This window comes from Pseudophryne corroboree, chromosome 1 (assembly GCF_028390025.1).
Source record: "Pseudophryne corroboree isolate aPseCor3 chromosome 1, aPseCor3.hap2, whole genome shotgun sequence".
Lineage (NCBI taxonomy): Eukaryota > Metazoa > Chordata > Amphibia > Anura > Myobatrachidae > Pseudophryne > Pseudophryne corroboree.
In genome coordinates, this window is record NC_086444.1 from 596862084 (window position 1) to 596934172 (window position 72089).

General features: G+C 44.8%; 1 protein-coding gene across 3 annotated transcripts; it reads right to left on the reverse strand.

Annotated features, from left to right (window-relative positions):
* Positions 1–12047: 12047 nt before the first annotated feature.
* Positions 12048–52784, reverse strand: GNG7 (G protein subunit gamma 7). Of its 3 annotated transcripts, none has more exons than XM_063914282.1 (3): positions 52678–52784; positions 18265–18384; positions 12048–17214 (listed from the first exon to the last, which is right to left on the reverse strand). In XM_063914282.1, the coding sequence occupies exons 2-3, from the start codon at positions 18343–18345 to the stop codon at positions 17089–17091; spliced, it is 207 nt and encodes a 68-aa protein (XP_063770352.1). In that variant the 5' UTR covers positions 18346–18384; positions 52678–52784; the 3' UTR covers positions 12048–17088. The 3 variants fall into 3 exon arrangements, with proteins under 3 accessions (XP_063770352.1, XP_063770353.1, XP_063770354.1); XM_063914283.1 differs by having other exon boundaries at positions 52670–52777; XM_063914284.1 differs by lacking the exon at positions 52678–52784 and adding an exon at positions 31183–31246.
* Positions 52785–72089: the final 19305 nt, after the last annotated feature.

Below are 72089 nucleotides of genomic sequence, written 5' to 3' on the forward strand. Positions count from 1 at the left end.
TATAAGCATGATTTTAAACAATATCTATATATTAACTTAATGTAAAGAAAATATGATGCCTAAGGTATAGTACTTTAATAATGAATCCTTAAGTATTTGAAGAAGTAACAGTAGAACACTATGTATAGACCAATAAGTCCTTGAGTCACTTGTTCTAACCAGATTTACATAATGTAATAGAAATACTGTACACTAATTAGTCATCTCTGGATTCCAAGTGAGTTGAGATCTAGTTCATTGATGCTTAACTTGTTTTTAACTGGGACCTCAAGTGTCACAGTATCATTGTTATAGGACTCCAGAAGTGGCAACTGTATTGCATAAGTGACAATCGGCTGATGGACAACATTTTTCTACAGCGTGCTGGAACTTACAGTATATTTAAGGAATCTGGACCTTATGTTCAGGACATTTGTGAACTTTGTCTGAGACAACATCTGATTAAAGAACAAAAAGACAGTCATCAGCAGTCACATTTAGAGGGATATGTACTGTATCAAACCTTTCAAAGAGATAAAGCGGGGGAAGTTGTCAATAGCAACCAATCAGATTTTGTAATTTTATAGACCACACAAGATAAATGATAGCTAAAAGCTGATTAGTTACGATGACCAACTTCTTCACTTTATCTCTAAGGTCTGATACATCTCCCCTAAAGCATACTTGCCCACTCTCCCGGAAGCTGTGGGAAGCTCCCGTTTTTTTGGGTAGCCCCCCGCACCCCCTGGAAGAGTAGTCAGGTCTCCCACATCCTGCTCGCACCCTAGTGGTGCAGGCAGGATGGTGACATAATCTCCCGTATTCGCGGGTCCTTGGGGTGGGAAGGGGTTAAAATGGTGCAAGTTGCGTCATTTTAGCCCCGCCCCCTTCCCGCGCACCCACAAATCGTGGCATTTTCCGATGTGGGGGCGGAGCTTGATGATGTTACAGCCCCCCCCCCGAAGTCTCCTGCAGCGTCTCCTCTCCGGGTTTCTCCCGGAGAGGGGACATTCAAAGTAGGCAAATATGCCCCTAAAGTGGTAAATCTACTAAAAGTTGTGTTGGACTTTTTTTTCATCCACTCCACATCACCGGCAATTTTAACCTCCAAATAGCTGAATTTACTGTGTAGCAATTTGGAGGGTGATGATCAAACCACCATTACTAATGTCAAGGAACTCCCTTCTCCATAATAAATAATTTATATTAGCCCTGTATTAAAATTAAATATATTATGGCTCTTTCTATGTATCATTCATATTGTACTACAGTACCTAAAAACTATTTCTTAAGTATTGTACCCTCCTTTTTTTTTAAATGGTGCTGGTCCCTTTCCATTGTTAAATATTTATTGTGTCCCTGATAATATTTTACATGTTATTGTTAGCTTTGATTGCCTTCAACATTTGGCTGTAGTTATTTGGTATTCCTCTATTACTCACCTTCACTCTTCTTCTTTGATCCAATGGAATCCAATGTAAGTTAAAAAAAAAACACAAAACCACAAAGTACTGAAAAATTAGATTAGTTAATTGCAAAATGCCAATCTGTGTAACAGACGGCTAGCTAATTAGGATCAGTCTCTTATCCAATAGTAATGAATACAATAAGCAGTTTGGTTTATATTTTAAATTGCATTGTTTAAGGGTGTTAATGTGCCTTTATTGACCCAGTATACTATGTTATGCTGCACTGGTTCCTGTCAATGGATAGACATTGTTTAGTTAGAGTCAATAGGTTGACCCCATATGGTCGACATGTATAAGGTTGACTGTGTCTAAGGTTGACAGGTATAAAAGGTTGATATGTTCATAAGGTTGACATGATAATGGTCGACACACAAATGATCTACACAGGGTTTTGTTATTAGGGGTCATTCCGAGTTGATCGCTCGCTAGCTACTTTTTGCAGCCGTGCGAACGCATAGTTGATGCCCGCCGGGGAGTGTATATTTGCTGTGCAAGGGTGCGATCGCATGTGCAGCTGAGCAGTACAAAAAAAGTTTTGTGCAGTTTCTGAGTGGCTCTGAACTTACTCAGCCGCTGCGATCACTTCAGCCTATCTGGGCCCGGAATTGACGTCTGACCCCCACCCTGCAAACGCTTGGACACGCCTGCGTTTTTCCAAACACTCCCTGAAAACGGTCAGTTGACACCCATAAACGCCTTCTTCCTGTCAATCTCCTTGCGATCGGCTGTGCGAATGGATTCTTCGTGAAATCCATCGCTCAGCAACGATCCGCTTTGTACCCGTACGACGCACCTACGTATTGCGGTGCATACGCATGCGCATTAGTGACCTGATCGCTGCACTGAGAAAAATGGCTGCGTGTGATCAGGTCGGAATGACCCCCATTGTTTTTTCAACTTCTGCCTGATTTACCATCCACGTGGACTACAACTGAGAATAGAAACCTGTGCCGAGCGCAGCGGCAGCGGATTGAGGAACCTTCCCCGAAGCATGGCGAGCATAGCGAACTTGCGAGGGGACACGTTTACACTGATTGTGGTCACAGGTGATTAAACAAACAAAATGACACCCAAACAACTTGTGTCTGCCTTTTTTGTGTCGCCCAGTTGACATTTTGTACCTGTTGACCTATTTCATGTTGACCATATGGAGTCGACCTATTCACTGTCTATCTAAAAAACCTTTAGATTTATTATACCACACCCATGCTGTACTGATATTATGCTGTATATGCTCTTCGCCACTTTGTGATGTCTGAAAAGTTAATGTGCACTGAAAGCATACAGTCTTTGCTCAACCATCAACATTGTTGCCCTTGTGTCGAGATGAGTAATTACTCAACACATACTGTATGCCTCCATCGACTAGACTACACACAGCCACGCGCAGTGTATGGCAACACGTGACGGAGACCAGACACAGCACACTGCTGCATTATTACATCACTACATTCAGTGCACAGTAACTTTTCGGACATCCTGTATGATTTGCATATTACTGATCTTGTCTTGTTATCATACAGTATGTTCATCTCTCAATGGGTTGCTGAATTCAGTCATTATTCTCTGTGTTTTGTGTTTATTGTATTGTCCATATGCGTATTTTGTAAATTTCAATTAAAATACATGGTTTAAAGAAAAACATGCAAATGTACAGTACCTCATAGTATGGGCACAGCTATTCAATCAATCTAGTCAGGTTGCTTAGAAATGAGGTGATTATCACTCCGTGTGTATGCCGCTTGAGAGGCTTTGTGTAAATAGATCCCTAATTGCTGGATAACTGCCATGAGTTACTGGACTTTGTGGTTAAAGTCACAAGGTTATCTGCTAATAAATTAGGTCACTAAGGAGACAGCAAATGACAGTAAGGCTCAGCATTATTTATGGGGATTTGTTAGTTTTGATGAATATTTGTATTTTCAAACGAAATAAAAATCCAGGACTCCTGTGGTCAATGGTAAAATATGCTAACATGCTTGCCTGAAAAGCGGAACACTGCATCAACAGTTTAAGGTTAATACAGTACGTCCAGCATGACCACTTGAATCAGCTGCAAAATGCTCTGCTCCTGTCATTCTCACTTAATTTATTATTGCAGTTACCTGTTCTGAATTAATTAATAAACACAATATTTTTTTAAGATCAATTCATTTATTTAGCAGATAACTGCAAAAATAAATGAAAGTGAAATGCAAAAGCAGAGCATTATGCAGTATGTGGGATGGATCATAATTATTTCTCAGAAGATGAAAAGAACAAGGGGGGCAGCAGGTTGTGTGTCTAGAATAACGAAGACAGCGACAAGGAATCAGCAATTGTAATGGAACATGTCATCTCGTGTCAGTTGATTTTTAGGTCACTGTAATCTGGTCAGATGAGTAGTGTAACTAGAAGATACACTCTTATTCTGCATTTGTAAATTAATCATTAAATCCATTACATGTCTACTGTGCTTATTCACCAAAACATAACTTCAAAAGCGTCACGGACTATATGTCTCTTTATGTTTCCGTATTTTTCAAAGGATTTGGCATTCGGAATCCTTTTATGAGGGATTTAGTATTATGTCTAATCCCAAAATTGAGGATTTGGTGCATCCCTGTAAATCACTAAATCAATTAGTGGGACACCTGTTCTAAGGAAAAGCAAGCAACAAATAAACAGAACATGTTATGTTAAATACACACTTGATAATTAATCTGTCCTACTATGTATTAACCATCTCCTGTGTGTTGTACAAACCAAATCAATGAAAAGCAGGACTGGACAAATCCTTTATATATTAGAAGGAATTGCCAAATCACTTATTTTAACCTAAAACAATATAAAGTACATCACACAGAAGCATTCCACACACATTGGGCATAATTCATGTTTGTGCGCAAATGCAATTATAATTGCGATTCTTTAGGCTACGGAGGCGCTAATGTTAGCTGCTGCCCAGGAATGAAAAGAGACGCCCACCGGGCAATTGTGTACACATTCACAGTCTACATGCAAGAACGAGGAACATCAGAGCTATGGGTTGGTCTATGGACACAGCAGTAGCGATGCAGACTCCATGATTTTGCAAGAACGAGCTCGCCGCCATCAGCAGATACACATCCCGAAAACAGCCATGACACTTGTGTTTTCCCAACCGCTCTCCATAAACATGGTAACTTACCGTCAATCACTTTTCCATGAAATCGACATTGCGAGCGTGATTGCAGCGGCCCCTTCTTACATGCGCAGTCTGCTGATAATCGCACTATTGCGTGATAACAGGCCATTGCATACAGACATGAATGGGCCGCAAATGGAATCACAAAAAGCAGCCTTTGCAATCTATTATAAATTGGTCGTATATGCCAGTTTACAAGTACGACTACCTCCCCTCCATGTATAGGATGCAGCAGGAACACGACTGGAGGGAAGGCTTCACTGTGAGTACTAAAAATGCCAAATATCACAGTATACACTTTGCAAATATATTATATTTATAGGCCAAATAGCGCAGTTAATACGCACCCAAGTGGCTTGTAGCATTTGAAATGCAAAGTAAACCAGATGCAAATATCTTCTTTTTTTTTTTTTTTTTACACCACTTGAAAATGTATGTGTAGGCTTCCCCCTCCCTAAGTGAGGATGAAGCATTCTAGATTTGCTCTATGCATTGTGAAGTGACATCTAAAACACTAATCCAGCATTTGTCTGGTCTAGCATAAGTGGTTGTGTGTTAAACATTCCACACCCCTACTGTACTTGATCTGCATCTCCATGCCCACTGCCCGCATCCAAAGCCCTCATCTTGTGCCACAGGTCGTATGCAGTCACAAGTCATGTTCACGACTGACAAAAGAAGCGCAGCAGAAGAAGACAAAAAAGTGCTACTTGCGCTTGTATCGGATTCTGAATATGGCCCAAAATGATCATGTTACCACATTTGATGTACACGGATCTGTTGCAGTCTTAGTGGTAATTTGTAGTATTTATTTTTTTTATATAAGATTTTTCTTTTGACAAGATGCAAAAATGTACTAATCTATGAGCACTGGGCCCGTAACTGGACTTGTGAATTTAGCCAATAACAGGCAAACTGAAGTCTGCCACCTAACAAATTTGAAGGGATTATTCTTTAAATCCTCTGAAAGTAGCTAGAATACACGCACAGATGGCCACTAGGCACTATACATTCTGAACATACACAAATGAATACATTATGCCCCACATTAGAATTCCAGGGACCACTAGTAACACCAGTTACAAGATCAGGGTGTAGATTCAGTATGTAGCGCATACACCAATCAGTCATAGCATTAAAACCAGACAGGTGCAGTGAATGACATTAACTTATTATAATGGCACAATGGCCCATGCTGACTCTGTCCATGGCCGAAATCAACTAACATGAGTGTGTCAGAACTGTACTATGGCGCAATGGAAGAAATTGGCCTGGTCTGACGAATCATGTTAATGTTATCGGCCGGTTGTGTGTGCATCGTTTACCTGGGGGAGAGATGGCACCAAGATGCACTATGAGAAGAAGGTAAGCCAGCAAACGCAGTGTGAATCTCTGGGGAATGTGCTGCTGGGAAACCTTGGCAGGTGGATGCAGGGGCAGATTGGGTTTGAAAACCAGCCCGGGAAATTTCTGGGAGCAGCCCTAATGGGGGCGGAGTCTGTTGAGGGTGGGGTTTGTTTATTTTTGTGGGTGCCTGCACTAGGCATCTTGTACAATACATTGATGTTTGATTAACAAGACTGGAGACTGCCACCTGTTCTTTTTGCATGTGGGAACGCCACATCACCTAGCATATGGGAACATCAGCAGCCTATTAACATTTTAAGGAAGGTACCCTGTCATATACAGTGGGACAAAAAAGTATTTGGACAGCCACCGATTGTGCAAGTTGACCCACTTAAAAAGATGAGAGAGGTCTGTAATTTCCATCATAGGTACACATCAACTGTGAGAGACGGAATCTGAAGAAAAAAAAACACAGGAAATCACATTGTATGATTTTTAAACAATTTACTTGTATATTCTTGCGGAAAATAAATATTTGGACAACCAAAAAGTTTAACTCAATACTTTGTAATATAACCTCGGGTGGCAATTACAGAGGTCAAATGTTTCCTGTAGTTCTTGACCAGGTTTGCACACACTGTAGCAGGCAGGGCCAGATTAACAATGGGGCGGATAGAGCTCCAGCTCCAGGCCTCCACATAGAAATAGGCCCATCATCATAACTATTAAGATTGTATTTCTATTTTTTCACAAAATTATGCATTTTTTAAATATTTTTACATATTTAGGGAGACATTGGAGCTGATAGTGTAGTGGGTGAACATGCCCATATGGCTCTGGCCACAGCCACACAGCACTGATCACACCTCCCATTTCTCACAATAGACCCTTAAATGTTTTCAGCTCCAGGCCCATGTGGCCCTTAATCCGGCCCTGGTAGCAGGTATTCAGGGAGTGTCTGGAAAAACACAGGCGTGTCCAAGCGTTTGCAGGGCGGGTGTCTGAAGTCAATTCCGGTCCCGGACAGACTGAAGTGATCGCAGCAGCTGAGTAAGTCCTGGGCTGCGCAGAGACTGCACAAAATCAGTTTGTACAGCTCTGCTATACATGTTTTTGCACACTTGCACAGCTAAAATACGCTCCCCCCGTAGGCGGCGGCTATCTGATCGCAGGGCTACAAAAATCGCTGCCCAGCGATCAGGTTTGAATTAGGCCCTTAGATTGTTAGCTTGAGAGCAGGGCCTTCCTACCTCTATGTCTGTCTGTTTTTACCCAGTTTTGTTCTATTACTGTTGTTTTAATTGTAAAGCGCAACGGAATATGCTGCACTACATAAGAAACTGTTAATAAATAAATAAATATTTAACAACAAGTGATATTCTTATTTCCACTTGTTACTAAAATTCAATCGTGCTCCAACCAATCAATTATTTCCACTCGTTACTAATCTTAAATCGTGCTCCAACCAATAAGCTCCTAATTGTCATGAGTTTGAAAAAATTACAGGAGCTGATTGGTTGGAGCACCATTTAAAATTAGTAATGAGTAATAAGAAGAATACCACTTGTTATTAAATATGCCCTTCTATATTTAGATGTGAATGCATCCTGTTAAGAAGATATATAAACACATTTTAAAGCACGCCTTTATAAAGAAATTTATAGAAATACTCTGACTAGATACATAGGGGAATTTTCAACTGGGCACAATATTAAAGTGGCAGACTTTAACATACCTCCCAACATGACCCACTCCAGGAGGGACACAATGCCCTGCTTCTGGACTTTTCTCTTAATTTATGATTGCTGGCACCTGTGTTGAATAGGCTGATGGATAAGAAAAGTGTTTCAGCACAGGTGATGGCAATTATAAGTTGAGAGTGAAGTCCAGAAGCAGAGCATTCTGTCCCTCCTGGAGAGGGTCATGTTGGGAGGTATGCATTAACGCGCCTATTGTGCCCAATTTCCAATTACCACAGGTATGCGCACTCACGATTCTTACGCTATCCAATTGGAATAAAAATTAAGCGCAATAATGTTTACTGCAAAAACCCACAGGGATTTTTTTTATTTAAATAGTGAAATAAGTCTTTACCCTAAAACAAAGCCAAATCAATATTGGTTAACAATATTAATATATATTACTGTCCTAAAAAAAAATTTTAAGCTCTTAATTGCTTTTTAAAATGGCTGATTTAAAAAAAATTTTTTAACAACTGTTTAAAAATGAGACAAAGCTATTTTTTATACGCAAATAAATGTTCTGCTTCATTTTAGAGTTGCTTTAAAATGCTTATTAGCTAATTTTTTTAATAATTTTAGCCACTTTAATTCAAAAAGAAAGAAAAAAATTCTGTCACTCCTACCTGCAATGTTTAAAACTCCTGTCCCGTCCATACAACACCCCATATACCTGTTCCATATTTTTTAACCCAGTATTCTGCACTTTGCTAAATTTGACCCCAATAATGACATTGCATTTTTACCCTAATTATGCTAACTGTAAACTTCCAGTGGCCTCATTAATCATGAGTGTGTGTGTGTGTGGGTGGGGGGGAGTTTGGTGGTGGGAAAGTTTGGGGGTTCCGTCTGTGGGGATGTGGGTGGGGGGGACAGTAGTCCTGAGCCTGGTCCCAACATTTTAAAATCAGTGGTTCTCAAAATCGACCCTCAGGACCCCACACAGTGCAAATATTCCAGCTCACCCAGCAGGTGCACAGGTGTAGCAATTACTCACTGACACATTTTAAAAAGGTCCACAGCTGGAGCTAATTATTATATCACTTGTGATTCTGTGAGAAGACCTGGAAAACGTGAACTGTTTTGGGTCCTGAGGACCGAGTTTTAGAACCTGTGCCTTAAATTAATGATTCTCCCAAACTTTGCACCTGCTCTAGGGCTGCAAGAAAAAGCTGCATTAACTCCTATTCAAATAACTGCAGTCAATATTCTCAAGCGTAATTTAATAAGAAAATCCCTGTGGCCAGCCCCAATTTTACCAGCCAGTTGGAAAACAAAATTGAATATGCGCCATAATATCTATTTTGGGAGAGACCCACGGAAAGTGTCATTGCTGATTTTTGCTCTCATGTCTAATCTAATATTTCCTGTAATGCATATTGCAGTTCTCCTGACGAGCCAGGTTTTCTGCTGGTGATACACAGTTATTAAGCAATTGGTAAAATAGATGACTAATGTGAAGCGGCTCACAGCATTCCTAGCATAACTATAAAGGTGGAGGTAACTTCAGGAATTTTTTTAATGACACGATAATAAAATTAACAATAAATGGAATGAGAATTTCCCTGCTGCTGAGTGGTAACACCCTCAAGGGAACATGTGCCTGCCACTTACAGCACATAAAGCAAACAGACAGATATAGCTTCCCGTATTCTATATTGCACAAGAGGACATTTTTAGTATTCACACAACTTTATAACATGGATTCTGCAATTGTGTTTACTTCACAAGTGAATCCAAGTTGTGAAAAGTATACAATGCATTAGCACACAGGTTCTCAAACTCTGTCCTCAGGACCCCACACAGTGCATGTTTTGCAGGTCTCCTCACAGAATCACAAGTGAAATAATTAGCTCCACCTGTGGACCTTTTAAAATGTGTCTGTGAGTAATTAATACACCTGTGCACCTGCTGGGTTACCTGCAAAACATGCACTGTGTGGGGTCCTGAGGACCGAGTTTGAGAACCTGTGCATTAGCACATATGTATGATCCTTAATCAGCAAGTGGCTATGCACTAAAACATTTTCTGTACAATATCACGTTGTGTCAATAAAAATACTTTATTTAAAAAAAAAAATGAACAAGAATAAGGGCCTTTTTCAGCTTAGATCGCTATTGAGACAGAAATTGCTATTTTGTCAGAACTGCTTTTGCTAAAAAACGAATGTGAAGAGACGCCCAGAAAGGTAAAAGACGCCCACCGATGTATTTGCAAATTTGCATATGCATTTGCATAATTGTGATGCATACAAAGAAAGTACTATCGACAATTCTAGTTGACCCATGCATATGGGTCAACTAGAATCCCGAAAACGGACAAGACACATCTATGATGTCCCAACCACTCCCCACAAATGCCATGTAACCTCCCACAGACGACCACTTCCTGGCAATCACTATGCGATCGCACTTTGCTGGGCCTGCGGGCCCATTTTGTCAGATTATAGGTTGCATCGCAAGCACAGTCATCCTATAATCGGACGATTTGCAATTTTGCAAATGACACTGAATAAGTCCCAGTGTACATTACAGAACTGAAAAAAGGCATCACTGTAGAGTAAATAATGATTTGTTACTCCATGTACAGAATATTGCGCTGTTGCATCTATTTAGTGCATGGCTTGGCGCATTAAGCTGATGGCAGGTGTGCCCTTGGAGGGGTTTATTGTTGCTCAGAAGCCTCCCTGGCTGCTGAAAAGGAATGTATACATTCACTGTCATACAGAAACTGCAGGCTCTGAGCGTTAGGGCAGCAACAGTCATGTGCTGAATGTCTGGCCTATGCCATCAGGAGATGACCAAAGCACAGTTCTGGAAGGAAAGGCAGGCAATCTGTAATTGCCTGATGCACAGGGGAAACACATTTTACTTGCAGTCCGGTCAGCAGTATCAACAATAAGGTGGACGCAACAGGAACTCCCATCTCTATGGTATATAGGTTTTTTTTAGGCACACTTCCTGTAGTGATGAATGTACCTGAAACATGCAATGGGCCTAATTCTGAGCTGTAAACTAGTCTGAATGTAGATCTAGCTCGTAGTTTTAAGGAAACTACCCATGCACAGCAGCCAATATCTGCAACCTAGAGCAGTTACAAGCGGATATGTGTTGGCCATGTCATTACTGGGTAGCAACTGGACATTCACAGGCAAGAAAAGCATCCAGTGGGTGTGTAGCCAGCGTGTAGTATGCAGAGTGCTCACCACTTTCAGTCACATAATCTGCACCAGGCACTAGTGATGATGGCTACTTCCTTGTCCAGAGGACAGGTGTGGAGCGATTACATAGATACATAAGATTCAGAATATTGGCCCTCATTCCGAGTTGATCGCTAGCCGCTTTCGTTCGCAGCACAGCGATCAGGCAAAAAAAGGCAATTTTGCGCATGCGTATGGGGCACAGTGCGCACGCGCGTCGTACTTTCACAAAAGCCTATGCAGTTTTACACAAGCTCTAGCGACGCTTTTCAGTCGCACTGCTGTCCGCAGAGTGATTGACAGAAAGGGGGTGTTTCTGGGTGGTAACTGACCGTTTTCGGGGAGTGTGTGAAAAAACGCAGGCGTGCCAGATAAAAACGCAGGAGTGGCTGGGAAAACGTAGGCGTGGCTGGCCGAACGCAGGGCGTGTTTGTGACATCAAAACAGGAACTAAACAGTCTGAAGTGATCGCAATCTAGGAGTAAGTCTCGAGCTACTCAGAAACTGCACAATCTTTTTTTTGTAGCAGCGCTGCGATCCTTTCATTCGCACTTCTGCTAAGCTAAGATACACTCCCAGAGGGCGGTGGCTTAGCGTTTGCACGGCTGCTAAAAGCAACTAGCAAGCGATCAACTCGGAATGAGGGCCTATGTGACTATCTGCCAATAAATCCTGTTTTGACGTCACAAACACGCCCTGCGTTCGGCCAGCCACGCCTACGTTTTCCCAGCCACTCCTGTGTTTTTATTTGGCATGCCTACGTTTTTTCACACACTCCCCGAAAACGGTTAGTTACCACCCAGAAACACCCACTTTCTGTCAATCACTCTGTGGACAGCAGTGCGACTGAAAAGCGTCGCTAGAGCTTGTGTAAAACTGCATCGGTTTTTGTGAAAGTATGACGTGCGTGCGCAGTGCGCCCCATACGCATGTGCAAAATTGCAGTTTTTTTGCCTGATCGCTGCGCTGCGAACGAAAGCAGCTAGCGATCAACTCGGAATGGGGGCCATAGTACTTAACAATTGCCATAGAAGCCCAGCATTGTGACCACATTATGAGTAACGGATAATTGGGGTTTATGTGGCAGATGCAGGTAACAAATGTAGTTCCACATAAAGTACACTTAAATGAAGACACACATTACTATATTTGTAAGTAAAGTGTTGTGATTTTTTTATTTCATTAACATCATAACAACTACACCACAAAATATGTAATTACAGTGAAAAATTATTTGGCACATGATAAAAATTAACAATAAAATGGACAATAAAACTGCAAGGATTAGGATGTAAAGATAAACACTGCATATGTATATGTATGTTGTTGTCATGAGCACATCAATTACACAGGCAGAAAAACACTAAGATGGGAAAATATTGTATACATCTAGAAAATCGAATGAATATCTTTTTGTTTCAAACACGTAAGTACACAAAGCAGCTTTGAAAAGACAAACCAAGAGACACTGGGGTATAGTATACTACAGCATATGAGCCCACACTTACAATTTGCAGATAAATGTATATAATTCAATACAAAGGGAAGTGTTACAACAACAGTTTCTTAATCAGAATACTGTAGATATAAAGGGTATGCCACCAAAAAAAAACAAAAAAAAACCCAAAGGGATGGAAAGCCTCCAATGTTTCTAAGTAAAGAAGGAAATATAATCTGAAAAAGGTTTTCACAATACATTGTAGTAGCAGTCAAAATAGTATAAACTAGATTAAAACTGAAGTGTAACTCACTTGCAATTGTAATAACAAACGTAATTTCAGTAGAGCGACCCCTGCTGGTTTGGAGTAGTATTACCCACTTTAACTCTTGGTTGGGCTCTGACAGTATCAAGAGCAATTGCATGGGAGTCATGACAAAGAAGAAATAAAAATCTTCAATAAATAAAGATGGATTTCATTCTCAGGACTCCATTAATTATAACTATATAAACCAGAATACAAATAAGGATGGAGGAAATTCTGGCACAAAAAGGATGAATGTATGCCTATAGTCCCTTGTGTGGATGATCTTTCTTCTTATTCACGTTTTTCCTCAAAAACTAGTACATGTAGGGAAGAAGAAAAAGGAGACCAATGGGTAGTACATTCTTATTTGGAGGTGTGCAGGTGTGCAGCTCCTGGTACGTTTTATCTTTCCAGTTATTTGGCTATTGTGGGTTATTTTGGTGCATGTCCCACGTGTTAAAGAAACCCTGATGTGCTTGTCTCACCCCTCTGCAAAGTTAGTTTTTAGGTATGCCTAATGTTGTTTATCTTGTCCCATCTCCTCACTACTCCACTTTTTAACACAGACGTGTACATCTTGCTTAAAAAGAAAATACTACACATTGGTAAATGTAACCTTTATTTCCATATATACATCTGTGGTGGAGTACAAATTCTTAAGAGGAAGATCTATCACTGGACACCATTCCACCTTTAAAGAAACCGCTATGCGAGGAACCCAATCATCTTACATGTGAGTTGGGTATGCCTCATTCTCCTTTATTATCGGTGTATTTGAAAAGAAACCTTTATACATGTATTGCAATTATTTAGCATGTGAGTTTTTTGGTACGTTCATAAATCGCTAACTTCTAACATAGATAAACTGCACACCTCCAATCAAGAAAGTACTACCCATTGGTCTCCTTTTTCTTCTTCCCTACATGTACCGGTTTTTGAGGAAGAAAGATCGTCCACACAGGGAACTATTTATTGAATTGGTTTGATTGGACTATTCTGCTTCTCTCATCCATACAGTGTTGCCTTTGATCTATTGCCTTATTTGTTTTATATGTTGCATAACTAAATATACCGCACAATGGCCCTCATTCCGAGTTGTTCGCTCGCTGCTAATTTTAGCAGAATTGCTAATAGGCTAAAATCCGGCAGTTCTGCGCATGCGTATGCATCTCAGGGCGCATGCGCTAAGCAAATTTACACAAAACTATACTATTTTACTCACAGGCGAACAAAGCTTTTCAATCGCTCTGCTGATTGACAGGAAGTGGGTGTTTCTGGGCGGAAACTGGCCGTTTTCAGGGAGTGTGCTAAAAAACGCAGGCGTGCCAGGTAAAAACGCAGGAGTGGCTGGTTGGACGCTGTGCGTGTTTGTGACGTCAAACCAGGAACTAAACGGACTGAGGTGATCGCAATCTAGGAGTAGGTCTGGAGCTACTCAGAAATTGCAAGGAAATTGCTTTCGTTAGCAATTCTGCTAATATTAGCAGAATTGCTAATCTTTCGTTAGCAATTCTGCTAATATTAGCAGAATTGCTAATCTTTCGTTAGCAATTCTGCTATGCTAAGATACACTCCCAGAGGGAGGCGGCTTTGTGTTTGCATTTCTGCTAAAAGTAGCTAGCGAGCGAACAACTCGGAATGAGGGCCAATGTATGGAATAATTGTAAACTACATTGACGTTTTGGTCCACACAGGGCCCTTTATCAATACTAACAAATAAGGATTCTGCTAGATTAACAATTGTTTAAATATGAAATATGTCTGCTGAAAGGTCATTCTTAGTAGTAGACATCAGTAATATTGGCAACTACAGAACCCAACACGTCATCAGCATGTGAGAGACATGAGAGGTGCCCACTTTCTTGTTACATTAAAAGTGCTGAATCATTGTAATGGCGATGCCATTAGATTCCATCTATGACTTTCTGCCATGTGGGTTCAGGTTAACACATGTAAGCTGTATTTTTATCAGGAAACATCTTGTTCAATACAGGCATTACTGTGGCACTTAAACGTATCAATGGGTGCACTGTACATGATGAGAATTACAGGGTGCACCAACAGGGATGAAGGATATGTTACGGAAATGACAAGTTTTGTACAGTTTTGTTGGACATCCATTCCAAGCCATCAGTGATATCCAATAAAATGCATGGCACCATGGAGTGGGCAGGAAGTCTTTATCAGCTACAGGAGACAACCCCTGCTCAAAACACAGCATGCCAAGTAAACATTTTCAAGAGAACTAATACTCCTTGTTGTAGAAAAGAATGTATCTGTCTTCACATAAAATATTTTTGGTTGTTTGTTCAAAATGTAAAAAAAAATATGTAAAAAAAAAACCCTAAGAAAAAAGCACTGACTAGAGTGCAATCTGCCACATTGGGTGCAGTACAGTGGCAGAGCTTCCACAACTGCCAGGAGCAGGTCTGCCTCAACAGCATTGTAGGCCCTGAGCAAAGCAATGCACTGGGGCCCCTACCCACCGATTCGCGGCTATAAATGATAATAATATATATAAAATAATAATAATCATCATCATAACTTACCCCTTCTCATACCGTCTCTCCACATGCTTCCATACAGTGGGCGGGATGTACTAATGCACATCGCCGCCCAGTGCTCCGATGCTGATCGCATATGTACTTACATATGTGATGAGCATTGCAGAGGACAGCTCTTCCGATAAGAGCTGTACTCCGCGATGCGCAGCGGCTGCCTGACTTCTGGGATTCGGCCCCGGGAGTCAGTCTGCGCATGCGCAGGGTGACGGGGATGGCCGCATGGCATGCTGGGAGGGACCTGATCAGATCCCTCACGCAGAGCTGTGGAGAGAAGCCCGTAGGCTTCTATGGGGTATCGCCAGCAAAAGCTTGCGAACCCCTCCGCAGCGCTGTCCTGCTAGCCGGGGATAGTACATTAGGAAAATGTGGTAAACAGGGGGTTTAACGCATTTTCCGCTTAGTACATCTCACCCAGAGAATGGCTGTCAGCACTCTGACTGCTGGACAGCTCCAGCCATCCACCAATCAGCAAGCTGACTGCCATTTGGCATCTTTCTGCAGTCTGGAAGGCAGGTAGAGAACGCTGCCTGGCAACTCTGACTGTGTGTAATTCACAATCAGAATAGTCAGGCAGCATTCTCTGCCTGCCTTCCAAGAAGCTTTGGAGGCACCAGCCCAGGAGACAGATCCCCTCTGACCCAGCCTACCCCTTCTTGAATCGTGGGGCCCTGGGCATCTGCCTATTGAGCCAATACGTTAAGATTGCTCTTGCCGGGAGTACAGCTGTTGTGGGGCCTGAGACATGGCAGTGTTGGGTCACTGTCTCTACAGAGCAGAGTGGGGGCCTCTTCCCATCATTTGCTGGCAATGGACAGGAGCAGTGAACTCCCGATGTGCAAGAATGGTGCAAGGTCAGGGAAGGCTCCCAATCTGCTTTCCTGCAGGTCTGGAGTATGTGCAGTGAAACCCCTGCGCATTACTGTGCATATGCCAGACCATCACCTGCTGATAGCTAAATGGGGGTCCAGGAGGGTGACGCAGCATCAAACAATTGTTCTATAGAGTCTAGAGATGCCATGTTACACCCCTGCAGTGCCCCCATGCAAAGGCCATTTATGAATCACACATTACTTCACCACACAAGTAAGATACATTCACCATTGAAGAAAAATCCAAAAACATGTATTTTACCTTACACCTAATTGTTTTAGAAGCAGTGTGCATTTGAAGATTCTAGTAAAGCTCATAGACTGAAATAATAATCTTGGAAAAATGTAGCAAAAAAAACCCAAACAGTAGATGGAAATGAACTTATTAATTTAGAAATAATTAGTTTTCAGTTCAGTGTCAAAACATTCCTTCATTTTTTTTTTGTTATAGTTTTGCTATATCCCAAATGTATATGTTAGACAGTATGTCCTATCCAATCTATGTCAGGCAGCAATTGTACAAAATATAAACAACCACAAAAAATAGTTACATTTTAATTGTATGAAGCGCACACTACACATACTATGCTATCTGTTCAGTCCCTGATTGTATACACACAAAGCATGATAATAACAATGAACTGAGAATGAAGTGAGAATGAGCATGTTTAGCTACATGTTATCTTCTGCTCGATTTCTAACTACAGCTGTCCAGCATATAAATTCTAGCTGAAAGTACGGCAAATCCTTACACAACATATTACGAACACAAATGTTTCTTCCTCAAAAACATACACACAAAATAAAACCTACCCCTGCAGACATCGGAATTTAAGAACATAATATTTTAAATCTGTCTCTCTCATACTATGTACTTTGTTCTTTTATTTTTCAGTTGGCAAAACATTTAGCTAACTTAGTTATCTGCAGTTAACTTGAAATGGATGAGCTAATCTGTGTCAGACATCATCAGCTGGTCACGGAATGGCAGTCACACTTGGAAGAGGGACCTTATAGAATAGAACATGGCTTTTTGTCCTTGAACGGGTTCTCTGAAGTTGGCACACCAACCAACAGTGGGTCATTTTTGGCATGTTGCTCGCAGTAATTCATAAGCTCTGCCGCTGCTTTAGAAACCTGATGTTTGATAATAATGAAAAGAACACATAATTCACTATTATTCTGTAATTTTAATTATATCATTTAATAAACTGCACTACCTACTTGTGAAATATTAAACAACTTTCCAGGAACGAATCCACTTATACCTTCTGTGGGCCATATACGGCAAAACCTTAAATTTTTTGAAAACACCCTGCTTGCTGATTACAATAATTTTTAGGTTGGAATCGAAAAATCAAGGATTTCCACCATGCTGGATTTTGCAGATGACCCAATCCAGTCATCAGCAAAACAATTACCCCAGTAATTGCCTGATGCATATGCCCCTTTCCACACTCTTGATTGGTACATAAGGACAAGGAAGGCCATGTCCCAGTTCCCCCGAAACAAGCCTAAAGGCCCCCATATATCTATTTCCCTGACCCGACGATCATTGTGACCAGTAATGATCGGCGTTCCATTGGGGAAACAGGAAAATTAAACATGTTAAAAATCCCAGATTTGCCAATCCCGACCGTTTTCAGGGCCTAATTCAGACAAAATTGCAGCAGCAACATTTTTCTCTAATGGGCAAAACCATGTGCAGTGCAGGAGGGGCAGATATAACATGTGCAGAGAGTTAGATTTGGGAGGGGTGTGTTCAAACTGAACTCTAAATTGCAGTGTAAAAATTAAACAGCCAGTATTTACTCTGCACAGAAATAATATAACCCTGGGATTGGAGAATATCTCCACTCAAAATGGAGTGTCCTGCATTAAGAAGTGTCCTCCTCAGATAGGAGCTGGTTGCCCCCATCCCCTGTGCGGCATAACGTGTACTGGAAGCACTACAATGTGGCATAATATGAACTGTGTAGGTATTGTGTGGTATAATGTGAACTAGGGCACTGCTATGTACCATAAGACGACTACGGCATTATTACTGTATGGTGCATAAAATAAGCTAGGGCACTATTATGGGGCATACAATGAACAACTGCTGCGGATTGGTCAGACATATATAATGCAAGAAATGATCAAGTAAAGCAATGTATGTACATAGACATGCAAGATGCATTTTTGTACCTTGATTCTCTCAATACCAGCCTCAATACGGAGCTGCTCCACCAGCTTCCGAGCTTGCGCTATGTTATTATAGGTTGACATTATCTGCCATTAGATCTTCATCCAGAACTGGAGAAATGTCTGCAAGAATCAATACAATATTTATAGTCAACATTTCTAATGTACAGTAAGTCAAGACCTGGGTCTTTTGAGCACAAAGGGAGAACTCGATCCTTTTAGCAACTTCGTGGAGCTAATAAGTGCGGGTACCTCTGGACTTGGCTGATTTTTGTTCACAGCTCCATAGGGCTACATAGAAAAATCCAAGGGGTCGATTCAATTCAGCAACAGTTGAATAGCGCCGGGAGTTAGCTCCCGTCGCTATTCAATTCAGCTCAAGTTAAGTCGGCGAACGCCCGCTCTCGCGGACTTGCCAGGTTGAATTGTCGGGAGAACGGGTATTCTCCGACTTAACTCCCCACCGCGATGCTGATTCCCGACAGAATCAGCCTGGCGATAGCACTTTTGTCGTATTTCTTCTCTCATCCCCCGGGGGTGAGAGAAGAATTCCCGACAATTGAGGGTCACATGTCGCTGTATTGAATAGTGCTGGGAGCTAACTCCCGGCGCTATTCAACTGTTGCTGAATTGAATCGACCCCCAAGAGTCTGGTGCTAAATTGGGCCACAAGCGGGGCAGGTTGCTGTGCCATTGCTGCTGTTTCGACACCGTTGCAATGGCATCTCATCTCCTTTGCACCTAATGGGATTGCCCTCTAATGTAGGTTACATTTACACACAGAGTATATAACATACTGCAGTTCAGGACAAAAGAACTGTGCATCCCAGAATCCCTGAAACTATAAAGCGAACAGTAAGATGAACTGAAGGAAATCTTTGTTGTTATTGTGTAAATGGGAGATCAGGAGGAGTGTTTAGAAATCAACTACCTGGGACATAGCTGTGCAGAATGAAAACTAGAAATGTATGTAAGTCATCAATAATAGAGTGTACAGACAATAAACAATCCCAGTTAAATTACCTTTAAATAATGTGTAGTTTGCAGTTTCAGGCAATTTGATATGTACATGCAACCAGCAGGTATTTTCTACACAAAGGCAGGGAGCAGACATCTTGCTGGACTGTTTACCATAATCAGACAATGGGGGATATTCAATTAGCCCCTGAAGAGACATCGGGAGTAAAAATTCCCGATGTTTCTTCGGGTTTTGCGGTCGGCCTATTCGATTTAAAAAGTGCATTTTCACCCGAAAATACACAGGTTCGGTGAAACCTGTGTGTTTTCGGGCGAAATAGCCCCGTTTTTGGATGTATAATACGGGGAATAGCCCCCGTTTTCGGATGTAAAAGCTGTTATCGGGGATTTTGCTTCGTAGGCAGGTGAAACAAAATCACCAATTAGCTGCGGCACACGCAGGCTTATCTGGGCTGATTAGATACCCCCTCCCCCCCCCCCCCCCGGCGATACTTTTACACCCGCAGTCGGTGCAGGTAATTGAATATCCCTGAATATGTGCAAGGACTAGACCCAGAAAGCAAAGTTTAAGTAACACAGTTGTACAGTGTTTAGCATTGCTGTTCTGAGTTTGATTCTAAACAGGGTGCTATGTGCATGGAGATTTTTTTTTATAGATTTTTTTTTATTGAAGCAATGTATAAATCAAAGTACATTGAACATATTGCATCATACTGTGTACATATTCATAGATAGGAAGGCCCAACATGATGGAGTACAAACAGACCAATGAGGCACAAGTGCATGGAGATTTTATGTTGTTTCCAGGCTCACTTGAGTTTCTTTCAGGTGCTTTGGTTTCCTCCCATGTGTTTTGTTTTTATGATTCTAGTATGGAGATCAAGTGGTTAGCTCTACTGGGGCTGGAACTTCTCCATGCACATACAGTCAATGGCTGCCAGTGGCCTGGATTAAGTAATATTACTAATGATCTGGTACCAAAGCTCAGACCAGGCGGTCTTCAGTAACTAATTTTTGTTTGCCTTACCCTAGAAGTTCCAGCACTATTCCAATCAGGCTGGAATTGGTCAACACCATGCTATGGAAACCATGTTGGTTTTCCGGGATTGGTATGAAATACCTCCAATCAAAATCCCGATGGTCGAAATCCCGACAGCAACTGACCGATGATCAAAATCCCGACAAGGTTTGAATCCCGACATGGACAAAATACCGACATTTAAAATACCGACAAGGTCAAAATACCGACATGTAAAATGCCGACAGGTCAAAATACCGACATGCGTTTCTCAATGGTTTTGTGTGTGTATTTTGACATAGGTCGACATGGACACCATATAAGTGTAACGCGTCCCCTCGCCACTATTATATTTTCCCTCCAGGTCCACTGGGATGGTAAAGGATGAACAAGTCGGTTTCAATGAAAAAAATCATGAAAAACTCATGTCGGCATTTTGACCTGTCTGCATTTTACATGTCGGGATTTTGACCTTGTTGGTATTTTAAATGTCGGTATTTTGTCCATGTCGGGATTTTGACCGTCGGTCATTGCTGTCGGAATTTCGACCGTCGGGATTTTGATTGGCGGTAAATTGACTGCATCCCGGCTTTCCATCTTCTGAAGCGTACACCAGTCAACATTGTCAACACTGGGCTAGTTAAAGATTTTAGGGAAAGGGATACACATAAAGATAAATAATACCATACTACTGTCACCATTAACAGCATGCAAATTTGCACTTAGGCTTACGTATGTGCAAAAGATGCAGCTCCTAACAGGCATATCGAATTCACTTTCACCTCCAAACGGGATGCATATATAAGTGTGCATGACTTGTGCGTGCATGCCCTTGCTGTACTATACGTGTATGTAAATGCCTCTAGACTGCCCATCTATGAAAGACACATGTGCAAGTTATGTGTAACTCAGACTCAAGTGCAAATTTTGTCACACGTAGCGAATCAAAGTGCATTTTACATGTAGCAAATGGACTAATAGCCAACCCTGTATCAGACCTTGAACTTCCATCAAAATGAGATGTTTATTTTGTGCCTGGGAAGTGGATGGAAGGGAAAAAAAATTTGCTGACAAAATGGGGGTTATTCAATCAGCTCCGGCAATTTCTTAGCTATTGAATTTACCCTGCTGCGTATTCAATTCTATTTTTGCCTGTTTTTTTCCCCAATGCCTTTTCACTTTTGTTTTTGTGAAAAGGCATTGTCGAAAAATGCCTGGAAATCGTCGAAAATCTTTTTTTCACCGGCGCAGGTGCAAAAACATGTGGATTCACCGATCCATATCGTTTTCGCTCCTGCCAAACGTTTCGCCTAGGCAAAAAAAACGGCCATTCCCCATTCACCTTAAAAATAGCGCAAAGTGACGGTTTTCACCTAGGCAAAAAGAGGGCCCTATCTGAATACACCCCTTTGTAACAGTTTATTTTTATTTATTTTTAAATCCAAGGAGAGAAGTGAACTACTTTAAAGAGCCGTTACATTAAAACATGCTATGGTGTACAGTTACCATAAGAAAGCATAACCGTGCCCCGGCAGGTGCATACAGTAGGTGTGGGCTGTAAGAATGAAAGGTAGACATTTTTAGATGTGTATAACAACTATTTCTATTGGAATCTGAACCAGCTCCATTTTTACATGTTCTCCACCTTCCCGAACAAATTGTGAATCTTGGTTTCAGTCATCTGTATGCAAAGTTAAATAAAGAAAAGTCGTGCTGAGACATGCTTGCACTGCAAAAGCATCAACGCCTAGAACTAATGAACCAGTCTGAGAGGTATGAGATAGTATACTGCTGCATTGTATGTTTTCTCTTTCAGGATCCATTTTATTATAATGACAGGAAGTAACATCTAAACAGATGCGCTGGAGATGAATTCCATACATACTTTCTGCTACACCTCAATTACTGGATAAAGAAATGAATGTCTTGTGCTACACGTGAGTAGATATTTATATTAAACATGTGCACATAATACATAATATGGCTTTCTGCAGATACACTGTGTAAGGCAATCCCATGACTTTGGGTCAATGTGCCATTTTAAAGAAGACACATGCAAGCCACAATCTACACAATCAGTGTAGTCCAGTCCAAAGTCATCTGTAACTGAGAACCAGCTGCAATCTTCAGCATATATTTATATCAAACAAATTAAGGATATATTAAGCCCAGTACACACTAAACAAGTCCCCGCCGATATTGGCGGCGGCAGGGACCCGGCATCGGCAAGTGCTTACACACTTGCCGATGCCGGGGGGGAAGGGAGCGACGGCGGGAGGAATGACACCCATGCTGTACCTGCAACCAGGACCTGCCTCGTCTGTACATGTTCAGATGAGGGGGGTCATTAATGATGCGTGGGAGCGTGCATCGTTAACGACATTGAGTGTACACACTGGACGCTCAGCACAAGTTACTATTTCCAATCCTAGTCCACGTGGATCGTAAAGTATGAAAAAGTAAAAAATATTTAAATCATTTGAAAAAGTCATGTCGAGATTTTCATGTCGGCCTAGTGACCATGTCGACCTAATGCATGTCAACCAATAGTGACTGACCTAATGAGTGTCGACCTACAGACCGGATACCATAGTCCATATAGGAATATGCTGACCTTGATAGACTTCTGTCTTTTTTTCAATCCTAGGCCCAGATTTATCAAGCATTGGAGGGTGATAAATAGCACAGTGATAAAGTACCAACCAACCAGCTCCTCAGAGCCGGCCATAGGCAAACTAGGCAATTGCCTAGGGCATTTGATATGCCTAGGGGCATCAGCAGCTTCTGCTGATTAAAATGATATGTGGCATGCCTATATTCTGTGTATAGCATTTCATATGCAGATACAGCCGCAGTCTCACACAGTATATAGGCATGCTGCATATCATTTTAATCAGCAGAAGCTGCTTGTGCATCCTAGCCACATAGCAATGCAAAGAAGATGCATTTTCATTAAAAAAGGTGCCAGATGTTAGCATTGTGGCAATATTTATGAGGACACATCTGTATCCAAGTAGATGCAGAGGTCACAGTGTTAGTGGCAGTGTGATTGCTGTGTGCATGTGAGTGGGTTGGTTGTGCAGTAGTGTTCGGAATATGTGTAAGGAGCATTATGTGTGTCATGTAAAAATGCATTAATAATGTGCAACATTTGTAAGGGGCACTATGCGTGTCATTATGTGTATAAGGGCATTAATAATGTGCGGCATATGTGTAAAAGGGTACTACTGTATGTGTGTCATTATGTGTATAGGGGCACTAATAATGTGCAGCAAATGTGTAGGGGGCACGATGTGTGTCATTATGTGTATAAGGGCATTAATAATGTGCGGCATATGTGTAACAGGGTACTACTGTATATGTGTCATTATGTGTATAGGGGCACTAATAATGTGCAGCAAATGTGTAGGGGGCACTATGTGTGTCATTATGTGTATAAGAGCATTCATAATGTGAGGCTTATGTGTAAGGGACATTATGTGTAAAAGGGCATTAATAAAGGTTGTCATAATGTGTAAGGTGCATTATGTTTATAAGGACATTAATAATGCGTCTCCTATGTGTAAGGGGCATTACTGTGTAGAATTATGTGTATAAATGCATTACTAATGTGTGGTATTATGTGTATAAGGTGCTCTACTGTGTGGCATTGCGTATAGAAAGGAAACTACTGTGTCATCTAATGTGAATAAAGAGCAATAGGGAGTGATGTAATGTGAATAAGGGACTCTACTGTGAGTAGTAAAGTTTATAAGGTAAAGTGATACTACTGTGGGATGTAATATGAATTATGAACACTATCGCATGATCAAATGTGAATGAAGTTGCAGTACTGTGTGGCGTAATTGGAATTGGAATTACTATTGTGTGGCCATGCCCCTTGCCAGCAAAAACACACCCCTTTATGGGCTGTGCGCCAAATGTGCAAACTGTTCCTATTTAAAATATAGGGGGTACAAACAACAAAATAAGGACTGCTGTGGATGAGGGGTGATGGTACTGGGAAAGAGGTGCAAGGTCAGAGGCTGAACCAGTGGTGGTGCTAGGAGCACCAGCCAAAATCTTGCCTAGGGCATCATATTGGTTAGGGCCAGCTCTGCAGCTCCTAACTCTTTTTTCAAACATAGCCTGTAACAAGTCAGGTGATGATTGGCTGCTACTTTATTACGGTGCAATTTATCACTCTCCAAGGCTTGATAAATCTGGGCCCTAGTTACTATGGGGGAGATGTAAGAAGAGGTGGTAACTGTCAAATGTGCTATAACCAGCGCTATCTGACACTTACAACTAACTTCGTAAAGCAGATAACATAGAGAAAATCACTTTTCTCTACACCACTGCAAAACACCTACATACAATTTTATGGCAACGGAAAATCTTTCAGATGTATTAAAAAACGATAAGCGCTCTTTTGCTGCTTGTTTTTCTTTTTTCACATATGGGCAGGTATTACCTGCCCAAATGTGTACTAACCTGTGGCGGCTGCTTGGAGTCCAGGGCTGCACGTGGAAGAACGTGCGATAGTTGCGAGATCTCGCGCATGCCCAGTGGAGCCAGCTGGGACCTGAGACAAAACGCATCAGTGGTAGGCTGATGCACTGTGGTGCTGGCAGAGTGCGCCGGAGGGGCGAGTTTTCACTCCCCCAAAACGGCGCAGCCGCACATGTCATCAGCCAGAAGTGTTGCTATAGTACATCTCTCCCTATGTAACATATAATTTGTATAAAATGTATCAATCCAAATTTGTTTGCTTCCATTTGCAGAAGATAGCACTGCACGAGATGCGGTTAAATATAGAAGCCGGCATCCCGAACGTTCAATAGCCCACCGTTTGGCATGCTGACCAACAGGAACTATTCCCACTCATTGATGTCCATGACACCCATAGAGTGGGAATAGAAACTGTGGCAAGCCCGCAAGGGGCTTAGTTGTGCTTACCTTCCCCCCTCCCAGCAATCTAAAAGCCAGGATCCCAGCGTCGGTATGGTGACCGGCAGTCACACGAACCCAAACCCCACTGCACACTGAGCTTACAATCAAAGAGGTGTGGGGAGCACTTTACACTTAAGGTCACCCCACTATATTGAGCAGGTATACATCTAATTCTGCTCAGCCTAAAGGCCGCCCACCAGTGACAGCTGCATGTAAGAATTCCCCATATTCCTTATATAGTTTCTACAATAACTGGAGGATGCAAAGCTAAGATTATATTAAATGGTCACATGGAGTCTTATCCATTTGTGTTGTAGAGAAAGGTGTTTCCACTTCCAGTCACTAGATGTCTGACTCTAATTACAAGAGTCACACGACTGGTATGTTTAGCCTTTCACAGAAGTTTCACCTGCAGGACTACACATTACTCATAGTTATAATAAAACATTTATTAAAATATTTCTGCTTCTGGGACACAAACAAAAGATGTATTTGGTATTTTAAAGCTACAATAAAATGTCTTTCACTTCAGAAATCAAATGCATATTTAACTACAATTTAGAGAAACTGCAGCATGCATAGTTGCAGCCTTGCTAGTGGAAGATACACTGCATATTTCAACTTAGTAGGAAAACTCTTCAACTTTCTTGTATTTTAATTGACTTAAATGAGAACTCAAGGCAATATAGGGGGTAATTCAGAGTTGATTGCAGCAGCAAATTTGTTTGCAGTTGGGCAAAACCATGTGCACTGCAGGGGGGGGGGGCATATATAACATTTGCAGAGAGTTAGATTTGGGTGGGTTATTTTGTATTTTGTTTCTGCGCAGGGTAAATACTGGCTGCTTTATTTTTACACTGCAATTTAGATTTCAGTATGAACACACCCCACCCAAATCTAACTCTCTCTGCACATGTTATGTCTGCCTCTCCTGCAGCGCACATGGTTTTGCCCAACTGCTAACAAATTTTCTGCTGCGATCAACTCTGAATTACCCCCATTGGTGGTCATTCCGAGTTGTTCGCTCGTTGCCGTTTTTAGCAGAATTGCGATCAGGCTAAAAACCGTCCGTTCTGCGCATGCGTATGGGCCGCAGGGCGCACGCGCTAAGTAATTTCACACAAAACTATGCAATTTTACACAGGGCCGAGCAACGCTTTTCAGTCGCTCTGTTGATCGGAGAATGATTGACAGGAAATGGGTGTTTCTGGGTGGTAACTGAGCGTTTTCCGGGAGTGTGCTAAAAAACGCAGGCGTGCCAGCCAAAAACGCAGGAGTGGCTGGGGAAACGGAGGAGTGGCTGGCCGAACGCAGGGCGTGTTTGTGACATCAAACCAGGAACCAAACAGTCTGCAGTGATCGCAATCTAGGGGTAGGTCTGGAGCTACTCAGAAACTGCAGGGAAATATTTAATAGCAGAACTGCTAACCTTTCGTTAGCAATTCTGCTAAGCTAAGATACACTCCCAGAGGGCGGCGGCCTAGCGTGTGCAATGCTGCTAAAAGCAGCTAGCGAGCGATCAACTCGGAATGAGGGCCATAATACGTTAATTGTAAGTCCCACTCCAGCAGGTAATAAAATACTGCATCATCGAGAAAGCATCCCTGCTAACCTTAAGATACTATCATTGGGCCTAATTCAGACCTGATCGCTGCTGTGCGATCAGGTCTGAACTGCACATGTGCCGATGGCCATCTCAGCCCAGCGATCGCCTCTGCCTGATTGACAGGCAGAGGCGGTCGCTGGGCGAAAGGGGGCTCGGTCCGGGCAACGCAGACATGCCCGGACCATGCGGGGGGCGGGCCGAGGCAGCTGCGTGACATCACACGCAGCCGCTGCGACCCGGAGAGTGACGGGTGGCTCCCTGACAGCGTGCAGGAGCTGCACAGGAGCTGCGCAGGTAGGGAGCTACAAAAGCACTGCCGCTGTGCAATGCTTTTGTACTTGTACTTGTGCAGGGGGGTGTGGATGCAGACATGTGACATCCCTGCGCTGGGCGTCCCCCCGCATGTCTGGGTATCTGAACGTAGCTGTGCAAAATTTTGAACTGCTACGATCAGGTCTGATTTAGGCCCATTGTCAGTGAGAGGCAAGCAGAGGATTTTAGAGCATGGATATCAAATGTAAAATGAATAGCAGAAAGGCAGTGTTAAGTTAACACTTTCAGACTTATACAACATTTCCTAGTTGATATTCATCCCTTAAACTGGGTAAACACTGACAATATATTGTCTGTTCGAATGAACAGTCGGTATATCAAGGGCACGTTGGTGGGTGTGTACCAGCGATATGTCTGCAGACCATACACTTACTGCAGAGGATTGCAGTGACTGAAATCACAACTGGTCGCGCACACATAAATGCCCTCCCAGTTGTGTAATCAGACTCGACACATCGGGCTAACAATTGATAAGTGTTTATGTACAATCATCAGATAGGTCTACGCATTGGCGGGATGGCTGACCCATCATCCTAGTGTGTACCCAGCATTACTTTTACTTAAAGATACAAATAAAAAAAGAAACATAGGGGTGGACAATGACAATAAGGCACAGTCCCACCACACTGAGAAAAAATAAGCCATTTCTGGGTACGCTGTAGGTGCTATGGCCATAGAAGCAGTACAAGAGATCACTATGAACACATCTGGGACAAGGCCAGAGCATACCTCCTAACTTCTAGTTTTGCTGAAGTGGGACTCCTCTGCCCGGCCGCCCAAAAAGGGGCGTGGTTTTGACAGAAGGGGTGCGGTTTCATAGGAATGCATGACCACCTCCCACGCCTCCTGCTTGCCTTACTGACAGGGCATACCCAGTGCTCTATGAGCTGCTGGCATGCCCCCAGTCCCCCTGTATCCTGTGAATAGATGCGCACAGCGTCTATTTACCGCTGCTCTGCTATGCAGAGTAGTGAGTGACAGGGGCTCTCCCAACTGGCCACCCCCAGCATGGGACACTGCGAATCGCGGGTGGGACAGTCCCAAAAAACGGGACTGTCCCGCGAAAATCTGTAGTTAGGAGGTATGCCAAAGGGATTTACCTGCTACTGCAGTAGCTCCCTTTCAAACCTATACATTCCTAGAAAAATGTATCCCCCAACTGTTGACAAGGATTGTTTTTTGTTATGTGCAGATGGTTAGGAGATGCTAGTAGCCCCCTCTGTCACAGGTTACTAACATTTCCACTGCTCCTTATTCAGGGTTCTTTAATGCAGAATCACAAGCTACCTGTAAACTATATAGTAGAAGGGGTTGCAGTTATGTGACCGGCGTTTAGGAAACCTCCCCCCACATCCAGCCCACTCACTATACCGACAGTCGGCATGCCGACAAACAGGGACTATTCCCACTAGAACCTTCAGCGAGCGCAGCTCACCACCCGAGCCCGCAAGGGGCTTGCTGCACTTGCCCCCCCACCCCGGCATTCTGCGGCCGGGATCCTGGCGCAAGGATGCTGACCGCTGGGATCCCGGCCGCCGGTAACATGTTACACACCCAGCTTCTCACTGTGTATACTCTGAAAATGCAATTCAGTGTCAGTAAAAGGGAGGCAGTAAATAACACTGGGTGCATGGGATACACACAGCATACTGAGAAATACAAGCTAAACTGCAGATTGGAAGCTCAGAAATGTACTGTATACTGGAGATATAGGGGCTGATTCAGAGATGGGCGCAGATCGCTGCATATGCAGCCAGATCTATCCTGGAACCTGCAGGAGACTCGCCATCTTTCAGGTTGTTCCCGGCACCCCCGGAAGAGTAGGTACCTCTCCCTCGTTCCGCCTACTTAAAAGTGAGGTGGGCAGACTGGGAAGATAAATACAGTGAATCTGTGGTCTGTCAGGAAGCGACGGGGCCTAGTGATTTGATTCTGTGGTAAACTCATCATTGCGGCCTCACCCCTTTATTCAAATATGCTGGAATCGTGGCATTTTACCATGAATGGGTGGGGCCTAATGATGCAACTTGTCCGGCCCCATCCCCATCACCACCCACCTGCATCTCCTATAGTACAGGAAAGGAACATGCCGGGGACGTATTAGAAGATCCCTCTCAGACAATGCCGATTCGTACCTATTCTAACGGATCGGTACGACAAAATTGTTAAAATCATCCAGTATGTACCCACTATGTCGCTGATGATGCGCGCTCCCTAGGGTCACTGCCCGTCGGACCTGCGTGCAGCTCAAGCTGAATGCAGAATGGCCCCGTCCACACACTTGCCGATGCTGGTTTCCCCGCCGGTTCCTGTCGCCCACGATGTCGTGCTGGGTACACATCGTCTAATGTGTGCCCAGCTTTAGTGTGTACCTAGCTTTATGGTGACGTTGTATCTGTGCTTGTGGCTGAAGTGGTGTGACTGGGCCATAACAGAGCGATCACACACTGACTAGGGTTAGCAGGGGCGTGTCAAAGGAGTGTCTATGGAATTGCAGGACATGCAGAGAGCATGCATAGAGTATGTGTATGTATAAATATGCCTCTTTCCAGATGGATGTTTTGTACCAGGGATGGGGGTGGTGCAAGTGCCTAATGACTATGACGACAGCTATGAAACCAAGCATATAGATATGGTTGGAGCAACTGATGGGATGCATATATTAAGCGCACGTTTGATCACGCAATTCAGGAGTAATTACTGTCAACTTGCATTCAACTGTGCACTGACCCTTGGGAGTATATTTACTAAAGTGCAGGTTTTTAGAAATGGAAATGTTGCCCATAACAACCAATAAGATTCTAGTTTTTATCTCTTCTAGAAGGTACTAGATAAATAAGTAGAATCTGATTGTTGCTATGGGCAACATCTCTACTTCTGAAAACCCACACTTTAGCAATGATACCCTTTGGTGTACCTTCCCTTTGTGATACTGTATCATAAAACTTAGGGGTGGGGGATTCAATTAGCCACGATAGATTCATTTGGGATAATTGTTGATCCCCCGCAGCTATCCATTAGCACTGAAGCCAGGGGTTATCAGGGATTTTTTTTTCTCCTGCCTCAGCAGATCGATAACACCCACCAATAACTAAAAGGTTAACAGGTGCCGCAACTCTGTTAACAAGCAAATCTGTTAACATTTCCCAAGATTCTGGGGGGGTCATTCCAAGTTGATCGCACACTGCAACTTTTTGCAGCCCGTGCGATCAACTAGACGTCGCCTTTGAGGGAGTGTATTTTTGCATAACAGGACTGCGATCGCTTGTGCAGCCGAGCTATGCAAAAACATTTTGTGCAGTTTAGGAGTAGGTCCTGACTTACTCACCCACTGCGATCACTTCAGCCTGTCAGGTCCTGGAATTGACGTCAGACATCTGCCCTCCAAACGTCTGGACACGCCTGTGTTTTCCTCTCCACTCCCAGAAAACGGTCAGTTGCCACGCCGGAACGCCTTCCTCCTGTCAATCTCGTTGCAATCTCGGCAGCGATTGTTTTTCTCGTTGATTCAGTCGCTGCCTGGCGTTCCCCGTCGCCGGGCAGCGATGCGTCTGTGCATGCACATTCCGGACCCGTGGTAATGCCTACTAACATGCTACTTTAATGGACGTTTACACGGCTATAGAAAGAAAAAGGGAGTGCAGTTGAATAGCCACGGGTGTTAAAGCCAGAGGTTACCTTCCTTTTTCACCCGTGGTAATTTACCCCTTTTATGTATCAAACTTTATCAGACGCATTTCAGTGCTCACATGACTCATAATAAAAAAGCTGTTTTTTTGTTGTTGTTTTTTTTTGTAATAGGAGTAACATCTTTTACATTGGAAAGAAATAACTGCACAATATTGTTGCTCCTTATCTGTGCAATAGTCCACAACAGAAACAAATCATCCTTGGGTCATGGTCACTACTATATGAATCACTTATATAAACAGGAGAGGAGTTATGAACAGTTTTGTCTATGGTGGGTAAAAATAAAACTTATCTAAAAATAGACTGTAGTATCCAGCACAAGATATAGGTCATCTGAGAAGAAATTAGGAGACAAAGGACTGACCTTGTTGAATCAGTGTTTTACAGTATGTTTGTCGGCTGATGCCTCTTTTACATTTGCCCACGTTTCAGCCACAGACAGAAAATACAAGACAAGCCTGTGATTTCCCGGATCTGAGCTGCTGTTTTTATGACATCATGATCATGTGAGTTTGTGCAGCAGGCGAGAATCCCTTAGTGTACTAGAGAATCGGGGCAAATAGAGTCCCCATTGTTTAGTGCTTGTTTATTGGTTAATTACTGGGATGAGTCTTGGACTGGAAAGATCAGAGCACCAGCACATGAGTGGGTGTGGGGAATCAGTGACATGGTTTCACTATCTACAAATGTTTTGGTGCACTAAGGAGTACATATTGGGGGTCATTCCGAGTTGATCACTAGCTGCATTTGTTCGCTGTGCAGCGATGAGGCAAAAAACGGCACTTCTGCGCATACTACAGGTTGAGTATCCCATATCCAAATATTCCGAAATACGGAATATTCTGAAATACGGACTTTTTTGAGTGAGAGTGAGATAGTGAAACCTTTGTTTTTTGATGACTCAATGTACACAAACTTTGTTTAATTCACAAAGTTATTAAAAATATTGTATTAAATGACCTTCAAGCTGTGTTTATAAGGTGTATATGAAACATAAATGAATTGTGTGAATGTAGACACACTTTGTTTAATGTACAAAGTTATAAAAAATATTGGCTAAAATGACCTTCAGGCTGTGTGTATAAGGTGTATATGTAACATAAATGCATTCTGTGCTTAGACTTGGGTCCCATCACCATGATATCTCATTATGGTATGCAATTATTCCAAAATACGGAAAAATCCGATATCCAAAATACCTCTGGTCCCAAGCATTTTGGATAAGGGAGACTCAACCTGTATTACAACGAATGATGTAGTTTTACGCAGGGTCTAGCGAAGCTTTTCAGTCGCACAGGCAGCCGCAGAGTGATTGACAGGAAGAGGGCGTTTCTGGGTGTCAACTGACCGTTTTCAGGGTGTGTTGGGAAAAACATAGGCGTGCCAGGAAAAACGCAGGCGTGGCTGGGCAAACGCAGGGCGTGTTTGTGACGTCAAATCAGGAACTGAATGGTCTGAAGTGATCGCAAGCGCTGAGTAGGTTTGAAGCTGCTCTGAAACTGCACAAAATTATTTTGTAGCCGATCTGCGATCCTTTCGTTCGCACTTCTGCTAAGCTAAAATACACTCCCAGTGGGCGGGGCATAGCATTTGCACAGCTGCTAAAAACTGCTAGCGAGCGATCAACTCGGAATGACCCCCATAAGGAGCACAAATAAGAAGCCATAGGAGTCAACGCTCATCAGTCTTTCACACACTAATTCTAAGTGCACATTTTGGGGCTGATGCAGAGCTGAACACAATTGCACTTTTTGCACCTACTATATACCTAATGCAATGTGCACTGATAATGATGACAGCTATAAAACCAATACAGGGATACTTACAACTCTGCACAGGGTCAAACATAGGGTCTATTTACTAAGCCTTGGTTGGAGATAAAGTAGACGGAGATAAAGTACCAGCCAATCAGCTCCTAACTGTCATGTTACAGACTGTGGGGTAGATGTACTAAGCCTGGAGAAGTGATAAAGCAGTGACCATTTGTAAATTGACAGTTAGTAGCTGATAAGCTGGTGCGTTATCACCTTGCACTTATCACTGCTTTATCACTTCTCCAGGCTTAATACATCTGTGTTTGAAAAAATAAGATTTTACTCACCGGTAAATCTATTTCTCGTAGTCCGTAGTGGATGCTGGGAACTCCGTAAGGACCATGGGGAATAGCGGCTCCGCAGGAGACTGGGCACAACTAAAGAAAGCTTTAGGTCACCTGGTGTGCACTGGCTCCTCCCACTATGACCCTCCTCCAAGCCTCAGTTAGGACACTGTGCCCGGACAAGCTGACATAATAAGGAAGGATTTTGAATCCCGGGTAAGACTCATACCAGCCACACCAATCACACCGTATAACTCGTGATACTATACCCAGTTAACAGTATGAATATAACTGAGCCTCTCAACAGATGGCTCAACAATAACCCTTTAGTTAGGCAATAACTATATACAAGTATTGCAGACAATCCGCACTTGGGATGGGCGCCCAGCATCCACTACGGACTACGAGAAATAGATTTACCGGTGAGTAAAATCTTATTTTCTCTGACGTCCTAGTGGATGCTGGGAACTCCGTAAGGACCATGGGGATTATACCAAAGCTCCCAAACGGGCGGGAGAGTGCGGATGACTCTGCAGCACCGAATGAGAGAACTCCAGGTCCTCCTCAGCCAGGGTATCAATTTTGTAGAATTTAGCAAACGTGTTTGCCCCTGACCAAGTTGCAGCTCGGCAAAGTTGGAAAGCCGAGACCCCTCGGGCAGCTGCCCAAGATGAGCCCACCTTCCTTGTGGAATGGGCTTTTACAGATTTTGGCTGCGGTAGTCCAGCCGCAGAATGCGCCAGCTGAATTGTGCTACAAATCCAGCGAGCAATAGTCTGCTTAGAAGCAGGAGCACCCAGTTTGCTGGGTGCATACAGGATAAACAGCGAGTCAGTTCTCCTGACTCTAGCCGTCCTGGAAACATAATTTTTCAAGGCCCTGACTACGTCCAGTAACTTGGAATCCTCCAAGTCCCTAGTAGCCGCAGGCACTACAATAGGTTGGTTCAAGTGAAAAGCTGATATCACCTTAGGGAGAAACTGGGGACGAGTCCTCAATTCTGCCCTATCCATATGGAAAATCAGAGATGGACTTTTATATGACAAAGCCGCCAAGTCTGATACACGCCTGGCCGAAGCCAAGGCCAATAACATGACCACTTTCCGCGTGAGATATTTTAGATCCACGGTTTTTAGTGGCTCACACCAATGTGATTTTAAGAAACTCAACACCACGTTGAGAACCCAAGGTGCCACTGGAGGCACAACCGGGGGCTGAATATGCAGCACTCCTTTTACAATGTCTGAACTTCAGGTACTGAAGCTAGTTCTTTCTGGAAGAAAATCGACAGAGCCGAGATCTGTACCTTAATGGAGCCTAATTTTAGGCCCATAGACACTCCTGCTTGTAGGAAATGCAGAAATCGACCTAGTTGAAATTCCTCTGTTGGGGCCTTTTTTGGTCTCACACCAAGCAACATATTTTCGCCATATGCGGTGATAATGTTTTGCAGTTACATCTTTCCTGGCTTGAATCAGCGTAGGAATGACTTCCTCCGGAATGCCCTTTTCCTTTAGGATCCGGCGTTCAACCGCCATGCCGTCAAAACGTAGCCGCGGTAAGTCTTGGAACAGACAGGGCCCCTGCTGCCGCAGGTCCTGTCTGAGCGGCAGAGGCCATGGGTCCTCTGATATAATTTCTTGAAGTTCTGGGTACCAAGCTCTTCTTGGCCAATCCGGAACCACGAGCATCGTTCTTACTCCTCGCCTTCCTATTATTCTCAGTACCTTTTGTATGAGAGGCAGAGGGGGGAACACATAAACCGACTGGTACACCCACGGTTTTACCAGAGCTTCCACAGCTATCGCCTGAGTGTCCTTTGACCTGGCGCAATATCTTTTATAGCTTTTTGTTGAGGCGGGACGCCATCATGTCCACCTGTGGCCTTTCCCAATGGTGTACAATCCTTTGGAAGACTTCTGGATGAAATCCCCACTCTCCCGGGTGGAGGTCGTGTCTGCTGAGAAGATCTGCTTCCCAGTCGTCCACTCCGGGAATGAATACTGCTGACAGTGTTAACACATGATTTTCCACCCATCGGAGAATCCTTGTGGCTTCTGCCATCGCCATCCTGCTTCTTGTGCCGCCCCGTTGGTTTACATGGGCGACTGCCGTGATGTTGTCTGATTGGATCAGTACCGGCTGGTTTTGAAGCAGAGGCCTTGCCTGACTCAGGGCATTGTAAATGGCCCTCAGTTCCAGAATATTTATGTGTAGGGAAGTCACCTGACTTGACCAAAGTCCCTGGAAGTTTTTTCCCTGTGTGACTGCCCCCCAGCCTCAAAGGCTGGCATCCATGGTCACTAGGACCTAGTCCTGTATGCCGAACCTGCGGCCCTCTTGAAGATGGGCACTCTGCAGCCACCACAGTAGAGATACCCTGGTCCTTGAAGACAGGGTTATCAGCCGATGCATCTGAAGCTGTGATCCGGACCACTTGTCCAACAGGTCCCACTGAAAAGTTCTTGCATGGAACCTGCCGAATGGGATTGCTTCGTAGGAAGCTACCATTTTTTCCCAGGACTCGCGTGCAATGATGCACCGATACCTGTTTTGGCTTCAGGAGGTCTCTGACTAGAGATGACAGCTCCTTGGCTTTCTCCTCCGGGAAAAACACTTATTTCTGTTCTGTGTCCAGAACCATCCCCAGGAACAGTAGACGTGTCGTAGGAACCAGCTGTGACTTTGGACTGTTTGGAGTCCAACCGTGCTGTTGTAGCACTTTCCAAAATAGTGCTACCCCGACTAGCAACTGCTCCTTGGACCTTGCCCTTATAAGGAGATTGTCCAAGTACGGGATAATTAAAACTCCCTTTTTTCGAAGGAGTATCATCATTTCGGCCATTACCTTGGTAAACACCCTCGGTGCCATGTACAGTCCAAACGGCAGTGTCTGGACTTGGTAATGGTAATCCTGTACCACAAATCTGAGGTACTCCTGGCGAGGATGGTAAATGGGGACATGCAGGTAAGCATCCTTGATGTCCCGGGATCCCATGTAATCCCCCTCGTCTAGGCTTGCAATAACCGCCCTGAGCGATTCCATCTTGAACTTGAATTTTTTTATGTATGTGTTCAAGGATTTTAAATATAAAATGGGTCACAACGAACCATGCGGTTTCGGTACCCCAAACCGTGTGGAATAGTAACCCCGTCATTGTTGAAGTAGGGGCACCTTGAGTATTACCTGCTGGGAATACAGCTTATTAATTGCCTCTAGCGCAGCCTCCCTGCCTGAGGGAGTTGTCGGCAAGGCATATTTGCGGAAACGGCGGGGGGGGAGACATCTCGAATTCCAGCTTGTACCCCTGAAATACTACTTGAATGAAACAGGGATCCACCTGTGAGCGAGCCCACTGATCGCTGAAATTTTTGAGACGGCCCCCCACCGTACCTGGCTACACCTGTGGAGCCCCCGCGTCATGCTGTGGACTCAGAGGAAGCGAGAGAAGAATTTTGATTCTGGGAACAGGCTGACTGGTGCAGCTTTTTCCCTCTTCCCATGTCTCTGTACAGAAAGGAAGCGCCTTTGACCCGCTTGCTTTTCTGAAGCCGAAAGGACTGTACCTGATAATTCAGTGCTTTCTTAGTCTGTGAGGAAACCTGAGGTAATGGATACGAGGTCCCAGAGACCATCCCCAAATAATTCCTCACCCTTATAAGGCAGAGTCTCTATGCGCCTTTTAAATTCAGCATCACCTGTCCAGTGACAGGTCTCTAATACCCTCCTGACAGAATGGACATTACATTCATTTTGGATGCCAGCTGGCAAAATATCCCTCTGTGCATCCCTCATATATAAGACGACGTCTTTAATATGTTCTCATGTTTGACAGGGTCACCGACCACGCTGCAACAGCACGATCTGCAGGTCTCAGTCTAGTACCTGAGTGTGTAAATACAGACTTCAGGATAGCCTCCTGCTTTTTATCAGCAGGTACCTTCAAAGTGGCCGTATCCTAAGACGGCAGTGCCACCTTTTTTGACAACCGTGTGAGCGCCTTATCCACCCTAGGGGATATCTCCCAGCGTAACTTATCCTCTGGCGGGAAAGGGTACGCCATCAGTAACTTTTTAGAAATTACCAGTTTCTTATCGGGGGGAACCCACGCTTTTCACACACTTCATTCATTCATCTGATGGGGGAACAAAACACCGCCTGCTTTTTCTCCCCAAACATAAAACCCTTTTTTAGTGGTACTTGGGTTAATGTCAGAAATGTGTAACACATTTTTTATTGCCGGGATCAAGTCACGGATGTTCCTAGTGGATTGTGTATATGTCTCAACCTTGTCGACACTGGAGTCAGACTCCGTGTCGACATCTGTGTCTGCCATCTGAGTGAGCGGGCGTTTTTGAGCCCCTGATGGCCTTTGAGACGCCTGGGCAGGCGCGGACTGAGATGCCGGCTGTCCCACAGCTGTTACGTCATCCACCCTTTTATGTAAGGAGTTGACACTGTCGGTTAATACCTTTCACCTAACCATCCACTCTGGTGTCGGCCCCACAGGGGGCGACATCACATTTATCGGCATCTGCTCCGTCACCATATAAGCCTCCTCATTAAACATGTCGACACAGCTGTACCGACACACCGCACACACACAGGGAATGCTCTGACTGAGGACAGGACCCCACAAAGCCCTTTGGGGAGACAGAGAGAGAGTATGCCAGCACACACCAGAGCGCTATATAATGTGGGGATTAACACTATAACTGAGTGAAATTTCCCCAATAGCTGCTTGTATATATAATATTGCGCCTAAATTTAGTGCCCCCCCTCTCTTTTTAACCCTTTGAGCCTGAAAACTACAGGGGAGAGCCTGGGGAGCTTTCTTCCAGCTGCACTGTGAAGAGAAAATGGCGCCAGTGTGTCTGAGGGAGATAGCTCCGCCCCTTTTTCGCGGACTTTTCTCCCGCTTTTTTCTGGATTCTGGCAGGGGTATTTACCACATATATAGCCTCTGGGGCTATATATTGTGGTATTTTTGCCAGCCAAGGTGTTTTTATTGCTGCTCAGGGCGCCCCCCCCAAGCGCCCTGCACCCTCAGTGACCGGAGTGTGAAGTGTGTATGAGGAGCAATGGCGCACAGCTGCAGTGCTGTGCGCTACCTTGGTGAAGACTGATGTCTTCTGCCGACGATTTTCCGGACCTCTTCTTGCTTCTGGCTCTGTAAGGGGGACGGCGGCGCGGCTCCGGGACCGAACACCAAGGCTGGGCCTGCGGTCGATCCCTCTGGAGCTAATGGTGTCCAGTAGCCTAAGAAGCCCAAGCTGGCTGCAAGCAGGCAGGTTCGCTTCTTCTCCCCTTAGTCCCTCGCTGCAGTGAGCCTGTTGCCAGCAGGTCTCACTGAAAATAAAAAACCTAATTCTATACTTTCTTTCTAGAAGCTCAGGAGAGCCCCTAGTGTGCATCCAACCTCGGCCGGGCACAAAATCTAACTGAGGCTTGGAGGAGGGTCATAGTGGGAGGAGCCAGTGCACACCAGGTGACCTAAAGCTTTCTTTAGTTGTGCCCAGTCTCCTGCGGAGCCGCTATTCCCCATGGTCCTTACGGAGTTCCCAGCATCCACTAGGACGTCAGAGAAAATAAGATTTTACTTACCGATAAATCTATTTCTCGTAGTCCGTAGTGGATGCTGGGGACTCCGTCAGGACCATGGGGATTAGCGGCTCCGCAGGAGACAGGGCACAAAAATAAAGCTTTAGGATCAGGTGGTGTGCACTGGCTCCTCCCCCTATGACCCTCCTCCAAGCCTCAGTTAGGATACTGTGCCCGGACGAGCGTACACAATAAGGAAGGATTTTGAATCCCGGGTAAGACTCATACCAGCCACACCAATCACACCGTACAACTTGTGATCTGAACCCAGTTAACAGTATGACAACGTAGGAGCCTCTGAACAGACGGCTCACAACAATAACAACCCGATTTTTTTGTAACAATAACTATGTACAAGTATTGCAGACAATCCGCACTTGGGATGGGCGCCCAGCATCCACTACGGACTACGAGAAATAGATTTATCGGTAAGTAAAATCTTATTTTCTCTAACGTCCTAGTGGATGCTGGGGACTCCGTCAGGACCATGGGGATTATACCAAAGCTCCCAAACGGGCGGGAGAGTGCGGATGACTCTGCAGCACCGAATGAGAGATCTCCAGGTCCTCTTTAGCCAGGGTATCAAATTTGTAGAATTTTACAAACGTGTTCTCCCCCCGACCACGTAGTTGCTCGGCAGAGTTGTAATGCCGAGACCCCTCGGGCAGCCGCCCAGGATGAGCCCACCTTCCTTGTGGAATGGGCATTTACATATTTTGGCTGTGGCAGGCCTGCCACATAATGTGCAAGCTGAATTGTACTACACATCCAACTAGCAATCGTCTGCTTAGAAGCAAGAGCACCCAGTTTGTTGGGTGCATACAGGATAACAGCAAGTCAGTTTTCCTGACTCCAGCCGTCCTGGAAACCGATATTTTCAGGGCCCTGACAACATCTAGCAACTTGGAGTCCTCCAAGTCCCTGGTAGCCGCAGGTACCACAATAAGCTGGTTCAGGTGAAACGCTGACACCACCTTAGGGAGAAACTGGGGACGAGTCCGCAGCTCTGCCCTGTCCGAATGGACAATCAGATATGGGCTTTTGTGAGACAAAGCCGCCAATTCTGACACTCGCCTGGCCGAGGCCAGGGCCAACATCATGGTCACTTTCCATGTGAGATATTTCAAATCCACAGATTTGAGCGGTTTAAACCAATGTGATTTGAGGAATCCCAGCACTACGTTGAGATCCCACAGTGCCACTGGAGGCACAAAAGGGGGTTGTATATGCAGTACTCCCTTGACAAACTTCTGGACTTCAGGAACTGAAGCCAATTCTTTCTGGAAGAAAATCGACAGGGCCGAAATTTGAACCTTAATGGACCCCAATCTGAGGTCCATAGACACTCCTGTTTGCAGGAAATGCAGGAATCGACCGTGTTGAAATTTCTTCGTGGAGCCTTCCTGGCCTCACACCACGCAACATATTTTCGCCACATGTGGTGATAATGTTGTGCGGTCACGTCCTTCCTGGCTTTGACCATGGTAGGAAAGACCTCTTCCGGAATGCCTTTTTCCCTTAGGATCCGGCGTTCAACCGCCATGCCGTCAAACGCAGCCGCGGTAAGTCTTGGAACAGACATGGTACGTGCTGAAGCAAGTCCCTTCTTAGCGGCAGAGGTCATGAGTCCTCTGTGAGTATCTCTTGAAGTTCCGGGTACCAAGTCCTTCTTGGCCAATCCGGAGCCACGAGTATAGTTCTTACTCCTCTACGTCTTATAATTCTCAATACCTTGGGTATGAGAAGCAGAGGAGGAAACACATACACCGACTAGTACGCCCACGGTGTTACCAGAACGTCCACAGCTATTGCCTGAAAGTCTCTTGACCTGGCACAATACCTGTCCAGTTTTTTGTTCAGGCTGGACGCCATCATGTACACCTTTGGTCTTTCCCAACGGTTCACAATCATGTGGAAAACTTCCCGATGAAGTCCCCACTCTCCCGGGTGGAGGTCGTGCCTGCTGAGGAAGTCTGCTTCCCAGTTGTCCACTCCCGGAATGAACACTGCTGACAGTGCTATCACATGATTTTTCGCCCAGCGAAAAATCCTTGCAGTTTTTGCCATTGCCCTCCTGCTTCTTGTGCCGCCCTGTCTGTTTACGTGGGCGACTGCCGTGATGTTGTCCCACTGGATCAATACCGGCTGACCTTGAAGCAGAGGTCTTGCTAAGCTTAGAGCATCATAAATTGCCCTTAGCTCCAGTATATTTATGTGGAGAAAAGTCTCCAGACTTGATCACACTCCCTGGAAATTTTTTCCCTGTGTGACTGCTCCCCAGCCTCTCAGGCTGGCCTCCGTGGTCACCAGCATCCAATCCTGAATGCCGAATCTGTGGCCCTCTAGAAGATGAGCACTCTGTAACCACCACAGGAGAGACACCCTTGTCCTTGGAGATAGGGTTATCCGCCGATGCATCTGAAGATGCGATCCGGACCATTTGTCCAGCAGATACCACTGAAAAGTTCTTGCGTGGAATCTGCCGAATGGAATCGCTTCGTAATAAGCCACCATTTTTCCCAGGACTCTTGTGCAATGATGCACTGACACTTTTCCTGGTTTTAGGAGGTTCCTGACTAGCTCGGATAACTCCCTGGCTTTCTCCTCCGGGAGAAACACCTTTTTTTCTGGACTGTGTCCAGAATCATCCCTAGGAACAGCAGACGTGTCGTCGGAAACAACTGCGGTTTTGGAATATTTAGAATCCACCCGTGCTGTCGTAGAACTACTTGAGATAGTGCTACTCCGACCTCCAACTGTTCTCTGGACCTTGCTCTTATCAGGAGGTCGTCCATTTTCTTCGAAGAAGAATCATCATTTCGGGCATTACCTTGGTAAAGACCCGGAGTGCCGTGGACAATCCAAACGGCAGCATCTGAAACTGATAGTGACAGTTCTGTACCACGAACCTGAGATACCCTTGGTGAGAAGGGCAAATTGGGACATGGAGGTAAGCATCCCTGATGTCCCGGGACACCATATAGTCCCCTTCTTCCTGGTTCGCTATCACTGCTCTGAGTGACTCCATCTTGATTTGAACCTTTGTAAGTGTTCAAATATTTCAGATTTAGAATAGGTCTCACCGAGCCTTCTGGTTTCAGTACCACAATATAGTGTGGAATAATACCCCTTTCCTTGTTGTAGGAGGGGTACTTTGATTATCACCTGCTGGGAATACAGCTTGTGAATTGTTTCCAATACTGGCTCCCTGTCGGAGGGAGACGTTGGTAAAGCAGACTTCAGGAACCTGCGAGGGGAAACGTCTCGACTTTCCAATCTGTACCCCTGGGATACTACTTGTAGGATCCAGGGGTCCTGTACGGCTCCAGCGTCATGCTGAGAACTTGGCAGAAGCGGTGGAAGGCTTCTGTTCCTGGGAATGGGCTGCCTGCTGCAGTCTTCTTCCCTTTCCTCTATCCCTGGGCAGATATGCTTATGGGGACAAAAGGACTGAGGCTGAAAAGACGGTGTCTTTTTCTGCATAGATGTGACTTAGGGTAACAACGGTGGATTTCCCAGCAGTTGCCGTGGCCACCAGGTCCGATGGACCGACCCCAAATAACTCCTCCCCTTTATACGGCAATACATCTTTGTGCCGTTGGAATCTGCATCACCTGACCACTGTCGTGTCCATAAACATCTTTTGGCAGATATGGACATCGCACTTACTCTTGATGCCAGAGTGCAAATATCCCTCTGTGCATCTCGCATATATAGAAATGCATTCTTTAAATGCTCTATAGTAAATAAAATACTGTCCCTGTCAAGGGTATCAATATTTTCAGTCAGGGAATCCGACCAAGCCACCCGCGCGCTGCACATCCAGGCTGAGGCGATCGCTGGTCGCAGTATAACACCAGTATGTGTGTATATACTTCTTAGGATATTTTCCAGCCTCCTATCAGCTGGCTCCTTGAGGGCGGCCGTATCTGGAGACGGTACCGCCACTTGTTTTGATAAGCGTGTGAGCGCCTTATCCACCCTAAGGGGTGTTTCCCAACGCGCCCTAACTTCTGGCGGGAAAGGGTATACCGCCAATAATTTTCTATCGGGGGAACCCCGCGCCTCATCACACACTTCATTTAATTTATCTGATTCAGGAAAAACTATAGGTAGTTTTTCCACACCCCACATAATACCCTTTTTTGTGGTACTTGTAGTATCAGAAATATGTAACACCTCCTTCATTGCCCTTAACAAGTAACGTGTGGCCCTAAAGGAAAATACGTTTGTTTCTTCACCGTCGACACTGGAGTCAGTGTCCGTGTCTGTGTCTGTGTCGACCGACTGAGGTAAAATGGGCATTATAACGTCCCTGACGGTGTTTTAGACGCCTGGACAGATACTAATATGTTTGCCGGCCGTCTCATGTCGTCAATCGACTTGCAGCGTGTTGACATTATCACGTAATTCCTTAAATAAGCCATCTATTCCGGTGTCGACTCCCTAGAGAGTGACATCACCATTACAGGCAATTTGCTCCGCCTCCCAACATCGTCCTCATACATGTCGACACACACGTACCGACACACAGCACACACACAGGGAATGCTCTGATAGAGGACAGGACCCACTAGCCCTTTGGGGAGACAGAGAGAGAGTTTGCCAGCACACACCAAAAACGCTATAATTATACAGGGACAACCTTTATATAAGTGCTTTTCCCTTATAGCATTTTAATATATGTAGTCATATCGCCAAATCAGTGCCCCCCCTCTCTGTTTTAACCCTGTTTCTGTAGTGCAGTGCAGGGGAGAGCCTGGGAGCCTTCCCACCAGCATTTCTGTGAGGGAAAATGGCGCTGTGTGCTGAGGAGAATAGGCCCCGCCCCCTTTTCGGCGGGCTTCTTCTCCCGTTTTTCTGAGACCTGGCAGGGGTTAAATACATCCATATAGCCCCCAGGGGCTATATGTGATGTATTTTTAGCCATAAAAAAGGTATTATACATTGCTGCACAGGGTGCCCCCACAGCGCCCTGCACCCTCCGTGACCGCTGTGTGAAGTGTGCTGACAACAATGGCGCACAGCTGCAGTGCTGTGCGCTACCTCAGGAAGACTGAAAAGTCTTCTGCCGCCTGCATCTGGACCTCTTCCATCTTCGGCATCTGCAAGGGGGGTCGGCGGCGCGGCTCCGGGACGAACCCCAGGGTGAGACCTGTGTTCCGACTCCCTCTGGAGCTAATGGTGTCCAGTAGCCTAAGAAGCCAATCCATCCTGCACGCAGGTGAGTTCACTTCTCTCCCCTAAGTCCCTCGATGCAGTGAGCCTGTTGCCAGCAGGACTCACTGAAAATAAAAAACCTAAAAACTTTTTCTAAGCAGCTCTTTAGGAGAGCCACCTAGATTGCACCCTGCTCGGACGGGCACAAAAACCTAACTGAGGCTTGGAGGAGGGTCATAGGGGGAGGAGCCAGTGCACACCACCTGATCCTAAAGCTTTATTTTTGTGCCCTGTCTCCTGCGGAGCCGCTAATCCCCATGGTCCTGACGGAGTCCCCAGCATCCACTAGGACGTTAGAGAAATTGCAGTTAGGAGCTAACTGGCTGGTACTTTATCTCCGTCCACTTTAACTCCATCCCAGTCTTAAAAGGTGGTACACACAGGTGAGATGTGTGTTGAGTGATCTAGCACAGACCGCTCAGCACATATCTCTCCCCCCACTCAGCACACAGCGCAATGTATGCTGAGCGAGTGGGGGGGTGACAGGGGGGAATCTAGTATCGGCGATAGCAACACGCAGGGCTGCACATCACTATCGCTATGGGGCATACACACAGAGAGATCCGTACTTAATTTCTATGCAATCTAGTCAGATTGCTTATGTAGCCCATACACTTATACAATATGGCATACAATCCTTCGATTTCAATCGCATCTGTGTGATCAATCACATGATTGTATGCACATATTGAGCGATGCGCGGGCACGCCGGTCGAATATCACATTGAAAGATAGTAAGTGCTGCACTTAATATTTATCACATCGCAGTGCGATTGCACGTGTTTTAAAAACACATGCAATATATCGCACTGCGATGCCCGATGGGAACCCGCCGGGTGACGTGCCCATCACGTGATTACCATGCGGTCTATTGCATGATCACATGGTAATCACTTTGGCAGTTCAGGTACAATTTCATCGCACCTGAACTGCCGGTGCGATGGCCCGCGATGTTGCGATGCAGGGCATCGCACAAGTGTATGGGCACCATTAGAAGTTAAGCACGGATCTCTCTGTGTGTACCCCCCCTTTAGTAAATAGACCCTTAGTGCCAGACATGCAATGGCATGCATCTGCTCTGCAGCCCGGTATACTCTGCAAACCTGCACCTGCTCTCAGGGCAGGTGCAGGTTTGCAGAGTATACTGGGCTGCAGAGCAGATGCATGCTTGCAGGAAATACTGAGAAAATCCTATTATGAGTACAAGGATTATTGGAACAGACTGAGGACGTTACAAGACATCTCTACTTTAAGAAAGAAACCTTTATATGCGGGTTACAGCATCGGTTGCCGTAAGTAGGGGACTAAACATGCAAAGAGACTGAAGGGAAGGAAACCAGCCTCTATTAACTACAGTGATCGGAATGAGCGTGGCTTGAGTGCGCATAGGACCTCCTATTAATTTATTTTTATTCTATTTGGCGATTCAGTGGGTCATTCGTTCTCAAGCTGCTTTTTTTTGCTGCCGTGCGAACGGGTCCGGAATGCACATGCGCAGTGGGCGCTATGCGCAGGAGCGTCACTGCCCGGTGATGGGGAACGCCGGGCAGCGACTGAATCAATGAGGAAAACGATCGCTGCTGAGATCGCAACGAGATTGACAGAAGGAAGGCGTTCCGGGGTGGCAACTGACCGTTTTCTGGGAGAAGAGTAAAAAACGCAGGCGTGTCCAGGCGTTTGGAGGGCGGGGTGTCTGCTGTCATTTCCGGGACCTGACAGGCTGAAGTGATCGCAGTGGGCGAGTAAGTCAGGACCTACTCCTAAACTGCACAAAATATTTTTGCATAGCTCGGGTGCACAAGTGATCGCAGTCCTGCTATGCAAAAATACACTCCCCCTTAGGCGGCGTCTAGTTGATCGCACGGACTGCAAAAAGTTGCAGTGTGCGATCAACTCGGAATGACCCCCTCAATACCAAGTGATGCATGGACGGCATGTGTGGTTGTGAACATCACTTGGAATTACATTAGAGTAAAGCCCCGTACACACTGTGTGACATACTAGACGATATGAACGATAACAACCTTTTTTAAAAAGAACTATCGTTCATATCGTCCAGTGTGTATGGATAATCGATGAACCATGCGCGCATCCGCAGGTCGTTCTTGTCCATCCACGCTCTACCAAACATGCAGCTCAATGTTAACTATATCTTTGAGCTGCATGTTCAGGGAGTGAGGGAGATGACATCACTGAACAATATAGTACATCGATATCGTCAGTGTGTATGCACTGGCGATCTCCCCTAATTAGCAATCAGCGATACAGCACTGATTGCTAACAAGGGGGGGTCACCCAGTGTGTACATGGCTAACACTGCTCATCTTCCTGCATGACCCTATGAGGGAGCATGATAAAATAAACAATGTTGCGATTTGCAGAGTTTTGGCAACACTTTGCAAGCACAGATTTTAAATGAAACAATATGTAATGAAACTTATGAAAAAATGTTTGGAGCTAAGCTGGGTACACACATATACAATTGTCGGCGGTTCTTCTGACTCCCAACCCATTCATGAGATATCTTAAAGAGTGTCTAGGCACCGCCAATCATGTTTTATCAGAAAAAAATGGTGGCATCTATAGATCAAGTTTTCTGTGCTTCCTAATATTCATCAGATGTAATGGTATAATATCAGACCAAATGTGAAGTGTGCACGCACTTTCCACAGTTCTGTCCGATACTTCTGCACATGCTCCTCCAGCAGCCGCACCGCCTTTGTGTGTTTTCTGCAGATATTTTACACAGATAGGTTTTGTGTATTTCGGATTAGAATGTAAAGGTGTGTATGCACAAATGAGCACTTTGATCGGGACTTCCGATCCCTTTTGTAATCAAAAGCAAAATCGCATCTGAAGTATGACTGTACCAGTGTGTAACTAGCTTGAGATTCTGGGTTTAGTATGGTATGCCGGCGGCCAGGCTCCCGGCCGCCAGCATACCGACAGCTGGGTGAGTGCAAATGAGCCTCTTGCAGGCTCGCTGCGGTCATCATGCTGCAGGCACCGTGGCGCGCTATTTATTCTCCCTCCAGGGAGTCGTGGATCCCCAAGAGGGAGAAAAGTTGACGGTATGCCAGGTGTCTGGATTCTGGCGCAGGTATACTGTGCGCCGGGATCCCAACAGCCGGCAAACTGAATACCACCCTTATATTCCTGGTATAAAAAAAATGTGTTAATTAAAGGTAATGGCTGAGGGAGTGAAAGGCTAGAGCAAATGCTGCTTTATTTATATTGGGAATTTGCAGCGGCCAAACTTCAGCCAGGGCACTCGGAGGCAAGATGGGGACAGACACACGGTGGAGACTGTGGAAATGCCGCCGTGGAAATGGCCACGTTGCCTCCAACGCTATAGACACCCAGCTCAGACTACAGAGATTTGGTCTCTGATCGACCTTTCTTACTGTGCCTGGCACCCCCCACTACATAGGTAGGTCAGTTTGCACAACAAGATCATTTAAATAGTATGACTGGGCGGAGAAGTCACATTTCCATAGTGTCCTGTGTTTTATGGGGGTACACAGACTTTTCCATTTTCTCTGCAAAACAACTTCAATGTTACTGACATTCAGGGGTGTCGTGACAATCCGTTGTTTTATACTATTTACCCTGTGCCCAGTGGCGGAACTAGCGAGCGGTGGGCCCAGGTGCGACAAAATGCTTTGCCCCCCCCCACCTTATCCCATCCAAGTCCACCCCCTCACCCCTGGAGAGGATCTGGTGAGGGGGACCTGCTCAGGGCCAGAGAAATGGATACCTAGCAACAGTGCCGTAACTAGACATTTTAGCACTGTGTGCAAGAAACGGCATCGGAGCCCCACCCCTGCATGCAAAACAGGGGCAGTGCGCGCCGCAGGCGCGCGCAAAAATACATAGTGGTGTGGCTTCGTGGGGAAGGGGTGTGGCCACAAAATAATACCAATTCATAAAACGGTGCACAGTAGTCTCCATTATTCAAATTACGCCGCACAGTAGCACCACTACACCAGGTAGAGACCCTTTTACACCTTACGGCGGACAGATTCCTCTTTTTACACATTACGGCAGACAGCGTCCCCTTTTTACACATTACGACAGACAACGTCCCCCTTTTTACACATTACGGCAGACAGCGTGCACTTTTTACACATAACGGCAGACAGCGTCCCCTTTTTACACATAACGGCAGACAGCGTGCCCTTGTTACACATAGCGGCAGACAGCGTGCCCTTGTTACACATAGCGGCAGACAGCGTACACTTTTTACACATAACGGCAGATAGCGTGCCCTTGTTAAACATAGCGGCAGACAGCGTACACTTTTTACACATAACGGCAGACAGCGTGCCCTTTTACACATTACGGCAGACAGCGTGCCCTTGTTACACATTACGGCAGACAGCGCCCCCCTTTTTACACATTACGGCAGGCAGATTCTCCCATTTTACATATTGCGGCAGGCAGGTTCCCCCTTTTTACACATTGCGGCAAGCAGATTCCCCATTTTTACACATTGCGGCAGGCAGATTCCCCCTTTTTACACATTGCGGCAGGCAGATTCCCCATTTTTACACATTGCGGCAGGCAGATTCCCCCTTTTTACACATTGTGGCAGGCAGATTCCCCCTTTTTACACTTTGCGGCAGGAAGATTCCCCTTTTTACACATTGCGGCAGGCAGATTCCACATTTTTACACATTGCGGCAGGCAGATTCCCCCTTTTTACACATTGCGGCAGGCAGATTCCCCCTTTTTACACATTGCGGCAGGCAGATTCCCCATTTTTACACATTGCGGCAGGCAGATTCCCCATTTTTACACATTGCGGCAGGCAGATTCCCCCTTTTTACTAGAGATGTGCACCGGAAATTTTTCGGGTTTTGTGTTTTGGATTCGGTTCCGCGGCCGTGTTTTGGATTCGGACGCGTTTTGCCAAAACCTCCCTGAAATTTTTTTCGAATTCGGGTGTGTTTTGGATTCGGGTGTTTTTTACAAAAAACCCTCAAAAACAGCTTAAATCATAGAATTTGGGGGTCATTTTGATCCCATAGTATTATTAACCTCAATAACCATAATTAACACTCATTTTCAGTCTATTCTGAACACCTCACAATATTATTTTTAGTCCTAAAATTTGCACCGAGGTTGCTGGATGGCTAAGCTAAGCGACACAAGTGGCCGACACAAACACCTGGCCCATCTAGGAGTGGCACTGCAGTGTCAGGCAGGATGGCACTTCAAAAAAATAGTCCCCAAACAGCACATGATGCAAAGAAAAAAAGAGGCGCACCAAGGTCGCTGTGTGACTAAGCTAAGCGACACAAGTGGCCGACACAAACACCTGGCCCATCTAGGAGTGGCACTGCAGTGTCAGACAGGATGGTACTTCAAAAAAATAGTCCCCAAACAGCACATGATGCAAAGAAAAAAAGAGGCGCAATGAGGTAGCTGTGTGACTAAGCTAAGCGACCCAAGTGGCCGACACAAACACCTGGCCCATCTAGGAGTGGCACTGCAGTTTTCTAGCGAGAGGATGAGTGCTTCCATCCTCATGTGAAGCTGAACCACTAGCCATGAACATAGGCCAGGGCCTCAGCCGTTCCTTGCCACTCCGTGTCGTAAATGGCATATTGGCAAGTTTACGCTTCTCATCAGACGCTTTCAATTTTGATTTTTGGGTCATTTTACTGAACTTTTGTTTTTTGGATTTTACATGCTCTCTACTATGACATTGGGCATCGGCCTTGGCAGACGACGTTGATGGCATTTCATCGTCTCGGCCATGACTAGTGGCAGCAGCTTCAGCACGAGGTGGAAGTGGATCTTGATCTTTCCCTATTTTAACCTCCACATTTTTGTTCTCCATTTTTTAATGTGTGGAATTATATGCCAGTATCAATAGCAATGGCCTACTACTATATATACTGCGCACAACTGAAATGCACCACAGGTATGGATGGATAGTATACTTGACGACACAGAGGTAGGTAGAGCAGTGGCCTTCCGTACCGTACTGCTATATATACTGGTGGTCACTGTCAGCAAACGGCAAAACTAAAATGCACCACAAGTATAGAATCTAGATGGATAGTATACTTGACGACACAGAGGTAGGTAGAGCAGTGGCCTTCCGTACCATACTGCTATATATACTGGTGGTCACTGTCAGCAAACTGCAAAACTAAAATGCACCACAGGTATAGAATCTAGATGGATAGTATACTTGACGACACAGAGGCAGGTAGAGCAGTGGCCTTCCGTACCGTACTGCTATATATACTGGTGGTCACTGTCAGCAAAACTCTGCACTGTACTCCTCCTATATAATACTGCTGGTCCCCAGTCCCCACAATAAAGCAGTGTGAGCACAGATATATGCAGCACACTGAGCACAGATATGGAGTGTTTTTCAGGCAGACAACGTATACTGGTGGTCACTGTCAGCAAAACTCTGCACTGTACTCCTCCTATATAATATACTGGTGGTCCCCAGTCCCCACAATAAAGCAGTGTGAGCACAGATATATGCAGCACACTGAGCACAGATATGGAGTGTTTTTCAGGTAGACAACGTATACTGGTGGTCACTGTCAGCAAAACTCTGCACTGTACTCCTCCTATATAATACAGCTGCTCCCCAGTCCCCACAATTAAGCAATAAGCACAAATATTTGCAGCAACATTAATAAACGGAGAGGACGCCAGCCACGTCCTCTCCCTGACATTTCCAATGCACGAGTGAAAATGGAGGCGACGCGCGGCTGCTTATATAAAATCCGAATCTCGCGAAAATCCGACAGCGGGATGATGATGTTCGGGCGCGCTCGGGTTAACCGAGCCATACGGGAGAATCCGAGTATGCCTCGGACCCGTGTAAAATGGGTGAAGTTCGGGGGGGTTCGGTTTCCGAGGAACCGAACCCGCTCATCACTACTTTTTACACATTGCGGCAGGCAGATTCCCCCTTTTTACACATTGCGGCAGGCAGTCCCAAGAAAGAAAGAAAGAAAGAGAGAGAAAGAAAGAAAGAAAGAAAGAAAGAAAGAAAGAAAGAAAGAAAGAAAGAAAGAAAGAAAGAAAGAAAGAAAGAAAGAAAGAAAGAAAGAAGAATTATACTTACCCTCTCCGCTGGCTCAGGCTCAGGCTCCTCGGTGCAGCTTCTGGTCACTCACGATTCCCGGGCAGGAGAGAAGGAGGAGGAGGTAGGTGGAGGAGGGAGCCGCAGCAGCGCTGTGTTATTGGTGGAGGCGCTGCTGCTGCTGCCCCTCTGCTTCACTATAGGCTGTTCTCGGAAGACAGCCTATAGTGAAGCAGAGGGGCAGCAGCAGCAGCGCCTCAACCAGTAACAAAGCGCTGCTGCGGCTCCCTCCACCACCTCCCTCCTCCTCCTTCCCCCGTATCGCTGCTCCTCTCCTCTCTGGGCGGCTGTGCGCTGCGGGCAGCGGTTTCCCGCAGCGCACAGCGGCATGTAATGAGTCAGTTTGACTCATTACATGCTTTGGGCCCCTGGACAGAGGCGGGCCCCAGTGCAACGCACTGGCGGTAGTTCCGCCTCTGCCTGTGCCCTTTTTTGGAAAACCACTTGGCATGAAATACAGTGTGGGCGAATGTAAAATACAATTCAAAACCCAAAGTCAAACCCTGTTCCCAGCCCTAAATAAACTGACTCTCAGGTATGCAGGAGGGTATGGGTCATTAGGTCGACCACACTTAGGTCGACAGTCATTAGGTCGACCACTATTGGTCGACATGCAGTAGGTCAACATGGAAAAAGGTCAAAATGAGTTTTTTTTTACTTTGGTGTTGTTTTCTTGGTAAAGTGACAGGGAACCCCAATTAGTGCGCCGTGTCCTCTCTCATAGCTCGCTTCGCTCGTCATGCTTCGGGCAAGGTGCCTCGCTGTGCTACCACTGCGCTCGGCACAGGTTACCGTTCCCAATTGTAGTCCACGTGGATCGTAAAGTATGAAAAAGACCTTTTTCCATGTCGACCTATTGATCATGTCGACCGAATGTTTGTCGACCAACAGTGGTCGTCATAATGACTGTTGACCTAAGTGCTGTCGACCTAATGACCGTATCCCATGCAGGAAACCCTCATCTAGCGTCTCGGTGTTATAGGAAGATTATTAGAACTGTTATCCATATTATCAGCATAAGGCCTTTTATATGAGAGTTTAACATGAAAGAGGTGAGTCACACAGCACAGCACAGCACAAGACACACACCCAAGAGCCTCACCATAGACCTTCCTGCCTGGCTGAGTATAATTATTCTGCACAGTCTTAACAGGGTCACAGCAAATATAGATCTGAGGAAATCCACAATTATTCCTGTAATATGTGTGCACATAATTAGGCAAGTTTTAGCATTATTGCCACCAACAGCATGGCAATCATATTATAAAAATGCAAAGTTAAAGAGAGCTCATAAATTATACTAATTATACTATACATAATTATACTACACATATATAATAAATATATATATATATATATATATATATTTTTTTTTTTTTTAAACACAGAAATATTACGTTCTACAGTATGAAAGAAAATGTAATTTTGCTGCAAGCTGTGATAGAAAGCTAACTGATCGTCAGACCTTGTAAAGATAATTGCAACATAATAAGCAAGCCTACACAAAAGACTGTACATAAAATCTATGTTTAAGGACAAGATCAACAAATGCAGGAGAAAAACATATTGCGTTACAGCCATATCCCCTTATCCTAGCTTCTGTGACCTATTATCTCATGTAAAGGAACACCCTCACTCCTGTATACAGTATGTGACACTGATTCTCAAGCCTGCAGATCACTTTTGTGCAACAAAGGAGATCTCTCTACCATGCCCAGTATGTGAACAGCATCTAAACAGTGCTAGATGGTGTACTGTGACAAGCATTGGACACAGATTGGGAATATAAAAATCGTGCAATTGCAGAAACTCACACACTCACAGCATCTTTGTGACAGGCTTTCCTACGTAGGGCCTGGAGAAACCATTCTTGGAAGGACAAATAAGGTAGCAGGAAGTTGCTGGGTTTGCTTCCAGTGAGAGAACAAATGCAGACGCTGCTGCAAGGAGACCCTGGGATTGGCCAGCAGTTTGTGCACATCCAGCAGCAAATGAATCTGAGCCATCAGCGTTATTTCCAGCACACAAACACAAACACACACACTAGCCAGGAGCCTGGCAAGATAAATTACCCAGAAATAAAATCTAATGCCTCTGCAATACCCGCACGATGTTTGATTTTAGGCTATGACAGTAATAACTGCAGCACGGTTTTTCAATACTCCAATGGGAAGAAAGGTGCTAACACAGGACAAAAGATAGACAGATCTAAAAGAACATAGGGTCAGGTAGGCAAGTATGATGTACAGTATGTATATATATATATATATATATATATATATATATATATATATATATAAAGTCAGAAAAATAAACTATACTCATAAAAAAAAAAATAAGGCCATTGCAGTTATTACTTATAGACACATAGAATCTGACGGCAGATAAGAACCACTTGGCCCATCTAGTCTGCCCCCTTTTTTTTTTTTTTTTTTACATACAATATTTTGTTATCTCAGACCTTATTTGATCCTTATTTATTTGTAAGGATACCCTTATGTCTATCCCATGCATGTTTAAATTGTTCTACTGTCTTAGCCTCTACCAACTCTGATGGGAGGCTATTCCACTTGTCCACTACCCTTTCTGTGAAGTAATTTTCCTCAAATTTCCCCTGAACCTCCCCCCTCCAGCCTCAGTGCATGTCCTTGTGTCCTATTGCTGCTCTTCATTTGAAGAATGTTTTCCTCCAGGACTTTGTTAAAACCCTTGATATATTTAAAAGTTTCTATCATGTCCCCCCTTTCTCTTCTCTCCTCCAAACTCAAGATGTTCTCTGCATTAAAGCTGTACTCTGTATTAAAGCGTTCCCATTATTCAAATGTTCTCTTTATTAAAGCTGTTCTCTGCATTGAAAGACAGGGAATTTTAGTTCCACATACTGCAAAACATGTAAAGCTGCCTGACTCACTGGGGTATCTATAATGGGTGCAGTATGTGCGGGTCACATGGGCCCCTGGGGTCTAGGGGGGCCACGCTGCACACCCTGCACCCATTTATTCAATACTTACCCTCCGGATCCCATGTTGGCAGCAGAAGCACTGCAGAAACCACCAGAAAAATGGTACGGCGGCCATTTTCCCTGCGTTTTGTGCATGCAAAGTAGGAAATTTGCTGGGAAAATGTGCCAGGGGTAGAGACACTAAAGGAGGAGTTTCATAGGTCGGAAATGAACCAGGAAAGAAGTGAGTCATAATAGCGTGAATGCTACGCAGATGAAGAGGGTGATCAACAGGGTTGTAAGCAGAAGTTTGGTCCAGGAGAATGACTATGGAGAAATGACCTTTAGACCTATGACATACTGCATCAAAGCACACAAGCTACTTTGTGTTTCCATGAAAAAGGCTGATTGGTTCCCAACAAGCAGTACTCCCCTGTCAGATCCACATGATCTATGAGTTTGCTTGATCCACATGATCTATGAGTTTGCTTATGTTAAATAATTACTGACAAATGTTTGGAATCATTTTCATTTTATTATTTTTGGACACACAAGCACTTACTATATACATCTACTCACTCCACCTGAGATGCATTCACCGCAGTTGAACAGCAATTAAAATATAACTAATTTAACAATCTGAGCAATGTGGTATCATTTCAATTTCTCTTCTGTCATGTATTACAAAAGTGCACTATGCTTACTAAAAAGGACAATTAAGCTTAATAAAGATTGGGCAGAGTGAACCAAACCCTAAAAATGATTTCTTAATACTGTATACATATGTATATACTATAATGGCGATTAAAGTTTTCGAACAAGTGCTGTATTCACCAATTGTTATTGTTAAATAGAGAATCAGCTATGGTAGAGTAAACATCAGGAACATCTGTACAATCTATGGGGGTCAATCCGAGTTGATCACTAGCTGCTTTCGTTCGCTGCGCAGCGATCAGGCAAAAAAAGGCACTTCTGCGCATGGTATGTGGCGCAATACGCATGCGCGTCGTACTATTACAACGAACGATGTAGTTTCACACAAGGTCTAGCGAAGCTTTTCAGTTGCACTGCTGGCCGCAGAGTGATTGACAGGAAGAGGGCATTTCTGGGTGTCAACTGACCGTTTTCAGGGAGTGTTCGAAAAAACGCAGGCATGCCAGGAAAAACGCAGACGTGGCTGGGCGAACACAGGGCATGTATGTGACGTCAAAACAGGAACTGAATAGTCTGAAGTGATCGCAAGCGCTGAGTAGGTCTGAAGCTACTCTGAAACTGCACAAAATTATTTTGTAGCCGCTCTGTGATCCTTTCGTTCGCACTTCTGCTAAGCTAAAATACACTCCCAGAGGGCAGCAGCTTAGCGTTTGCACGGCTGCTAAAAACTGCTAGCGAGCGAACAACTCGGAATGACCACCTATATTCTATCATAAGGGGGTATTATTAATTAGTGTCATTGGCCACGAAGTGACGGTATTCCTGGTGCTTCTCTGGCATCTCACAAGCACCACCATTACTAATCTATTCCTGCACCCAATAGAGGGCCTGATTCAAATATGGATGTTTTACACAGCAATTTAATCTTTGGATGCAGCTGGAGTGTGTAAATATGCACATGCCTGCAGTCTGAAGGAAAAAGACATCTCCTGCCAGAATCTCAGATCCGAGGGCTGTGGCTGAACATGCAGCATTGAATCACCATCCTGCCCATCAGTTGGAATGGCGGCAACATTGGTCATCTGAGCAAACCCAAACTTATTTAGAATGGCCGTCTCCTTCCCACTTGCGAGACCAGTAAATCTGCGTCGTACAATGCAGATACTGGCTTTGACGCATTTTCTGTAAAAGCAGGCAGTACTGCCCTGCTCCCAAATGGCTGCAGCACGTCAAGCATGCTGTGGCTTGAGGGCACTGATAGCGATCTCGCAGGCGGAGATCTGCATATACGCAATGCGGCATCTGCGTATGCACTGATCAGAGATGTACGTAAAACACTGGGTTTCCGTACATCTCTGAATCATTTCCAGAACTGCACAGGTAAATCTGCAATGCCTAGGTACCATAATAAGCTGCACATCATGACCACACATTGCTGCTAATTGAGTGCTATGTTTATAACATCGGGTGTGGTATGAGTTGCTGGCGCTTGGGATCCCGGCGCCGGGATCCTGAACGCCAGAATGCTGGCAGCGGGGTGAGCGCAAAAGAGCCCCTTGCGGTCTGTTTATTCTCCCTCCAGGGGTGTCATGGACACCCAAGAGGGAGATTGGGTGTCGTTATACCGGCTGACGGGATTCCATCGCTGGTATGCTGAGCACCGGGATCCCGACAGCAGGTATATCAAGTGCCACCCATAACATCTATAAGGCCCATTGTGACCAGCACTGATCTATATGCAGCACTGATAAATAATCTTAATGCCTACAATATTATACAGCACTATAATAAACAGCCCTATCACATGTACTTAGATGAAGTATTTTGTGTCGTTATTTAGCAATACACTCAGTAGCAGAAATTAGTGCTGGCACAGATCTGCTTAGCCATTGCCATGTACACATATTTCTTCTGAAGGTTCCACAGACAGTGCTGAGAGAGTAGAGATGCACCTTGTTATTACATGAGTGGCATCTGAGGCTTAGTTTATATGACCTGATTGTCATTAAAGACGCCCAGCCTGCCAGTAAGACACGTGCCCTAAACAAAGTAAACAGGTCACATCACAAAGGAATGTTGTCCCCACGCTCAGCTTGATATACAGAAATGTTGCACAAGGTGCCAAAAATCAAAGCCCAGTATGCAGTGTTGACATTAATAGAGGAACAAGCCAATGCAAATGTACATAGAAGTATTTGTGAACCTCCCACATAAAATGAATATGGTCTTTTATTGAACAGCAAAAATGACCCTCTTACATTAGTGGTTATACATTTAGAGTGCATTAAGGAAATGTTTGTTTTGTTCTCGTTTGTGCATAAATTCAATGTTGTTTGGACCTTTATGCTTTGTGCTGGTTTTCACAAATAAAAAGCATGTTAATTAGATCAAGATAAAACAAATACTCCTATGAACATTAATTCAATAAAATTATATAATCTGGGGTTGTGTCCCAACCTCAATACAGCTAAGAAACCTTCTTTATGTAATGAATCTTATAATATGGTTGCAAACATGGTAATAAATTGGATTTGTCCCTTTTCATAAAAAATAGGTACCCAATAAGCCCAAAATATGTGCACAAAGCTATCATGCTTTCGGAATCATGATAAGATCCACATAATATCCTTTGGCAGATATTACATCTCTATAAAGCAGTCTAGTGTTGTACATAAATGCAAGATTGCCTCATATTTATAAATAATTACTGTGAGGATAATATGCCTGTTATTAACTAGCTCACTTGCATAACTCAAGCTGCTACAAGATCATAGACTGTTCACCATGGAAATGCTTCCACAGCTGGTTATCTTAGTTGTCATAATTAATAATATTAAGGTAATTTAAAAAATGTATAGAATAGTGGTCAATATTATAGTATTATACTATTTAGTAGCTAGATACAAATGCAGTAGTTAAATGTATATGAATGCAAATGAAATATACATTGGGGGTCATTTCAACCCGATTGCTCGCTGCAGTTTCTCACAGCGCAGCGATCGGAAGTGCGCCGGCGCATGGCAGCCATCATTGCCTAGCGATCGCTTTTGAGGCAGAGGCGGTCACTGGGCGGGAGGGGGCTGGACGGCGGCGTTAAGCCGCCGTTTAGGGGGAGCGGTCCGGCCAACGCAGGTGTGGCCAGACTGTTGGGGGGGGGGGCGGTCCGCGGCGGCTGTGTCACACGCAGCCGCTGCAGGCCGGGGTGCGATGAGTAGCTCCCGGCCAGCAGGCTAAAGTTGCGCTGGTCGGGAGCTACTCTGGAAGTGCAAAGGCATCACCGCTGTGCGGTGCCTTTGCACTTCTGTGGGTGGGGGGGGCGGACTGACATGCGGGGCGGACTAGCCCTGTGCTGGGCGTCCTCCCGCATATCAGTGTGAAGGATCGTAGCTGTGCTAACTTTAGCACAGCTACGATCAACTCGGAATGACCCCCATTAGCTTCTACATGGTCTTAATCAGAATGTACTCTTAGGGGTATATTTAAGAATTGGGGCAATTTTTTATGGGTTTGACCTAAAAATGTAAATCGGTGCTAATAATAAGTGCAAAATATGGCGTAATTATACCCCCCAGCCTAGATAAATAGAAAAAGGAAAATATATATAGGCAGGCTCATAATAAAAAAGACTTTATTTTTAACCCCTCACAAAACATTAAAACTGTGACGCATCAGGGTTTTAGCCTCCGTTACTGGGTCCAGTGGTGTCATTGCCATCTGTGCCCCTCCTGGTTGTGCCTGGCATTCCTAAGACCCTGGCTGGCACATCTTCAGGTGAGTCGGGCAGATCTTGTCTGGTAGCACCGCCGCCATCTTGGTTTCATTCATGTGACTACATCGGCCTACCAGATTCCTACAGTCCGCCGATCCACGTGTTTTCCAACAAGTCGGAATTGCCGACAAGTCTGAAAAACGTCAGTACCATGATTCGACCTAAAAGAGTCAGACACTGCCGTCTTTCCGACTAGATGGCAGTTTCAACCTCAATTGAATAGACCCCATAATAGCCCCTGTAGTAGTGCCACTTATACACATAATAGCTCCTGTAGTAGCGCTGCTTATATGCATAATAGCCCCTGTAGTAGCGCCACTTATACACATAATAGCCCCTGTAGTAGTGCTGTTTATACACATAACCCCTGTAGTAGCGCCTCTATATACACATAATAGCTCCTGTAGTAGCGCCTTTATATACACATAATAGCTCCTGTAGTAGCGCCTCTATATACACATAATATCCCCTGTAAGTGCACCTCTATATACACATAATAGCCCCTGTAGTAGCGCCTCTATATACACATAATATCCTCTGTAAGTGCACCTCCATATACACATAATAGCCCCTGTAGTTGCGCCGGTTATGTATAATGCCCACAGAAGTGCCATTTATACAAATTATGCCCCCCCCCTCCCACACACACACATACTATGTACAAGAAAAGCCAAAGACACATACTGTAGATACACACATACATGCACATAGATACACACACACACTTACTTTCTCACTCACTCATTCTCCATCAACTTACCATCTGGCTGGCTGGATCTGTAGCAGTTTCTGTCCTCCTCTGCAGGCTGGTCCTCTGTAGCTCCACCCCTCAGTGCCATGTAGATCCGCCCCTTTTTCAGGCTGGACAGTGGACACGGACACTGAAGAGAACGCTGGAGCTGTCACGTGTGGTAGGGGGAGGCTTCAAGCTGTCGGCACCGCTGCCTGTCAAATGGTGTGACAGGCACAGCAGCCGGCAGCAGGGGGCCCAGGTGCAGCACTAGGATGTAGAGCAGGGAGAGCGCCTCTCCAGCCTGGCGCCTACCTGCTTTGCATCCTTTGCTGAGCAGCTAGCGCCGGGCCTGATAACGGGGTATAAAATTAACAACTGCTGCGGAGAGGTATTTCTCTACAAGCATTGGGACAGGGACCCCTTCCAAATGTTGCTCTGGGGCCAACCAAGTTCTGGCTACGCCCCTGCAGCTAAGTGAAGGCACTTTGAATCCCATAATATCACTAATTTTCCCTCACACCTCAAAGTTACACAGGAAAAACAGCCATGTTTGGCCAGAGTAATATATGATGATGTGTGCAGCAGAACATTGCAGTGGCACATTGATGATAATAAACATGAGCTAGTGACTATGGGCCTGATTCAGAGAAGTAGCTAGTGCATTCGCAACTGCGATCCTGTATGCAGCGGATGTAGTAAGCTATGCAAATGACACAGACACCTGGAGTTCTATTGATATGCCCACTGGCAGCTATACAGATCCAAGCAGCAGTGTACAAATAATCATCGGTTGCAGATCTCTTGATAACTCTCGGAGTAACCTAAGGGTAGCGCAGAATGGGGAATGAGGCGCAGGTGGCACGTTAGTACTTATGGGATCGCAGTTGTTAGCTGAAAGTGGTCGCAAATAGTCCTGCATTTTTGCAACCACTCCCTGTTACCTCCCCAAATGGTCCCTATAACTATCAATCACCTTGCGAATAAATGCTCACTGCAAGCGGCATCTCTAAATTAATGTACCTTAGCACATGTGTGCAGTGCGACCAAGACACATGTGAAATCAATCAACCTTGTAAATATCGGTATTGTGTACAGCTGAACCAAATCAGTTCAAACTGCAGATTGCTTCTACTCTGGAAGTGCCAATGAGAAGACTCCAGCAGGACTGGGTTTCCATTTGTTGCCACGTAGGCTGCATCTGTTTTATACAATGCAATGATTTCTGCAATGTAAAGCAGGGGCTGGGCCAGATGACACAATTCAGTACTAACCACTTTGATAGACATCTGGGAGAGTCACCTGAAATTCAGGTGCTTCACGGATGTTCCCTGAGAGTAGGCAAGTATGATAAGAACCAGTGGTGTGTCTATAATGGGTGCGGAGCGTGCAGTGCACACAGGATTCTGGGTCCAGAGGTGCCCACACTGCACATCCTGCACCCATTTTTTCCAAAACGTACCCCTCTAGAGTCCCATGGCGGCGGCCACCCCGCCATTTTCCTAGCGTTTTCTGCATGTGCAGTAGGAAAATCACTGGGATCTTCCTCCTGAACATTTTTTGCTTAGAACACAGAGCTCAGTACATCTTTTCCATATCAGCATATAAATTATACGTATATGAGAACGTTTAATAGGTAAGTGCTGGACATCATCCCCTTTTACTCAAATCTGCAATATCCACAAGTCTGGACATCTCATGTGCCCAGCTCCTCCCACATCCTATGTGGGTTTCACTAAGCGCTAGTGGCAGGACCCTCCTATCTTCTGCATCCTTCACGGGCTGGTAACATTCGCTCTAAAATCAAACATTTGTAAACACCCCTTCAGAAAGCCTGCATTTGCCCCTGTCAGGGATAGTAAAATCCAGAACTGAGTCTTTCAGTGCTCAGCATTGTGGCTGGGAAAGCTAAATGCCGTGTGCCACTTATAAGAATTCCTAGCAGTTGCGCTGAAAATAGAGGCAGAAGTATAATGCTTAGGGGGATATCCAATCAGCAATGGTAATTTACCGCTGGAAAAGGATTTGACGGGGGCTATCCAATTAGCCCCGATGATGGTGTTCTTATGCCCAGGGCTGCCAAGAGAAATCCTGGGCCCCGGTACAGTAACATCCAGGGACCACCCCTGCAGGGAGTGTGGCCACAACCTGTTAGTTGCATGGACCACTTTGTGGGCATGTCTAGCACACAAGAAGTACCCACTAACAGAAGCATGACATACCTCCCAGCAGTCGGGACAAAAGTGTTCACTATTAGGATGGTGGGTCAGTCACATAAAAGCTGTATTGGCTGCAGAGTGCATTCCCTGGAAAACCGTCATTTTATGAAAGTGGATCCTCCATTGTAATTTTGGGATAAAGGATGCGCTGTAGCGTGTAAGTGCAATCACTGTATACTCACACACACACACACACACACACACATATAAACACACTCACACATATATAAACACGCACGCACGCACACACACACACACACACACACACACACACACACACACACACACACACACACACACACACACACACACACACACACACACACACACACACACACACCACTAGAGACCCTGGCTGGGCCCAGGTACTTTTCAGGGGCCATGGCCTATTCACAGGAGGCGTGGTCATGCACCCTTTGAAAAAATACAGAAAAAATTATATTTTAAGTGCCACCATGGCCACACTCCAGCCCAGAAGTCAGCAGCGTGTGCTGGGCTTAGGAGAAAAGCTGTAGCTGCTGCTGCCAGTTAAGGGGGAGGAAGCCCGGGGCCCCCACTGGGCCCCTCCATCAGACCTGGGCCCAGGTAATTTGTATCCTCCCCCCTCTCTCTCGGCACCACTGCTTATGCCCCGATGACGGCATTTATCAAGGTTTATGCTTTGCATGCCTGAGGCACGTGAAGCATAATCCTCGATAAGCAGCCCTCACAGCCATAATATCACATGGGTCCGGGAACTTAGGGGGTAACTCAGACCTGTTCGCTAGAAAGCGATTTTTGCACTGCTGCGATCAGATAGTCGCCGCCCACAGGGCAGTGTATTTTAGCTGTGCAAATGTGCGAACAGATTTTGTGCAGTCTCTGAGTAGCCCAGGACTTACTCAGCCACTGCGATCACTTCAGCCTGTCTGGGACCGGAATTGACGTCAGATACCCGGCCTGCAAACGCTTGAATACGCCTGCATATTTCCAAACACTCCCAGAAAACGGTCTGTTGCCACCCACAAACGGCTTCAGCCTGTCAATCTCCTTGCAAACGCCCGCGCGAATGGATCCTTCGCACAAACCCATTGCTGAATGGCGATCCTCTCTGTACCCGTGCGACGCGCCCACACATTGCGGTGCATACGCAGTTTAGATAGACCTGATCGCCCGCTGTACGAAAATGCAGCCTAGCAATCAGATCTGAATTACCCCCTTATTCCGGATTCCGGGGGTAATTCCAAGTTGATCGCAGCAGCAATTTTGTTATCAGTTGGGCATAACCATGTGCACTGCAGGGGTGGCAGATATAACATGTGCAGAAAGAGTTAGATTTGGGTGGGTTATTTTGTTTCTGTGCAGGGTAAATACTGGCTGCTTTATTTTTACACTGCAAATTAGATTGCAGATTGAACACACCACACCCAAATCTAACTCTCTCTGCACATGTTATATCTGCCTCCCCTGCAGTGCACATGGTTTTGCCCAGAGCCGGGCGTAGGCATAGGCAAACTAGGCAATTGCCTAGGGCAGTGGCGGATCCAGGGGGGGGGGGGGGCACTCGGGCCCGTGCCCCCCCCCCCTGTCATTTGTGGTCTCCGTCCCCTCCTGGCACTGGCGCCGCACAGGGCGATGACGGGCGCCCGCTGAGATTGTGTTACCAGCGGGGCGCCCGTCTCCCTGCACAGCGGCAGCCGGAGGCAGGAGCTCAGTACTGTCACTGTGTGGCGTGCGCTATGGGAGAGACGTCAGTCATGACGTCTCTCTCATAGTGCTGAGGAGCGGACGCCAAGAGGAGGACTGCAGCGGTCTGGAAGCGGGAATGGGGCTTGGTAAGTATGATGGTTTTTTCTTCCTTAGTGCAGCGGGGGCATCTACTGGGGGCAAACTACGGGGGGACATTACTACTGGGGGGGCATGCATTACTACTGGGGGCAAACTACTGGGGGCATTATTAATGGGGGGCATCTACTGGGGGCATTACTACTGGGGGGGTCATCTATTGGGGGCATTACTACTGGGGGCAGCTACTGGGGGACATTTTTACTGAGGGCCATCTACTGGGGGCATTATTATAATTTTTTTAATTATTTATTTATTCAGATTTTCCATTTACATCAGACATTAAACATTGCAATACAGTCAGACATTATACGATAGCCATAACAGCAATGGTGGGTGAAAGATCACAATAAAAGGTAACCATTAATAAAGGTATTATGTAGGTACAACAACAATTCCTAGCGTACATATAAAAGCTCTAAGGTATTATAGCAAGAGCAAAGAATGTGATCGTCATAATATCTGACCATCCAAATCAGTTGAAACATCTCAGTATAGAACGAAATAAACCTCAAAGAATTAAAAGAGACATACAGAAGGGCAAGGAAGAGAAGGAGGGGGGGGGGGGAATGGTATCCTAGATCATGTATTGCAAAGTACAACCTATACCAGTGCAAGAGTAATAATCTACTTTATATCGTCTCAACACGTCTGTGAAGGTTTATAATCATTAAAAACTCTAATTATATGTTGCTGAGTAGTCAGGTCAAGAGTGTTTATGAATGGAGCCCATTTAGTAGAGAATGACCTGACTCCTGTAGCAAGGTCCTGACAAGCATATTTCCTTTCATAATATAAGAGTTGTAAAAGTTTACATTTAACGTCCCCCAATCTAGGAACAGATTTTTTAATCCAGTGGAGCAATATACACTTCTTACACACCGCTAGTAGAGTAATTAGCAAAGGTAAGATACATTTCTTATTCCTGCCCAGATACCAACTGGAAAAATTAATACCTAAACAGGCAGCTTGTTCTGGACAAAGGTGAAGATGGAACATGTCATTGGCAAATCGTATAACTTTACACCAAAACTGCCTAATTTTATAGCAATCCCACATACAGTGCATAAAATCCGCTTTAACCGCTGTACATTTACAACAATCACCAAGTTCGTCCTTGACCATATGTCTATGTTGATATGGGGTGATATATGCTCTGTGTATGGTGCGAATATGCACCTCTTGCAAATAAGCAGATTTCAATGTTTTCAGAGAGAGGGAAAAGGAGGCTGTCAGATCATGTAGCGTGGTCAATAGAGGAATATCTATTTTCCATTTTGACACCAATATCTCCCATTGATTACGACTACTAAAGGTAATAAGCAGGGAGTATAAATGTTTCACCTTATAATCATTGTGTATAAGAAAATAAAACAGTTTCTCTAAAGAATCAATCTGGGACAGTGTGATTTGTGGTTTATGTGATATAAAAGGGGTTGCTTTCTTTTTCATCAAGAAATGGCGGACTTGTAAAAACATATATAGGTGTGAGTTAGGTATCGAGAAGCGACTAGAAATCATATCAAAAGAATCCATATGGCCTCCCGGGTCAAAGATCTTGCAAGATAGATCTAGCCCTTTGGAACGCCATATTTTAAACCATGGATTCGTCAGTGATGGGGAGAAAGAGGGGTTGCCCCATAAGGGGATGAAGGGCGTAGTGTATGGATCGCTGTTACAGTGTTTATTAACAGCAATCCAAGTCTTGTAAGTATCTGCAAATAAAATGTGAGTGCGCAGTTCTGCGGGTATAAGGGAGGGTGATGACTGAAGAAGGGCACTAGGCGAATATGGTGCGAAAACTTCCATATCAAGAGAAAGGTCCGTATAGTGAGATTTGGTTAATATCCAATCTTGGATATATCTATAGAAAACGGCATGTGAATACATCTTTAAATCGGGATAACCCATCCCACCTTCCTTCCTGGGCATTATGAGTTTGGCCTTGGAAATCCTGGGGCGCTTGCCCTGCCAGAGAAATTTAGAAAACAGGGCATCAATTTTTTGTATGTCAGATTGTATTAACGCAGTCGGCAACATCTGCATACAGTAGAACAACTTAGGAAAGAGGATTGAGTGTATAACAGTTAAACGACCCAGAAGGGAGAGAGGAAGGTCCCTCCATGCCTCCAGTTTTGTTGCTAGTTTAGTTATTATGGGATGGAAGTTTGCAGAGTACAGCTTTTTTAATTCAGAACAAATTTGTATACCCAGGTATTTAATCTGGGACGACGCGACTGAAAAGGGGATAGGGGGGTCAGTCAGAAAATCAGGGGGCCTTTAACACCATATCAGATCAATCGCCTTTCTCCCCACAATCTCTTGAAGCCCATATTGCAGTTCTACCTAAGGAGGGTAAAGATCCCAGTCTTTGCTCTAGTTACCGGCCAATCTCATTATTAAATATAGATATAAAACTTTTCGCCAAATTGATTGCAAACCGCCTTAAACTATTATTACCTGGCTTGATACATGGAGATCAAGCTGGATTTGTTTTAGGCCGAGAAGCTAGGGACAATACCTCTAAAGTGCTCAGCATGGTTCACTATGCCGGCCAGTTTTCATTCCCATCAATCCTATTGTCGACTGATGCCGAAAAAGCTTTTGACAGAGTGGACTGGGACTTTCTGGCCGGTATATTGAAGCATCTGGGACTGGGTAACGTCTGTCTTCACAGAATCCTATCCCTCTATACCTCCCCGTCCGCCAAAATTAGGATTAATGGCTCCCTTTCTGACTCCTTTTCAATCTCCAACGGCACACGACAGGGATGCCCGTTATCCCCATTGCTCTTTGTCCTTTGCATGGAAACATTGGCCCGAAGTATTAGGGCCAACCCAAACATTTCGGGCTTGTTGGTAAGGGGGACCGAATACAAACTGGCATTATATGCCGATGATCTACTCGCCATAATCACGAATCCGGTCACCTCTTTGCCAAACCTGATGGCAGAATTTGAGAGGTTTGGAGCACTCTCTAACTTCAAAATAAATTATTCCAAATCTATTGCCATGAATTTAACTACTCCTCCTGCTATAGTGGAAAGCCTGAAACAGGCCTTCCCTTTCACCTGGCACGATCATAAACTAAAATATTTGGGGGTGTTACTGACCAACGACTTATCCAAATTGTTCTCCCTAAATTTTAAACCCTTATTGACTAGGCTTCGCCTAGACTTCCTGAAATGGAAGAAACTAAGACTGTCCTGGTTCGGAAGGATTAACGTTGTCAAAATGAATGTTCTCCCTAGGATTTTGTTCTTCCTCCAGACCCTTCCGATACACATCCCCCTGCTTTGGCTCCGAGACGTCCAGAGTCTTATTTGCGCGTTTGTATGGGGTAGTAAAACACCCTGGTTTAAACATGATATTTTGTTCAGGAGAAAACATCAAGGGGGGCAACAACTCCCACATATTCCTAACTACTACCACGCGGTGCCCTTGAATAGGATTCTGGAATGGACGCGTGCCAAAGACCGCCAACAATGGGTCCTCCTAGAGGAGGGCTGTCTCCCACATTATATTGAAATTGCACCTTGGCTTCCCACCCTCCCGAAGGTTTCACACCCCACGGTCTCCCCCACGCTCAAACTATGGGCCAAACTGAGATCCCAGAGTCACATATCCTCAAAATGGTCCCCCTTAACCTCCCTTCTCTGTAACTCCGAATTTGCCCCTGGCTTTCGAGGGACTGCTTTCGCGTCATGGGAAGAAGCCGGGATTTTTAGAGTTGGTCAGCTGGTGAGCTCGGGCAGGGTACGCTCCTTTTCAGATGTTCAGTCCTCTTGGAACCTGCATAGTGCTGAGTTTTGGAGGTTCCTGCAGGTCCACCATTTCATATCATCTTCTAGGAACCTCTCTGACATAACTAGGGACCTCACCGGGTTTGAAAAACTATGCACCTCTCCCAGTTCCCCCACGCATACTATTTCACAAATCTATACAATGATTATGGAAAACTTTTTCCCACAACCTCCTACCTTCCTGGCTTCCTGGGAGAAGGAATTGTCAGGGCTACCTACGCAGATTAACTGGGTCTCCGTATTTAAGAACGCCCAGGCGAGTTCTTTATGCATCTCGACACTAGAGACCCTTTATAAACTTATATATCGGTGGTACAGGACTCCTCGTGTTCTCAATAAAATGTTCCCCTCTCTTTCGAATCTGTGTTGGAGATGCAAAAAAGCCCCAGGGAGTTTTATACATATTTGGTGGGATTGCCCTCTTATAACTCCATTCTGGGCAGAGGTATTTAAATGCACCGAACAGATAGTGGGAGATGAGATCCCGAAAGACCCAGGTTTCTGGCTCCTTAATCACACTCCCGCAGGATCACACTCCTACAAACATTCCCTGTTAAGACACCTTAGCAACGCAGCTAAAGCGGTGGTTCCAATCCTTTGGAGATCCACCTCTCTACCCTCGATTAAAATGTGGTTCACAAAGGTTGACTACCTTTTAGACATGGAAGACCTTGTCTCCTTCTCATCCGGGAAAACAGTTAACTTTATAGCTGTTTGGTTTCCCTGGTACGACTTTAAGGACGTTGTATCGGTCCTACACGACTACATAACCCCCCTCATAATTATAAATAGGCTCATATTTATACCTGTATCAATACACATAACCATATTCATATTCTGACAATGTTGTCTCTATAATATGGCTCAGACTCATAACTGGAGGGGGATACCCCTCCGTTCCCCAATTGGTCTGCCCCTACTGCGCAGATTCTCACACCTGACTCTACCCATCCTAATTTCCCCTTGCTTCTCCTCTCTCCCTCTTCTCTTCTTTGTCTCTCTTTCCCATTTTCTTATGCTGTCTTGTTAATATGCTCCTCTTTTATAAATTTCAAAGTTGTCAATAATGCAGACAAACAATTTTTCTACTAAGGGCGCTCTATGTGTAGCGTACTGTTGAATTTGTGTTACGTGATGTTTTTGTTCTCCCTTCTTTTGTTTTTGAAAAGTATTGCTGTAATGTATTGTCTGCTGCTTTAACTAATAAAAACAGTTTACACAAAAAAAGAAAATCAGGGGGTACCGCTCCCAGAGGCAGAATCTCTGATTTGGACAGATTAATTCGGTATCCAGAAACTAAACCAAAAGAGTGCAGCAAATGTAGTAAAGCTGGCAGAGAGCGCCGAGGATTAGATAGAAAGATAAGAGTATCATCTGCAAACAAGCTCACCTTCAATTCCTCAGCCCCACTCCTATTCCGGTTAATAAAGGGGACGATGTTATCGCCACCGCCAACGGTTCTATTGCGATGGCGAACAAAAGGGGCGACAAAGGACATCCTTGTCTTGTGCCTCTTCGTAGAGTAAAGGCAGGAGAGAATAGCCCGTTGCAAACTACCTGGGATTTAGGGTTAGAGTAAAACAGACGGAGAATTTCAATAAATTGAGTAGGGAAACCAAATTTTTCTAAAGTATGGAACAAATGAGGCCATAAAACAAGATCGAAGGCCTTTTCCGCATCTAACGTAATTAAAATTGAGGGGGAAGAAGATGGGGTAACAACAGTAGCCTGATGTATCGCAGCAAGAACTCTTCGCACGTTCACCACCGAATGCCTCCCAGTAATAAATCCCGTTTGGTCTTTGTGAATTATAAAGGGCAGAATAGGTTTCAATCTCTTCAGCCAAAATTTTTGTAAAAAGCTTATAAACAGAATTTAACAGTGAAATAGGTCTGTAGGACCCGGGGAGAGCAAGATTCCTACCCGCCTTTGGTAAAATTTTAATAAAAGCATCCGAGAAGTGAAGAGGAAGACTCCCTGTGCTAATTATATGATTAAAACAGGCAGCTAAGGGCTGGGCAATGTGCGAGTTCATCAGCTTATAAAATTCATTGGCATAGCCAATGCCATCGGGTCCTGGGGATTTGGCAAGTTTCAGCTGTTTTATGGCTAATAAGACTTCTGCAGTGGTGATTGGTGCAGTTAGGATTGAACAAAAAGTCAGGGAGCTGAGGAAGTGAGAGCGAGTCCCAGTAAGCAGAGGGATAGTGAGAAGAGGAGGAAAGAGGAGGATCAGTTATAGTAGGGGAGGAAGTTCGTTCAGTATTCTCAGCTGGAATAGAATAGAGGGTTTCATAAAAGGATTTCATAACCTCTGCAATTTGTTTATCTGAAGTAGTGAGAGATCCATCTGCCTTTAATAGTGGGTGAACCACAGACTGACCCCTCGATCCCTGTAGTAAGTTAGTCAAAAGCCGTCCAGTCTTATTACCAAATTTATAGAACTTAGCGTTAACTTGGAAGAGGTAATTGTCCCCACTTTTTTGTAATAATTCACTAAAATGCAGTTTGGCTGAAAGGTAGGAAGTTTTATGTTCTGGGGAAGGAGATAATTTATAAGTTTGAAAAGCACTAGATAGATTGGATTGCAGTTCAAGATAGGAGGCATTACGTTGTTTTTTAAGAGAAGAAACATAAGCAATTAATTTACCCCTAATTACAGTTTTGGCAGCCTGCCAGAAGACTGTGGGATTAGAATTTGCATGTGATATATTCTCCCTTAGATATTCCCCCCACCAAGTCTCCAGTTGAGACTTCAGATGTTGTGACTGCATTAAGTGGGAAGGAAACCTCCAATGGGGAATAGAGCCCTATCTCCTTCCAAAACTCAACACCATATGAACCAGACCATGATCCGCTATCACAGGGGGTTCCATATCTACCGACTCTATTTTAGGAAATAACTGATCAGCTACTAGGATATAATCAATTCTTGACCACGTATTATGGGTCAGAGAAAGGCATGAATATTCTCTCTCTATGGGATGTGTAGCCCTCCAAGTGTCAATTAAATTAAGTGTCTTAAGAAAAAAGGGTATACCAATCTTTGGCAGTGTCAGCTCACGTTTCGGAGGGGGAGTCCTGTCCAGGAAGGAAGATGAGAGTAAGTTAAAATCACCGCAGACTATCAATGTGCTAGGATCCAAGGTATGCAATCTCGCAATCAGGGAAGTAAAAAAGGTTTTACTGTATATATTTGGCGCATAGATATTGCATATATGGAAGACCACACCCCGGAATTCTAGCTTAAGTATTAAAAACCGGCCCTCCGCATCGGAAACAATATGAGATACAATAACATTTAAGGATTTCTTAGCTAATATCACCACTCCCCGTGACTTGGTATTATAGGATGCAGAGCCCAGTACCCCCCATCCCATCATATTCAATTTTTTAACCTCTACAGGCTGTAAATGTGTTTCTTGAAGACAAATTAAATCTATCATATGGATGCCACGGACATTAAGTGACCCAACCTTAAGAGACATCATAGCAAGGGTAAACAGTCATCATTCTAAGCACAGGCAATTGTGAACCTAGTCTAGGAGGGGAAGGGGGGGGGGGGGACACACACACACACAAGGGATGAACAAACAATAAAAATAAAAACACAAATACCAATGAGAGACACAAAAAAAAAACCAAGCCACCATGAGCAGCAACAACCCATATTCCGCATAGACTTCCAGTAGGAATTCAGACCTCGTGCAACCAGTGCCCAGAAGACTGAATTCTGCAGTAGCGACATAGAAAATAGAACCCTACGGCATGGTCTCCGCTCAGAACACCATTCAGTTTAGAAATTAGCCAGCTATCCCTGATAAATCAGGGCATAAATTTAAGCACATCTAAAACATATGAACATAACATATTGCTCAAAATTAACAACTAAGAGTAATTATAAGATCTCAACAAATGAGCAATACATTACACTAGTGCAATATAACTCAGGGAACAGTTTTTTTTCCCCTTGTTTTTCCCCCTTTTGAACCAGTACAGCATGACTCGACTCAGTCATCCGGGGCCTGGGACAGATCCATAATATTTCTCCCATCTGCTTCCTCCTTAAGAAATGCATCCGCATCAGCAGGTGTGGTAAACTCGGAAAACTCCATCCAGTATAAATGCGCAGGCGCGCCGGGAATAACATCATAAATCTTCGATTGGATTTGGCAAGCATAGAACAAATTGGGGAAAAGGCACGTCTTAGTCTCGAAAGTTCGACAGAAAAGTCTTGAAAAATACGTAAAGAGTGCCCTTCCCATAGAATAGGATTATATATGCGAGACGCCCTCCAAATTGCCAAGGCATGTAGATAATTCAATGTCTTGAAAATAACCACTCTTGGACGTTGAGAGGAGTCTCTGGTCAGATCTCCTAAGCGGTGCACTCTTTCAATCACCATGTCAGCGCAGTCTCTGTCTATCTTCAATATTGCAGGGAGTGTAGTATGAACAAAGTGTTCTAGAGAGGCCCCTTTAAGTGTTTCAGGCAAACCAATAATTCTTAAATTATTTCTTCTGGTTCTGTTTTCGATGCTATCTAACTTTTCTGATAGCCGTTTGTTGTCCAGAACCAGTGCAAAGACAGTTTTCTGCAGCCCCGCCACGTTGTCAGTGTTATCACTAATGCGTTGCTCAGCGTCAGACATCCTACCAGCCAGATATTTAATCTGTGTTGTTATATCTACCACTGCTTTCTGCAATAACGGTGCCATTGCCTCCTGCATCGCCAGCACCATGTCCTCATATGAGGAGGAATGATTAGGTACAGCAGATTTAGATTCCCCTGTAGCGCTAACAGAAGCTGCAATCGGCTTTTTACTGACCGGAGTTCCAGGGGCTGTATCGGCGTCCGGCGCCATGTTATGTTCCCCCCTGCGCTTATCCTGTCTCGGTGGCTACGGCGGAGGTAGCGTCTTCGGGGCGGCAGGCGACGCTAGAAACTTCTCCATTGTCTCCTCTGTCCGCCGGGGAGACCGGGAACGATGTTTCCCTGAGTTTGACAGCGTGCTTGCGGTAAGGGATAGGTGCTGAGAGCGGAGCAGAGGGGAGAAGCTGCTCACTCTCCCATGCCGGAACCGGAAGTCTACTGGGAGCATTATTACTGGGGGGCATCTACTGGGGGCATTACTACTGGGGGGTCATCTATTGGGGGCAAACTCCTAGGGGGCATTATTACTGGGGGCATCTACTGGGGGTATTACTACTGGGAGGTCATCTATTGGGGGCATTACTACGGGGGGACATTTTTACTGGAGGCCATCTACTGGGGGCATTATTACTGGGGGGCATT

Coding starts and splice junctions, on each gene's coding strand:
- GNG7 (XM_063914282.1), bottom strand. CDS start 18,345: ATGTCAACCTATAATAACATAGCGCAAGCTCGGAAGCTGGTGGAGCAG. Junction 17,215..18,264: donor CTGGTATTGAGAGAATCAAG/GTACAAAAATGC, acceptor ATCAAACATCAG/GTTTCTAAAGCAGCGGCAGA.